Source organism: Rosa rugosa, chromosome 2 (genome assembly GCF_958449725.1).
Source record: "Rosa rugosa chromosome 2, drRosRugo1.1, whole genome shotgun sequence".
Classification (NCBI taxonomy): domain Eukaryota; kingdom Viridiplantae; phylum Streptophyta; class Magnoliopsida; order Rosales; family Rosaceae; genus Rosa; species Rosa rugosa.
In genome coordinates this window covers 71,772,085-71,839,747 of record NC_084821.1, presented here as the reverse complement: position 1 = coordinate 71,839,747, position 67,663 = coordinate 71,772,085, and the positions used below count along the sequence as shown (strand labels likewise).

The 67,663-nt window shown below is 38.3% G+C and overlaps 10 protein-coding genes and 2 long non-coding RNA genes across 19 annotated transcripts; 9 read left to right on the top strand and 3 right to left on the bottom strand.

Annotated features, from left to right (window-relative positions):
• The first annotated feature begins 2,056 nt into the window (after positions 1–2,056).
• On the top strand, positions 2,057–12,167 carry LOC133733617 (uncharacterized). Of its 2 annotated transcripts, none has more exons than XR_009857802.1 (7): positions 2,057–2,193; positions 2,285–2,422; positions 2,947–3,021; positions 4,113–4,190; positions 4,527–4,594; positions 4,794–4,848; positions 11,852–12,167. It is a non-coding gene; the product is annotated as an uncharacterized LOC133733617 (long non-coding RNA). The 2 variants fall into 2 exon arrangements; XR_009857803.1 differs by having other exon boundaries at positions 2,285–2,434.
• On the top strand, positions 5,483–11,039 carry LOC133733616 (CDPK-related kinase 7-like). Of its 6 annotated transcripts, none has more exons than XM_062161255.1 (9): positions 5,483–5,783; positions 6,105–6,235; positions 6,474–6,515; positions 6,609–6,717; positions 6,869–6,947; positions 9,059–9,213; positions 9,654–9,785; positions 10,522–10,614; positions 10,696–11,039. In XM_062161255.1, the coding sequence occupies exons 1-6, from the start codon at positions 5,547–5,549 to the stop codon at positions 9,190–9,192; spliced, it is 732 nt and encodes a 243-aa protein (XP_062017239.1). In that variant the 5' UTR covers positions 5,483–5,546; the 3' UTR covers positions 9,193–9,213; positions 9,654–9,785; positions 10,522–10,614; positions 10,696–11,039. The 6 variants fall into 6 exon arrangements, with proteins under 6 accessions (XP_062017239.1, XP_062017240.1, XP_062017241.1 ...); XM_062161256.1 differs by having other exon boundaries at positions 9,452–9,785; XM_062161257.1 differs by lacking the exon at positions 9,654–9,785.
• Positions 12,168–22,817: 10,650 nt separating the features above from the next.
• LOC133733613 (uncharacterized) lies at positions 22,818–26,028 on the top strand. The gene is made up of 7 exons (XM_062161252.1): positions 22,818–23,434; positions 23,536–23,700; positions 23,813–23,929; positions 24,038–24,067; positions 24,182–24,798; positions 24,902–25,024; positions 25,107–26,028. The coding sequence occupies exons 1-7, from the start codon at positions 22,864–22,866 to the stop codon at positions 25,779–25,781; spliced, it is 2,298 nt and encodes a 765-aa protein (XP_062017236.1). The 5' UTR covers positions 22,818–22,863; the 3' UTR covers positions 25,782–26,028.
• An 884-nt stretch (positions 26,029–26,912) lies between these two features.
• On the top strand, positions 26,913–29,899 carry LOC133733649 (protein ACCELERATED CELL DEATH 6-like). Of its 2 annotated transcripts, none has more exons than XM_062161297.1 (6): positions 26,913–27,500; positions 27,783–27,935; positions 28,031–28,120; positions 28,221–28,343; positions 28,488–28,924; positions 29,019–29,899. In XM_062161297.1, exons 1-6 carry the CDS (start codon positions 26,972–26,974, stop codon positions 29,694–29,696), a joined length of 2,010 nt encoding a protein of 669 aa, XP_062017281.1. In that variant the 5' UTR covers positions 26,913–26,971; the 3' UTR covers positions 29,697–29,899. The 2 variants fall into 2 exon arrangements, with proteins under 2 accessions (XP_062017281.1, XP_062017280.1); XM_062161296.1 differs by having other exon boundaries at positions 28,218–28,343.
• Positions 29,900–30,720: 821 nt separating this feature from the next.
• On the top strand, positions 30,721–33,907 carry LOC133734257 (uncharacterized). Its single transcript, XM_062161891.1, has 6 exons — positions 30,721–31,270; positions 31,380–31,529; positions 31,850–32,035; positions 32,132–32,161; positions 32,288–32,889; positions 33,190–33,907. Exons 1-6 carry the CDS (start codon positions 30,721–30,723, stop codon positions 33,850–33,852), a joined length of 2,181 nt encoding a protein of 726 aa, XP_062017875.1. The 3' UTR covers positions 33,853–33,907.
• A 492-nt stretch (positions 33,908–34,399) lies between these two features.
• LOC133731473 (probable transcription repressor OFP9) lies at positions 34,400–34,930 on the bottom strand. The gene has a single exon (XM_062158837.1). It carries the CDS (start codon positions 34,928–34,930, stop codon positions 34,400–34,402), a length of 531 nt encoding a protein of 176 aa, XP_062014821.1.
• Positions 34,931–36,481: 1,551 nt separating this feature from the next.
• LOC133729956 (pyrophosphate--fructose 6-phosphate 1-phosphotransferase subunit beta) lies at positions 36,482–41,578 on the top strand. Its single transcript, XM_062157580.1, has 16 exons — positions 36,482–36,740; positions 36,989–37,150; positions 37,242–37,363; positions 37,604–37,657; positions 37,750–37,856; positions 38,076–38,181; positions 38,517–38,580; positions 38,902–38,990; positions 39,516–39,647; positions 39,776–39,946; positions 40,028–40,143; positions 40,335–40,446; positions 40,634–40,718; positions 40,846–40,890; positions 41,011–41,079; positions 41,171–41,578. Exons 1-16 carry the CDS (start codon positions 36,557–36,559, stop codon positions 41,245–41,247), a joined length of 1,695 nt encoding a protein of 564 aa, XP_062013564.1. The 5' UTR covers positions 36,482–36,556; the 3' UTR covers positions 41,248–41,578.
• A 4,286-nt stretch (positions 41,579–45,864) lies between these two features.
• On the top strand, positions 45,865–48,307 carry LOC133729955 (uncharacterized). Its single transcript, XM_062157579.1, has 2 exons — positions 45,865–47,194; positions 48,020–48,307. Exons 1-2 carry the CDS (start codon positions 46,190–46,192, stop codon positions 48,065–48,067), a joined length of 1,053 nt encoding a protein of 350 aa, XP_062013563.1. The 5' UTR covers positions 45,865–46,189; the 3' UTR covers positions 48,068–48,307.
• A 1,033-nt stretch (positions 48,308–49,340) lies between these two features.
• LOC133729953 (uncharacterized) lies at positions 49,341–55,140 on the top strand. Its single transcript, XM_062157577.1, has 14 exons — positions 49,341–49,612; positions 49,814–49,977; positions 50,084–50,239; positions 50,745–50,875; positions 51,028–51,175; positions 51,314–51,597; positions 52,074–52,198; positions 52,631–52,674; positions 53,546–53,677; positions 53,863–53,940; positions 54,225–54,307; positions 54,398–54,520; positions 54,833–54,893; positions 54,972–55,140. The coding sequence occupies exons 1-14, from the start codon at positions 49,480–49,482 to the stop codon at positions 55,137–55,139; spliced, it is 1,830 nt and encodes a 609-aa protein (XP_062013561.1). The 5' UTR covers positions 49,341–49,479; the 3' UTR covers position 55,140.
• Positions 55,141–55,246: 106 nt separating this feature from the next.
• On the bottom strand, positions 55,247–56,021 carry LOC133729954 (uncharacterized protein At4g22160). Its single transcript, XM_062157578.1, has one exon. It carries the CDS (start codon positions 55,858–55,860, stop codon positions 55,387–55,389), a length of 474 nt encoding a protein of 157 aa, XP_062013562.1. The 5' UTR covers positions 55,861–56,021; the 3' UTR covers positions 55,247–55,386.
• A 1,106-nt stretch (positions 56,022–57,127) lies between these two features.
• On the top strand, positions 57,128–59,373 carry LOC133729951 (plant UBX domain-containing protein 4). Its single transcript, XM_062157576.1, has 4 exons — positions 57,128–57,324; positions 57,661–57,946; positions 58,550–58,645; positions 58,837–59,373. The coding sequence occupies exons 1-4, from the start codon at positions 57,188–57,190 to the stop codon at positions 59,215–59,217; spliced, it is 900 nt and encodes a 299-aa protein (XP_062013560.1). The 5' UTR covers positions 57,128–57,187; the 3' UTR covers positions 59,218–59,373.
• LOC133729952 (uncharacterized) lies at positions 59,361–60,437 on the bottom strand. Its single transcript, XR_009856561.1, has 2 exons — positions 60,013–60,437; positions 59,361–59,866 (listed from the first exon to the last, which is right to left on the bottom strand). It is a non-coding gene; the product is annotated as an uncharacterized LOC133729952 (long non-coding RNA).
• Between the last annotated feature and the right edge of the window lie 7,226 nt (positions 60,438–67,663).

Genomic DNA, 67,663 nt, shown 5'->3' with positions numbered 1-67,663 from the left:
ATAAAGCAAATGGACCCTTTTGTTGTCCTTGCTCAGTATATTTACCATAAAATTCACCCCCCCTATCATACCTCACAGTCTTAATTTTCATTTCTAGTTGATGTTCAACTTCAGTTTTGAAAATTTTAAATGCCTCAAGTGACTGTGATTTTTCTGACAATAGGTAGATGTAACAGTACCTTGAATAGTCATCTATGAATGTAATGAAATAAACATTTCCACATATTGTTCTATGCCTGAAGGGACCACATATATCTGTATGAATTAACTCTAGCAGTTTTTCACTTCTGCTAGCAGTCTTTTTTCTTAAGTTTGTCATTTTACCCTTAAAACATTCAATAACACTACAACAAATTTGGGCATTAGTGACCAAATCCTAGTGACCAACTTGTAATTGGTCATTAATATTGTTTGGCTCCAGTTTTTCTTGAGCTGGTCAACAGTCTCTTTTCTTGCGTGGGCGTGCCAGCACCGTTCGGGTGCGGTCGTCGGGGGTGTCCCTTGACCTGACTTCTATCAAGCGATTGTAGACGAGGAGAGCACCAACCTCGTCGTGGGATTCTTTGTGCCTCGTGGTGAGGACTTTGCTGAAGTTTCTTCTTGTTCACAAGTCGATACTCAATATTGCAGATTGAGCAGAGCAAAATCACCGGGAAGTATAAAGAACTTGCTAAAGCGTGACTTTAGCTTAGCTGGTTTGCGAGGGCGTTACCCTTGCTTGGCTGGTTCCGTAACCGTTGTGGTCGCGGTACTACAGTCGGCTCCTGAGGAGACTAGGACCGAAGCACTTTGACAGAGGGTTTGGTGGCACTGAAAGTCGGCTTCCGAGAAGACTAGGACTAGGAGTGTGATCACCGATAAGAGAAAGAGAAGGAGAGGAGTTGCTCTTAGAGAGGTTTGCTCTAGAGAGAACTTAGATCATCTTAGAGATGTTTTGATGTATGAATTGGTGTATTGTTCTATGTTGTAGCCTCTATTTATAGGCTACCAAGCAACACTATTTGGCCTTAAAAACAAATCATAATGGGTTAGGTTTCAGCACTTAAACACTTAATGGAATGTTAGGTTTGAATACTTAAACACTTAATGGAATTTGTTAGGTTTAAGTCATTTTCTGCTCCCTTATCCTTCAATTTTTATCTCCATCAAGCACTCAGTTTTTGACCTTGACTTCTTCATAAGAAATGTTCCACTATGAGTGTAGATCACTCTGATAAATTTTCAGAGATTTTCATATAGTGGTTGGGCTGAAAACGCTGCTGGACCTCTTACAGGTCCAGTTTCCAAGCCTTTCGAGACAAGGAAATTCCTTCAATTTTATCTCCATCAAGCACTCCGTTTTTGACCATGACGTCTTCATAAGAAATGTTCCACTATGAGTGTAGATCACCCTGATCAATTTTCAGAGCTTTTCATATAGTGGTTGGGCCGAAAACACTGCTGGACCTCTTACAGGTCCAGTTTCCAAGCCTTTCTAGACAAGGAAATTGGACTGATTGTTTGAAGACCTTCCACTCACTTGTAGCTCTGGCACTCTTCATAAGAAATGATCCTTGGGCTTTCTAGATTTAATCTGGAAGGTTTCAGCTCATTTGAATTTCGTTTGGTCAGGCGGCCGCTCCTTCTGTTTAGCTCGGTTTCTCCTAGCCGAAGTAGGAAAATGTGCTATAGTTGACTTTTCATGCTTCCATAGTAGGCTTTATTTAGCCTCTAAATATATATATATTTCGAACTTGTCGACAATATATAGCTTGAGCCACTGACATTGGCTTAATTTCTCCAAGACGTGCCTTATCAGGCCAAAATGCTCATTTTGGGTCCAAACAAATATAATAGAATTAGTGATCAACATTAGTCACTGGTCACTAAAACAGTTGGCGCAAAAATTTTCAGATTCCCGCCTAATCATTTGACTATTAGTGACCAAATGTATAATTAATAGTGACCAAGCTAAGTCTGGCCACTACATGTGAAACAAATACGCTGTCGTTTTAGGGTTAGTGACAATTATTTTATCTTTTTTTTTTTTTCCAATGAATTTTCAAGCGGCAAACTTTTACTCTTTTAGAGTAGGTTTGATATATAACTCGCATACCTCGAGGTGAACAAATCGAAAGCTGGACTCCATCGCCTTCTTCCCTCGGCAACGACTGGGACTCCGACTCCGACTCCGTTAGATTGAATCTTCGCAAGGTTTTAGTCTGTTGTTTGTTTCGCTCATCGCTAATTTCTTCATCCTATGATCTATGAGTTTTCATTCTCTTTTTAATTTCTGGAATTTCAGGAAGCTTAGTGTACGAATCTGAGGACAATTCAAAAATCGGAGAATCACAATCAGCGGTTGCAGATTTTGATAATCTGAGAGCTTTGGTCACTAGCAATGGATTCGAAGCTTTGGCACTGAATTTTGATTGCGATTCAGGTACGATTCCAGGTAAAATTGTAATCCGAAGCTTTCTTGGGCCTGTTTTGTTGCTCAGAAAACGATACAGAATTAAACGAACTTGAAATTTGAACTGCTGGTTGTTTATTTTGCTCTCAATGAACTTGAAGACTTTGTTTTCCGTAGAGATGAGCCAAAAGTGTAATTCCTCTTTGGCAGAATTGGTTATAACTATTCCACAAAATGTACAGGGATCCATTTTTGTAGCTGTTGTTTGGTTTTTCTTTGTAGCTCCAAACTTGCATTTGCATAAATTAAAGAACACTTTTGTGTGTGGTGATTATGGAATTGTTATCTTTCTGGCTGAATTTCGATTAGTTTTATCATCTGCATTCCAAACACGAAACTAACTCATAATAGTAGACTAAAATGATCATATGAGTTCTGGATTTATGAACTTCTTGCAATGAAGCAGAGATCTGTAAGTTAGCCAAAAGTGTATCTCATAGTTAAAGTATTATCACTATTTCCTTATCTTGTTTTGTTGAACCCTGTGGATGTAGTGAACTTCATCGGTCATCGTGTTCTTCCCCCAACTCCGACTCCGTCGATCTTCTCCTCCAACGAATTACTTGATTGTAAGTATCTCTTTCAATCATTGAGAGGCTTGTTGAACTGATTGACTCAATGATTGAGCTATTTGACAATCAATGAAGTCAAAGGTGTATTTCAATAGTGTTTATAGGGCATAGCTAACTTACTTTGTGAAACACTGGCTAGGCATCCTAAATGTTTGAGCCAACTGAGGTGTATTTCAAGATGTTCCTTTGGGTTATCAAGTTTTCAGAAGTTCCTGGGTATTCTAGTTACTTGTCCTTAATTGTCAGATGGCATAAATAGATTTATAGCTTACAAATTTAAAAGAGAAATAGTTCTATTGGGTTCCCCAGGCGTTGGAAAGCTGGAGGTGAAGTTCTGATATCGCTGGCCATGATAATCTATTTTATTCCTGCTTAATGATATGAAAGGATCCCGAGTCTTCATCACAAAAAAGGACTCTGAGATTGTGTCTTGCGTTTTAGTCACCTTCCAGCTGTAATACAGTTTCAGGACAAAAAGTAGGAATTGATAAACTTTCTTTTGTAGCATTTCCTGTCCATTCTATTTGATGCTTAACTGTAGTTTTTTTTTTTGTCTGTTGGAGCATGCCATTATCCATTTCAATTTTTTCTTCTGACTCTATATCTGACTCTGACTCTGACTCTTGCATAGGTCTTTATATCTGACTCTATTCTTCTGCATTTTAGATCATTTGTATATAGAATTGGAGAATGCATGTGGGTGTATGACTTCGTATCGGTTGGCTATTGGATATGGTTTGGGAAACAGAAGTTTTGACAGACTTAAGGAGAATGCATAGTATATCATTGCAACCGGATAACCTGTCACAATGTTAAAATTAGAGCTACAACCAAATTCAAAATAGGTTATAGCTTCATTTGTCAGCATAAAAGATTTGACCTCCTTTTGAGTTTCTGTTTATTAGATCTAATTAATTTCAGAGCTTTTTTTTTATGATTTAGTCTTCTGATTCAGAGGAAAGTAGATACTGATAGATGATAATGAATTGATAATACTCGTTTCCTAAGGGACTTTTTTACAGATTATTACTCTGGGGGACTTGATTACATGATTTTTTTTTTTTATTCAGAATAATATCTTTGTGTAGGTCTAACTATAGAAGAACTGGAGAGGCTTGCCAGATTGGGTCCAAGAGCTCAGAAGACATTGCTTTATAATTTAACCGGTGTATTGACTTTCCTTTTCTCATATTACCACAAAGTTATTACTTTTAACTTCTAAGCTTGCTGATGTATGTTCTACTTTTATTAATAATCTGTAAAAAAGTCCCTTAGGAAACGAGTATTATCAATTCATTATCATCTATCAGATACTGCGCTTGATAAGTGTGTTTGAGAGATCACATTTTAAATTGTAAAACAGGGAGAATCTTAATGCTGGATACTTTTGATTACTGTGCTTGTGTCATAGGCATTTTAAGTTTGAATTTTGGTGCTATTTACCTTTACTTGGTTGTATTATTCGTTTTTAAACCTTTAGCTGATTCATATTTGGCATTCAGGTATGGCCTATTGAAGTTGACCTACAATTTTTGGACCCATTGGACGTGAGCTTAAGTCTATTGGAAAGGTAATCTCAATAACTTTAGATCTGGTGTTTAATTTGGGTTAGCATTTAATTTGGTTTTTCTTTTTCTTTTTCCTGTTTCTGTTATTGTTTTTTTTTTTTGTCTGTTAACACATCTAGAACTGTGAATATATGGGGTCTTGTTGTGTCTTTGGTTCTTATGGAGCTAATAGTTATTCATTAACTTGTCTAATTTGTGCAGCTTGCAACTATTGAATAGGAGCCAACAAGTCTCAATATCCAGTTTACAAAAGAAGGTAAGACTTCTTTCGTTATTGCTTATTACAAATTTTTTAGGGTTATAAAACATATAGATATGCTCTATCGTATATTGAAATATACTAAAACATAGATGGTATTTCTTGGCTAGTATAATCAAAGCAAGGTGGTGCTTCTATCAATATCTCAGTTCCATTGCCTACATGTTGCAAAATCAAGATTGATAGGTTTTAGCGAAGTTGTTTCATAGAAGATTTGTATATGGATATGACCACTACTAGAATTATGTTATTAGACATCGCATATTTTAAATCGGTCAGACTTGCCCACGATGTAAAAAAGTAATCTAACATCGTTTTACGAAAATACCGATTTAAATGTATATCATTAACATCAGTTCTTAAAATGACCGGTGTTAAAAGTTTTGTTTGAAAATTTGCGGGAACCTATTTTTGCAAAAAGCGCTAAGTATTTTAAGTGAAATGAAGAAGCGGGGACTAAAACTCAAAACTTTCGCACTTAGAAAAATAATTGCACCCAACCCCAAAATTGAAACAGAAAACTTTCTCTGAAACTTTCGAACCCTAATGACTCTCACTCCTTCCAAATCCTATCTCTCTCCCCCTCCCTCAAACCCAAACCCATCCCCCCCCCCCCCCCCCCCCCGACTCTCACTTTCTCTCTCTATAAACTATGGAGAATATGTTGAACAAGCTACGGATCAAACCCAAAATCAATGAAGATTTCTACAGTGGTAGCCTTCCCGGCGACGTCATCACTCTCGCCTCCTCCATCGTTATGCTTCTGCTCTTCTTCGAGGTCGTACCACAGCATCCCTTATTCCTCTTTTCCTTTTGTTTTCCTCTCTCTCTCTCTCTCTCTCTCCCCCTCTAATCAAAAAGGGGTTCTGAAACGCGTCGAGCCTTCCTCATCGCCTCCGACTCTCCGATCCCTCTTCGACTTGGTTTATGAGGTACCTTTTCTTTCTCTGCATTTGCTTTGCGATCTCTTTGTCTTTGCTTCCTTTTCTCTTATGTAAAGTTTGCTCCTTTTGATTACATGTTATTGGGTCACAGATCTGGTCCTTTATCTAATTGGATTCTTTCAACTATTTGGAGGGAAATTTTGATTGTTTCTCTTGATGGGTTTTGCTTGTATCAGATTATTGGTTCAATTTATTGATCTTATCTTGCTGTATCCTATCTAATTTAGCTCTTTGAAGTCGTATTATATGGTCATCACACAAGTTTTTGTTTGAAGTCGTATTGGTTACTAATTAAGTGATTCTTTGCAGATGACAACAGCAATAGCTATTGAAGATGTCCGTAGAGAGGTAAAAATACTGAAAGCATTATCTAGACATAAGAATCTGGTCAGATTTTATGATGCATTTGAGGATGCCAATAATGTCTACATAGTCATGGAGTACGTGTAATTTTTCTTTTAGTCTTATTCCTTCACACCAATTTATAGGAGTCAGCCTTGTTGGGACATCATTTGTATTGTTGTTTATGGTTTAGTTTTATGAACACACACACGCACACGCACACACACACACATATATTAAGCCTAGTCTTAGAACTGAGAAGAATGAACACTTTTGTTGGCAGAAAAACCTGTTTTGAAATTTGATATGATTTTCTCTCATTTCTTTCACTTTCAGGTTGTGTAAAGGTGGAGAACTACTGGATAAAATTTTGTCCAGGTAGATTTATATTCTTTATATTGAAACTTGTGGTTGGGCACTTTCAGATTTATGATTTCAGTTTGATGTATTCTCAGTAACTCCTTGTGGCAGGGGTGGAAGATACACAGAAGAAGATGCTAAAGTTATTGTTGTGCAAATTTTAAGTGTTATTGCCTATTGTCATCTTCAAGATGTTGTGCATTGTGATCTAAAGCCAGAGGTACAACTAAATTCAGAGTTTCTACTTTCCACTACTTTCTTGTATTTGGATGGAATAGTATTGAAAGTCCCCTCCACATGTAGTTTGTTTACATCTTCAGTTCTCGTCCGAACCTATTATCAATAACTCTTTTCATATGACTGCTTGGCAGAATTTTCGTTTTGCCACAAGAGAAGAGGATGCTTCAGTGAGGGTTATTGATTTTGGTCTCTCCGATTTTATAAGGCCTGGTAATGCTTCCACATACTATTTTTCTTGGCTTCAAGAATGTGTTACTGCACTTTGATTCATGCCTTGGACTTCTTTTGTAATAGGCTAATAGCTTCTTGCTTATATTAGTTGTGGTTGTAGTGTTTTTTTTTTACCTTCAGAGGTAATTCCATTCATGACCCCTCTTTTGGATCCAATTGGTATTGTCTTGCATTAAAGTTTTGATTTTTGGATTTTGATCCGGTGATTTTGTGGTCTTATTGTGATCTTATTGGATGGTAGATTTGTATTATTATGATGCTTCTGTACTTTTTTTTTTGGAGTTGTGGACTTTATCCTTTGAAACATACAAAGTCTTGGGTTCATTGTCTTCTTCAGCATGAATTAGGAACTCATGAATTCTCTGCATATATAATGCATTGCGGAGATGTAGGTCTTCTCTATTTGCTTTGATTATGTAGGGTACTCACCTATGATGCACGGAAACGCGAAAATGCCCGCGTTTCCCGTATCGAAACGGGAAACGGGTCGGAAACGCCTCGGAAACGCCTATCTGGGTTTGGAAACGGTTTGCGGAAACGCCAGAAAACGTGGAAACGTCCTAAACCGAGCAAAACCCGAACCGATTTCCGTTTCACGATTCTTCGGTTCCATTTGTGGAAGTACCTCTTGCACTTGAAATTCAGGAACAAGAAAGCTAAACCAAGCCACAACTCCAGTATTAGTGATGGAGCCGATGAGTATAGAAATCGATCACAGAGAGAGAGAGGTGCAGTTAGGCTTTGGTGTTTAACCTGAGAATCGGAGCGGATGAATTTGATGCCCCTACCCGGGTAGATCTCGGCGCCACTGAAGCGGCAAAGCTCAGTCTTGAGAACACCATGGCTGCTGCTTGCTTGGGCTCTATAAGACTAAAATAGTTGAATACGAAGAAGAAGTGAATAAGAAGGAGGAGGAGGAGAGAAGAAGAATAGTTGCTGATGAAACCGTGTAAGAATGATTAAAAAAGAATAAGAGAATAGAGAAAAGCAGGTGGTGGGGGACGAGAGACAGAGGGAGATAGGGGTCAGTAGTTTGCATTTAATTAGAGAAAAGATAGTACAAAGTAGCCTAGTATAAAGGCAAGTCTATCAGAGGTTGCCCATTAAAATACTGCCACCTAATTAGTCTTGTTTATGTTTCATATTTTTTTTTCTAATTATATATATATATATATATATATATATATATATATATATTTAATTGGCATTTCCTTCACGTACCCGTTTCCTAATACATTTAAGATTTGCCGTTTCCACGTTTCCGATCGTATCGTATCCGGAAACTCGTACCCGTTTCGGTGCTTCTTAGGTACTCACTATGATTCCTCTGTTGCAATTGTTTTGCTTCTCAGGGAGAACATTCCTACAGTGTTACATGGGCTCTAAGTAACTGTGATCATTAAAATAAGCAATTGTGATCATGAAATATTGAAATTGTGATCAACTGCAGTGTTACAAGTGAGGAACATTTGATCATGAAATATTAAAATTAAGTTACAAGTGTAACATTTGATCATGGATATCAAACATTCCTGCAGTGTTACAAGTGAGGAACATTTCATTAAAATAAGTTGATAGTAATGAATGTTTAATTATTCAGTATAATTAGGATTTCTATGTTTTCAGAATAGTACCAAATGTTTCATGGTTTAACATCTATCGACTGCTTTGTTGTGTTAAAAAAAAAAAAAAAAAAAAAAAAAACAGATTTGCAGGTCCGTATCATACTGTGATTATCTTATCAAGTCTACCTAAGCAGCTAATGAGTCCTAAAGAGTAAGAGGCAATTGAGAAAAAAAAAAACTCAAAGAATTAAACATCTTGGATCCAGCCATATAGAAGGTAAACAATGTAGATAGTCAATTACTTGATTCACAACCAGCTATAGAAACTCATTCAACACTTTATTCACAACATGAATTACTTTTAACTATATTTTTTTCGTCAGCAATGTATTTACATCCCTAAATATATCCACAGTAAACAATTTATTCACAACATGAATTACTTTCAACTATATTTTTTTCATTCGCAATGTATTTACATCTCTAAATATATCAACAGTAAACATATTCTGCCTTACATCTCAGGACAAGCTGTTCTATTGCAAAGCTACATTAACCAGGTTTGTGCCAGAAGATGGGTGGTTCTATGCAGCCTGCCCCTGCTCGAAGCAAATGAGGAAAAAGCCACTGAGTCAACTAATAATCTGCCCAGATTATGATATGCAGCAGCCACATTACAGGTAGCACAGCCCAAACTTTAAATCACCAACTTTAAATTTAAAAGTACTATCTGTTTCTATATATAAACCACAAATAGTTTGTTTGAAAAAATATGCTTCTGATTTATAAACTATCTGAAAAGGGAGCCAAAATTGGAAGGCCAATATCTGCCATTCAGTTATCTATTGTAGTACATCCTGTGACTACATATCCATAAAGTTTTGAAAACTACAATTCTTCTCTGAACTATTTTTTCAGACATAAATGGTTCAGTTGCAGTGATGTATATAAAGTTGGAGATGCATTCCCCCTATGAATCTATGATGTATATTTCAGCTGACCATGTGTGATGTACTTACCATCAGATATCAACTGCCTTAATGATTTGTGTACTTGAAAATTCTGTACTATCTATCTATTTTTGCTGTACTTCACCTGCTCTTTCACTTTGATTATACAGTTTAAACAACAGAATGTTGAAACAAATAATCGGATCTGCAAAATTGTTCAGATCATTGAGACATAGCATGATTCATCTTATGTGCCATACTTGGATTTCCAGCTGTTTATTTACCTGGGATACTAATGCAGGGTAGTACTGCATATTTATGATCTAAAATCGTGGTTTTATATTTCAGCTCAACTGTTAGCCCCTATATATAATGACTAATTAGTTGGTGAAAGTGAATGATCACGATAACTGATCCAGCCAACTAGCTCTCCAATGACATGTTAAACTTGAAAAATATTGGATATTCAACCTTCTATAATTTTCGATCATTGTCTCATTCTATTTCACCACTATACCTCTGTGTCATCCTCAGCATCATTGTTCTGTTCATTTTTTTTGTTTTGTTTCAAAAGAATGTTACAAGTGTTACACTGCAGTGTTACAGTTGAAATATTAAAATAAGCAACTGTGATCATGAAATATTGAAATTAAGCAACTGTGATCAACTGCGATATATTTGATATCCATATACTTATTTGCTGGTCAGTGATCCTGATCAACTGTATTAAATACTTTCAAGGTGCATAAGTGAAAAGAGGGGTGGAGATTTTAATTATGGTTTTAATAGACTTCTAGAGAGAGATATATCTTTTTGAGTAAAATAATAAGGGATGTTGATTGGACTTTGGGTTTGGTATAAGCACAAGGCTGAGAAAGAAAAAAGAACAAAGAAAACAATTAATCACAAGGTCGTAAGAACTTACATCCTTCTTTGTTTGCAGTGTGTTAAAATTACTTATGTATTGATTGTTCATCTTATATTTTGTTCTCTTTTACACTTGGCACATGATTTTGACAAAATACTTTATATTTCCAGAAAATATGAGGAGATCTGTGCACCCCTGGTTGAAGAATTTTGTTACATTACTTATAGGGTCCCTTATTGATAACACATGTTTTAAGGAAAGAGGTAAGGCTTTATCCTACTTTGAGTGAACTGTGGGATTTTACCTAATGATTGTGACTTATATGTTGTTTTATACATTTCTAGTGGGCAGTAAAGGCGCGCAAATCATATAGCCAAAATGATATTGACGAGGTGTGCATTGAAGTGGCTGATTATATACAGAGTTTGGTGTAAGACTTTTGGCTTCCATGATTTTGAGTAAGGCTAGTTTTTGCTTTGAAGCAAAGTTTGGTGTAGAACGTACTTTTGTAGTTGGTTGCTAATATGTTTCTAAGCTAGCCTTTGTAGGTTTTGGGTTTTATTTTGTGAATTATGTTGAATCATGAATTTGGAAAGAAAATTAATGGAAAGCTCTAATTTTTGGGTGATGAGAAATGTATTTCTTTTTCCAGCAACTAGATGAAATCGATGTCCTATGATTATCAATATATCGAATATATTGTAACTCAAAACCGATGTAATCAAAACTACTACACATCGATTTCTCGATTTCTAATTACCAAACCGTAATCTATTATGAACATACAAATCACCTATCACGGAGCAAACCGATGTGTGGTCAAAAGGTGAACATCGGTTTTGGAAAGCAAAACCAATGTCTTCAATGAACTAACACATCAGTTTGAATAAAAAAAAGCCGACGTACATAATACCATTGAACATCGGTTTACTTAATTGGAAACGATGTTCTGTCTTAAAGGAAACATCATTTCTGAATAAAAAAACAATGTAGAATAAAGATACAGACATCATTCCTAGGAAAATAATGTGGCAACCTACATGTAAAAATGGCCACGAACAAACAATACTCATGGGAACTGATGTCTACATGTGTACTGGACATCGCTTCTAGAATAGAAATCGATGCAAATGTTCAAGTAGGTATTGTTTGACATATACTTTTTTAAGCATAAAATGTGAAAATATGAAGAATTAGACATACCTAACATACAAAAATATGATGATTATAATGATTATACATCGATTTGTTTTTTAGAATCGATGTTGGTTGTTGTCTGGGACATCGGTTGAAAACGCGCTTATACTGATGTCTATACTTTTCTCTACACCCACTAAGACATCGGTCGAAAATTAGTTTAACATCGGTCCAGAACCGATGTCTATGAACAAAATTCTAGTAGTGGACTGATGGATATTTTGCCATTGCTACCTTCAGATTGTGTTTTGCCCATGTGCTCTTGTTAATTAATCTAAATATACACAATCTGTACATGTGCAGCATTGCAAAAATTGGCAGATGAAAAGGGCATCAAGCAACATACATATCATTGAAGGATCATTGAAGGCTTTTGAACTTCTAGGAAGACTTGTATGTACTTCCTTTTATTTTGAAATGGCTATCAAGGATGGATATTGACATTTGTATATTTTGGATTTAGAAAGTTAGTATTTCAAGATGGAGGTTGATGTTTATTATTGGATTGATATAATCAACCCTTGTTAACCAGCAGTTTTACAATACATTTTCATATGGTGGTTTTGGAATATTGAAGGCTACTATTGAGCCGTTTATTGCATAAAGAATTGACCATTGTTCACATATTTGATTTGTAGTGACATTGAATGACCAGATTTGTTAAAGTTAATAATGCCAATAGAACAGCCAAGAATAATGTTACCAAATTACCAGTGACCTAGAAATACGGTCACTAGAACCATGCGAGGGCATGGCTTTAAATAAGCAGATTTTGTAATTTAGTGACTATTGGTAATAGAATTTAGTGATGAATATGTAGGTCACTAAAGCCATTATTATTTGTGACCATAACATCGTGGTCACTAAAGACATGTTCAATTAGTGACCATAAAATTGTGGTCACTAAAGACATTTTGATTTAATGACCATAAAATCTTGGTCACTAAAGACATTTTGAATTAGTGACCAACTTACAATGTTGGTCACTGAATAGAATCAGTGAGGGGCTTACAGTGACCACCCAAATTTGGTCACTAATCACATTTAGTGACCAAATTTCCTAGTTTTAGTGATCATTGTCATGGTCACTAATGCCCAGATTTGTTGTAGTCAGTCTGCTAGGTCTGAAAAGTCTAGTTCTGGAAGTGTTTTGTTCTTTACTAATATTTGCAGTCTTTCTTTTGAAATGTGGCCTAGTCTCCTATGTCACAAGTAAGCTGATTTATCGTTGAACAATGTCCTTTTAACACATGTGATGGTGTTGTTACTTAATGTGTTATTTCTGTCTTCAACAAGTGAGATTACTTGTTGAGGTATTGAACAATTCAATTTCATATAATTATCCAAAATAACACCAGAACCATATAACAAGGAACCTTTAGAAATTTTTATTCCATCCAAATCAATGTAAAAACAGCAACCAGTCTTAACCAAAAGAGACATAGAAAGCAAATTCCTCTTAATTGAGGGAATGTAATAAACATCATCCAAAACAAAAAAATTTCCAAAACCTAGATCTAGTCTTAAGGTTCCTATAGCCTTCACTGCAACCCTCATGCCATTTCCCACACAGACATTGGTTTCCTTACTTCTTGGTGCCCTCTTCTTTGTGAATCCCTGTAAAGAATTTGTAATATGCAAGGGTGAGCCAGAATCTAACCATTAAGTGTGAGGTTCAATATTGACAAAATTAATTTCTAAAGAAAAAGTTTCTGTAGTACTTAAGAAATTCTTACCCTTCTTCACCAACCAAGCCTTAAAACCTGAGCAGTCCTTCTTCATATGTCCTACTTTCTTACAAAAGTAGCACTTGAACTTAAAAGCTTTGGTGGTGTTAGGTGCTGCAGTGTTTCCAGATGGCTTAGTGATGGTTTTGGTGACCTTAAGCTTGTTCTTCTTTTTCGTTGGCTTTTCCACCAGGTTCACAGAGGTTGCAGGCTCTCTCTCTTTCTTAATTCTATCTTCTTCATCAGCACAGATAGATATGAGCTCATCTATGGTCCAGGTACCCTTTAAAGCATTGTAGCTAGTTCTAAGCTCACTGAAGGTATTTGGCAAAGAATGCAGTGCAACATGCACCACTTGGCTATCATTCACTCCCATCAGTAACTCCCTGAGCCTAGCATTAATGTGGATCAGCTTCATTATGTGCTCTCTAACTCCCTCAGATCCTTCATACTTTAGCTCATGGAAAGCCTTAGACAATCTTGCAGCCTTTGCTTTCTCACTCTCTTTAAATTTTCTCTCAATGGCCTCCATATAGTCAGTAGCCAAGTCAGGTTCTTCTACACTACCTCTTACAGTGTCAGACATAGTGTTTCTAATGGTGTTCTTGGCCATTCTATTTGACCTGTGCCAGGCTTTAAATGCCTTAACCTCCTCAGCTGAACTATCTTTAGTTAATGCCTCAAGTTCATCCTCATGAAAGAATATGTCTATATTCTCATGCATCATCATATAACACTCTACTGAATCTCTCCAGGCTCTAAAGTTTGTTCCAGTGAGCATCAAAACATTGTTGAGGTTCATGTAAATACTTCCTAATGAGCAAAGTCAAAAAGAAAAATTCTGTAAGTTTCAGTTTCAAAACTCAAAAAATACGAAGTTTCAATTTAGCAATATTTTTACAGATTTATGTGTTAGTTCCAAAAGCAGTTCAAAAACACATAAAACACCAAAACAAAATATCAACCATAATGGCAAAAAGTACCACAAGATACTATGTCAATGAAAATACCCCAAATCTGAATTTCACTGATAGGATCATAATAATGCGATAATAATGTTGTTAATTCCCATATTTACTTTGTTAGTTTATCTTATTTTCTGGTTAATGTAGTTGTTTTTATGTTTATTAGGTTTTCCAAAGTAAGGAAAGAAATAAGAGCAAAAGGAAGGAGATATGTGCAATTGATGGAGAATTGTGGACTCTTGATGAATCAAGGAAGCTTAAGGCAATATGGAGAAAAAGATATTCAGCAATTAATTCTCTTGGTTGCTCCTATTGGATAGAAGGATGTCAATGAATCCTAAATCAATCAGAACATTAATCAAGGAGTTAGAGTCCCGAAAGGAAAGAAGGAAAGAGGGACAAACTGAATAAAATATCTCTTTGGACGTTGAAGAAACGGACCATCTCACATACGAAGAAGCCTAGACGCACCAGAGCTGGAGGAGAAGCAAGACTACAGAACCACACCATAAACGATCGATCGTTGGAATTTCCGAGATCGATCGCTGATCCGTATTTTCCAATTTTCTGATTTTTGTTGTCTTCTTTCTCCATGAACTCCTTTGTGTTCTTGATTCCCATTATGTGTAACTAAATTTCCAGTAGTTAGGGGGCAGTTGAAGCCCCTAGACATGATCCATAACATGTTTTGACATTCAATTTGTTTTCCAATTAATAAAGTTGAGGTTTTGTTTACCAATTTCTCATTGATGAATTCTATGTTTGTATGCTTTGGAGGCCTACTTAGTATGCATGCTAGGGTTCTAATACTTTGATTGTTTGATGCCTGGATCAATAGTTGGATTCCTCAAATTGTCTAGAGAAGTAATTGGTAGTTTTCACTAGCAAGTAAACAAAACCCTAGGTTTAGCAAGGCTCTAAGTTATTTGCGATGCCTAGTGATTGCTCAAACTCTTTTCAAACTTAATGATCTCTGCATGTTTAATCTAATAAACGTACCTTTAGGTTGCATTGCTTGGGAATAGTCTAGGTGTAGAGCACTTCCTGCCTAGCGTACAAAGTAAGAAAGGGTAATAGGTTGTGTTCAAGCGTACCGAGCCAATTTGAGTGTCTTCAACTAAGTTAATTGGTAGCAAATTAGACAAAGTTTGTTGTGTGTGATTGTTGGGGGTGGATACTTCCTTCCTAGCTAGTTTCATTATCTTGATATCAACCAACTTCAAATCTGCTTCAATTTCGTTTTTCTTTCTGTTCTCTGTTTTTCTGTATTTTATTTCCATAGCAAATCAACTCCTAAATTCACCAAATTTTGTATGCTAGACGCCTTGTGTGTCTAGTACGTCTCTGTAAATTTTCATATTTTTCTGGGTTGTTTTGGTTAGATTCGTAGTTTGTCTTTTGACTGCTGTTCAGTAGGAACTGCAGTCACGTTTTTGTGACTTTTGTTGAAGCACTTAGTTTAACTTAATCCTCTGCGGGAGACCCTTATTTCTCTATACTACGATTGACATATTTGCAGGAGAATAAGGAAAATCAATAGCTTTAAATTTAGCTATCATTCACATTAGGCAACACTTTTGTAGCAGTAGACATAATGTACTTAAGTTTCTGAATCTTCACCTCATAATTAGAGAACTCAAGTTATCCAAAAAGACAATCAACATCTTATGACAGTAGAAGAGTCTTTAAGTATCAAAATATGAATTCAAAATCATGTGTGAAGCTGTTTGTCACCAAACTATGCTATATTAACATTACTTTGGAAGACACGAGTAAGCACAGTTTGAAAACAATTAACACAAGTTTCCAGGTCATTTTTATCTTAATGATCAAATGCAAATAATAACAGAAATTGCTTTGTGCAACATGCCTATTTTATTTGCAACAACCTGTGACCTAAATAAAGTTTAATTAAATTCAATTCAAGACATCAAGGCACTTGAAAAGAAACTTTACCCAATCTGCAATTTTCTCAATGAAAATATGACAACATTTACAGGGAGACAGTGAACTTCTTAACTCAAACATTCATCAATTTATCATATAATCATTGTTCAATCACAGATATATGTTAGCAGAATGCAAAATATTAAGCACAACCATCCATAAGCAATCACAGAGAAAGCACTAAATCGTTTCATTAATTCAACTCAATTCAATTCAGAGACACAAGCACACCAAAACTTAAATTTCATCCGGTCACCATCTACTCTAGCCTATGTGCACGCCGGGAATGCTTCTAGTGTTCTTGTAATTCAACAGAAAACGAATTAAAGCTTTGAATCGAAACATGGTTCTCGGAAGGCCTAACCTTTGCGACTGCAATTCTGCAACAATTTTAGCGGAAGCAATAATTCCCAATACTTGTATTCCCCAAGAACGATCTTTATCCAATTTTAATTTTTTTTTTCTTGGCCTGTTAACCAAAACCCTAATTTCCCAAAACGTTTTGCAATTCAACATAACACAAAACTCTAGTTCAAAATACAATGAATTGATCTTCTAAAAATGATTTATGAATTATGAAATTTGGCTCTAATACCATTTGTTAACTTAATGAGCAAACCAAGATCGTTTCACAAAATGCATAAACACAACCAAATGATCAATACAATATGAACTAGAATACAACAAGAGGAGATGCATCACCTACTTCATGCACAACAGCCATTCCTTCAAAAGCAGTAGCAGCAACACAGCTATTCAACACAAATAATCCGAGCTCCAAAACTTCAAGCAGCCACACGCAAGAAATCTTCTACTCAACTATGTGTTTAACTCCTCTCTATGGGGCAGGACTGAATGTTTTGTCACACAGTGAATAGGGACTTCAAGCACCTATATATACAAGCTAGATATGTCTTCCCATAAAAGAATCATTGATTCTAGCCAATGAGTTATTTCTGAAAGATACTATAATTATCATATCAACTAATTAGATATTTATCTTTATCAAAATGGATTCCTAACCATATGAGTGACATACCAAAGCTCATTAGGTGTCTAGGTAGATAATTCATATATTTCCTTTTTATTGTAATAAGTTTAATCAGTTTGTTATTTACTTAATGTAGATAATATTAAGTCCAAATAATATTTTACAGGCAATCTAAAGTTTACACTTGAATTCAACAATACCATACACTATATTGCTCATTGGTGATAGAAGCACAAAATGCGACGATTATAATGTTCATTTCCCTATACTATACTACGCTTTTCTCTTTATTTAATAGTATTTATGTTTGTTTCTTGTTTTTTGTTGTTTTATGGAGCAAAGGAGAAAATAAAGGAGATAAGCACGTGAAGAGCACATTATTGATACACAATGGTGGAAATGCAAAAGTTGTGCATGTGCAAGGCACATGTGGTGCAAAAGATGGAAGAATAAAACCCTTATTCAATTTGGGAAACCTGATTGAAGAAGGAGAACGCAAGAAGCAATTCCTGATTCAACTAGGGGAGTATTTCGAGGAATTTATGGAGAGATCTAGAAGATGGTGCCATCACCTATACAAGTTCTTATTGGACTTGTCTTTCAAACTTTTATGATGCAATTAGATGAGATGTCATGCTTCTATTGGTCCTACTTATGCACCAATCAAAATATTCGAAGAAGACCTGATTCAAGAAGGATTGATGGAAGGAAAGCATATAAAAAGGAGATCTCTAGAGTGGCAAAATCTCTCTCTCTCTCCCCCCCTGCTTCTCTCCCTCTATGATGTCACAAACCCTGAAACAGAATCCTTGCATCATCATCTTCTTCTTCACCGGAGTTACTTGTGTTTAGAGCTTCGTAGCTACTATCACCGTTTATCTCTGTTTTTGGTTTAAACATTCAATTATGTTTTGCTTTGTGATTTCAAAAAACATGCCAAACTAACTCTATTGTAGTTAGGAGCTGTTTTGAACCCCCAGTTATATGAAAGTCATACTTATATTTTCTTAATGATTTACTATCTTTTGTGAATGGTCGATTGATTGGTTGATATATAACTTTTATTTGCATATGTTTTGTGATGCGCAACATAAAGTGTATACATGTAATTGTAGCGAGAATTAGGAGAGCATATCACCTAATAATTTTCCATCTTAGTTTACAAGTAGCAATTATTGTAGAACAATAGTAAAATCAATCAACTTAGGCTATGAATAGATGGTGTTTCCATACTAGGAGAAGTCTAATTAGTGGTCACACTTTCTCTTATGCTTAATGATCTTGATGTGTTCTAAACAACTTGCGTTTCTTTTAGGTTTATTACATGTTGAGAATGGTTTTTACTCAGTGCGTTTCACTCAGGGTATTAACAACTTGAGGAAAGTAATAAGGATTAAAGCGTGTGTTCATGATTTCTCCTTAATTGACCATTATCATTCGCTATGCGTGTATTCACAATCTTGTTATTTTCGCCAATCCCACATAGCCAACCTCTTGTTTGAGAACTCTGTTTGAGCCCAAAAGTATTTTTGGCAAGATCCCTTAAGGGGATTCAGCGTAGCGGGTCGATACCTGCGGCCCAAAATTAAGTCTACTTGGGTTTGGGTTATAGCTTCGCCAATTCCATGTTTCATAAGGAAAACGAGACCTTATAGGAATCAAGTAGCGGTGACCGATTAGGAATCTACAATCAATAATCCTTCCATGACAAGGAACAGTCGAAACCCTAAGGTATAAATACTGGGGTTCAGGACGGAAAAACACAACAACTCTCCAATCGATCTCTCAGATTATCAAAGTCTTTCCGGAGCAAACCTACCTTCAACCTAGTTGAAAACCAGCGAAGCAAGGGTAACGCCCTCGCAACCCAGCGAAGCTAAAGTCACGCTTTAGCAAAACCTGTGCTTTCTCCTACTTCCCGGTGATTGCTCTGCTTAGTCTACAACACTAACTATCGACTCGGTGAACGCGAAGAGATCACACCACAAGCCCTTATCCGTAAGGCAAGAAGTCCTTTTCCGAAAGGCAGAGAAAAGAACCTGGTGACGAGGTTGGTGCTCTCCTCGTCCACAACGTTTGATTCAGAAGTCAGGTCAAGGGACGCCCCGACAACCTGCACCCCACGGTGCTGGCACGCCTGCGCACTCAAAAGAGACTGTTTGTACGCCAGACTGGTTTTGGAGCCAAACAGACTCTTTAAGTTATTATCGATCTACTTAAGGGACTCTGATTCTAAAATACCTCATTAACACTCAAACTTTTTGTTAGGAAGCAGTTAAGTTAAAAATTTAGTGAAACTAGCTAGTTAGCAGTTACCTATATGAAACTTGTTATTGAGTTGTTGCCTATTTCAAATAACTAATATTACACGAATTTACTTTTCACTGATACTATGAAAGTGGGCTTGGAGATTATTACAAAGAATAATCTGTATCAAACTTCAATTAGGCGCAACGATTTTAATTAATTTACGTACTATTGTTGGACAAAGTTCCAAAAAAAATTAGGGCATAAAAGCTATATGTGTATCACTAACGTATCTTTTACTTTGACACTTTGTACATTAACGAGGCAAAATAGATGCTCTATCTATATGCTACATTTTCTTGATGAACACATTTGTTAAACAGCAACAAGCGTGACTTGTGAACCACTATATAATATTGTCCAAACTTAACCACGCGTTATGTGTTCGGATTTAATCACAAAAAGTCTCGGTACAATTAGGTGTGAGCCACCCATTTATAAGTTAATATTATTATTTGTCACTTTTCTAATGCGGAATATTTGATTTTTAACACTCCCCTTCACATGCAACTTGCTAAATCTAGATCTGCACGTAAAATCAATTAATAATCCAATTCCCATATTGGAAATTGGGACACAAGCCTCATATTAGAGATTTAGTCAATATAACAATCCAAGGCCTACATCAGACACTTAACAACAATCCAATCAGAATCTTTCCAATGACCAATTTAATGAACCCAAATCGAGTCTATGACAATTGGAGACGTGATTGGAGAAAGATCTACTCTGATACCATGTTAAACAACAACAAGCGTGACCCGTGACTCATCATTGTACCAATACTGTCCCAACATAACCACTTGTTAGGTGTTGAGTTTTAATCATAAAAGGTCTCCGTACAATTGGGTGTGAGTCACCCATTTATGAGTTATATTATTATTTGTCGATCACTTTTCTAATGTGAGATCTTTCATCTATAACAACATTAGCTAATTCTCTTATTGTAATTATGATTGGCGTTATCACAGAGATGACATAACCTACCAGATGGCGTTGAGAGGATCCAATTTAGTTGGGATTGATCTGTTCGAAATTTAAAAAGAGAGGTATGTATTCAAGATCAACCAAGCAAACATAATGTCATAAGAAAAAATAATAATAAACCAAGCAAACAATCATTGTTTTCTAGGAAAAGTGATAGGTTCATAATTTCATACATTTTTATACCCTTAAATGTAGGATTCTAGGCTTAGTTCTTATCATTTTTGAGTCATTTACTTTGTGTTTGTGTTTTGTAAGTTAAATTGGAGAAAAGAAAGATTTGGAGCTTAAAGTCAAACGCAAGAAAGATTTGGAGCTTAAAGTCAAACGCAGGATTGAAAGGGTGTTGGCTATCCTGAGCGTCCAGAATTGTCTCTGCTGTGCGTCAACTTTGAGGATTAAACTGTATCTTCTCACAAGGAATTAGCAGGCGAGCCTTATACCATTGGAAAGATACGGATATTAGCTTTCTGAGGAATTTTACGGAAGTGGATTCGCATTTTTCTGGAGAAAGTTATGATGATTTAAGTGAACCTAGTTCGGAAAGGCAGATTCTGACGGATTTTGCATATCTTTTCGGAATCTGACTTGTGAGGTCCAAGTCCGTTGTTCTTAACACTTGAATGGAACAAGGCTGAACGTGTCTGACATATTTGGAGTAATTTCTTGCATTGGCTTTAATAACCCTGCGTTTCTTTGGAGAGAAGAAAGCTATTCCAAGTTGGACTAGAAGACCTAAGAAGCCCAAGTCAAGTAGGAATTGGGAGGGACATACAAGGCAGAAAACCTAGAATGTCTAGAGACACAAGAGGCAGCAGATTCCGCAGAGAACAAGGAGAAGAGAAGCTCTCACCAACGCTGGTTCCGAGTTCCTCAATTCTTCCATTGTTTGTTTCATGTTTTCTTTGATTCTAGTCATGCTTTTCATAGTTATGGATTGCTAAACTTCTAAGATAGGGCTGAGATGAAGCCCCTAGTATGATTATTCTATTTGTTTAGTTGGTTTGTTATTGAATTTCTGGATTTCTATGTTAAACTCTTAATCACCGTTTCATTAGAACTTTTATTCAAAATCTTTGCTCGGGATCAATAAGACCTAGGTTTTGTTTATGAGTTATTTGGTTGGAGAACATGATGCTTTATCAATGAGTGGATGTTTTCTAGGGTGCCAAAAGATAATTCAATATTGTGATTAAAGAGTTGTGAATTAAGAATACAAGTGCTTGATCATAGTCGATATTCTTGTTGGCATGATTTCCTAGTTCTTTTGTGCTTAATGGAGTTGAACATGTTTGTTTGAACCTGATCATTAAGTGGAGTAAATTATAGTTTGGCTACTTGAGTTCTATACAGGATCAATAAGTTGGAATTCATAGGTTAGAAGAACTTTGGCATATGTCTGGGATCAATAAGGCTTATGTACGGAAATCTTTAGCATGAAATCTAGGGAATTCAATTGTTATCAACTAGAGAATCGGATAGAAGTATTAGGTGGTGGATTCAATGCTTTAGCATCTTTATAATCTGTTCTTACACTCTAAAGAATCTCATTGCTCATTCTTGTCTTTAGTTTTAGTTTTTTCTTTCTTTAATTTTCTGTTTAAAACTCAACGACATCATAAAAATCAGTTTGTTTCACTTAAGTATAGCACACTTGTCATAACAAAATTGTCTCAATCAGTCCTTGAGGGAATGACCTCGTGCTTGCACATCTATTCTACAATTGATTCGTGCACTTGCGAGTACTAAATTAAAATTGACAACAAAAGGCAAATTGGTTGGCAAAAAAAAAAAAAAAAGGTCGGGATTGGTCCATCCATTATTACTTGGTTTACCATCAAGGCCCTGCTGCATAGCTTCATATTGATAGTACTCTTCTCGGAAAATGTCAGCTTAGATCATGGGCTTCCTCACCCCGCTGCGTATGGGTGTTGCAACGACTTTTTAGGTATTCCTTAGTGTCATTTTCGACAATTTGTATTCTTCTTCATTGTTTTTGAAGATTTGGTCGGGTCCCCCAGTCCCCCTCCTATTGTGTTCTTCCTTTTATTGAGCGGGGGAGGGACAAGGGATGCTTCTCTTCTTCTCTTATACCTCTCGCCTGTTTTTTTGGGGTCAAATATACGTCGCCTCTTAGTAAAAGAGAAAAAGAAAAAGAAAAAGAAAAAGAAAAAGCAAAAGACAAAGCTGTTATTCGCAGGACCCTAATCATTTTTTTTTTATTCCTTGCTTAGTTTTAAAAAGCAAATGAATTGGAAAAGAGGGAAAAAGAAAAGAAATATATTGTACGTGAATCATGCATGCATGCTTCAAACTATATGCAACCCATCCCCAACAAGTTGGTACATAAGGACCAGCTAGCTGTCTCTATTTCGAGATCCCTAACTCTACACAATGGAAGAAATACGTACTTCCGAACAATCCAAACCCCTCTATCAAAGCCTCAGAGACGGTGATGTATTAGAAGTGGTGAAAGCTTGTGCAAAAGCTACTACTCTTGAAGCAAGATTGAAGCTAATTCCAACAGTGCACGACGACACAATCCTCCATATCGCGATTTACATGAGGCAAGAAAGCATCGCAATGAAAATCATCGAAATTAGCAGCGGGGATAATGACGAGCTAATCACAAAACGCAATCAGTTTGGAAACACAGCTCTTCATGAGGCCGCAGCAACTGATTTTGTACGTGTTGTGGAGAAGTTGTTGGAAAAGGCACCGGAATTGCTGTCCATTCCAAACAAGAAAGGGGAAATGCCTCTCTATACAGCAGCTCACTTTGGCCAGAAAAGAATTTTCAAATTGCTGGCTGAAAAACTGAAAAACAATGATGATCTCTGTCTCCATTTGTGCTCCCTGTATCCTTCCTACGTCAACCCTGTTACAAAAAGTGAGAAGTACTCCTACGACCCTGAACACATACGCAGTACCATTCTTCATGCTGCAATACATGCCGAGTTCTTTGGTAATTTTCTAGCTACTTGGTTACGTTTCAAGCAATAATACTACGAACAAATTAAGTTTTTTGTTTTATTTTTTGATCTTCTCCATAAATTGAATATACAGAGCTTGCACTTTTCATAGCTAGAAAGCCAGAGTATGCAAAAAATCCGAAAATTGTTCAACTAAAAGACGAAAATTCGAAGACGCCTCTTCAGCTCCTCTCATCCAATTCTTCAGCATTCGAGAGTGGAATGAAATGTGGACTGATCAAGAGGTTCATTTACTACTGTATGTATCATCATCCCTAATCTTTCTTAATTTATGCAATATATATATATATATATATATATATATATATATATATATATATAGTTATTTGTATAATTTATCTATAATGTAGGTGCTCCATATGAGAATGCTAAAGAAGAAGAAGCTCATGTACAAAATTCCAGTGATGATAGTCATGTACAAAGTTCCAGTAGAGCTACTCTGTTTCTAAGGCGAGTCATCTCTTCAGGTAAGCATGTACATTAATAATTTCACCAAATTGATAAATCGATGACTGTATGTGATCATAATTAGTTTGATGAACAGATACTAATGTATACAAATTTTCTTTTGGTAGTACATAGATCTGTTTGGATTGTTCTGCGAGGTACAACACCCTCTCCCTGGTTCTTTTAGAAATATTGCTGTTGTATATACTATATACGACTATTGCATGTATAAATTCACTCGGTCTCAATTTATTGTTTCCAACAAACTGCAGAATGGCGAACGATGGAGAAGATTCATGACGAAAGGAAGAGGCATGGACTTGCTTTAGAACTAGCCAAGTTTCTAATTGCAGAAGACTTTTCATGGGACATCATCATGCAACAATCGAATCCAAAAAAAGTAGCGCCATCCCAGTCAGGGACTCCAGACATACAACAATCCAATCCAAAAACAAAAGCGCAATCCCAGTCAGGGAATCCAGACATACAACAACCCAATCCAAAAACAAAAGCGCCATCCCAGTCAGGGACTCCAGACATACAACAATCCAATCCAAAAACAAAAGCGCCAGATATCCCATTGTTCATTGCAACAAGCAATGGAATATTAGAAATTGTGGAGGAGACACTTAGAGTCTACCCTTCGTCACTTGAGTATACAAACAAAGAGAAGCAGAACATACTGCACCTCGCTATAATGCACCGTCAGTCGCACATCTTTGATCGAGTGATGACGAAGAGGAACGACTGGTTAACGTCAAGGTTGACTCGAGAAACCGATAAGAATGGATTCACAATACTGCACTATGTTGGTTTAATGGAATTTTATAAAGGAGGCACCCAGCCTGGTCCTGCACTTCAGTTGCAAGAAGAGTTAGAATGGTATGAGGTATGTATGTAACAGAAGGGATCAATTCTCGCCAAATCCTCTATTTCATCGAAAAAAATCCCATAGTGGCCTAACTAGTTGATACTTGATACTTAACTTGCAGAAGGTGAAGAAGTCAGTCCCACGATATTTTGCAATGAACCGCAGCAGCAGTAATGAACAAAAAGAGACACTCGAAGAGTTCTATGATCGAAAATATAAGGAAACTGTAAAGGAGTTGTCTGAGGTAGTACTTAAGTGAATAATTAAAGTTGATGTCGTTCCTCCCTTTCTACACTAATCAATTCATTTTGTACTTTAACTTGCAGAATGTGGATAAGATAATTCCACCCAAATCTGTAAATAAACTTGGCTTGGACGAAAGCAAAGAGGAGACCCCCAGAGAGTACTTCGGTCGAACCCATGGGGAGCTCCTCGAGGAAGCACAAGAATGGCTAGAGCGGACCTCCAACTCGTGCTCCTTGGTGGCCGGACTAATTGCCTCCGTCGCCTTCGCGGCCGCTTTCACCATCCCGGGCGGCAACAACGGCAGAAACGGCCAGCCCATCCTCATCGACAGCCCTTTTTTCTTGGTCTTCATCATCACTGACGCTCTCTCCATCGCCAGCTCGCTGACTTCACTCGCCATGTTCCTCTCCATCCTGTCGTCACCGTACGAGCTCGACGACTTCCTCCGCTCTCTCCCTCGGAAGCTCATCCTCGGCTTCACCTCCCTCTTCTTCTCGGTGGCTGTCACCAGCCTCACCTTTGCCTCCACAATGATGCTGACAATTCCGATGAAGAAGCGCCTGACTACAACTCTTATATACTGCGTTGCGGTTCTTCCGGTCACCATGTCTGCGCTGTTGCAGCATCCGTTGTGGGAGGCCTTAAAAAGGACTGGAAAGTCCTCAGTCAAAGTCGTGACAAGAATTCTTCCATCAGTTCCATGGCCACTTATCGAAACTGCTTGCTCAAAGGCCACTAAGGCCCACACTTCATGATTCATTAACCATTTAGTCAGCTTTAACTCCCTAAACAAATAACGTCACACAAACTCCATGGTGATAGCCTATTAGGGTATTATTAATTGTTCGCTCTAATGATTATGATGCCATTGTCCTCAAGAAAGACAGTATCTTATCTCCGTCAATGTCTTAATTTTTTTTTTTTTTCCGCAAATACATAGTTCCTGCTGAGAGTTGAGTGCTGTTCCATTTTGAAGCTTCAACTGTGCCATCTTGTCACTCATCTTTCTGATCATTACCGCTTGGAAGTAAGAATTTCACACATTTAGTGTATGGATCAACTGCATCGACAGAAAGTTGCATCCACAAATATTTATTTGCTGCCCTCACACTTAACTGCATGCACAAGCATGTTCCGATGGATCTATATATAAGCAAAATAATATAACCCAACTCTCAAATAAATTTCTGATCCTCATAGTTGGTAACTTAATTGCTACATATCGTATTAACGAATTTACAAAACAGAATCTGAATTCATTAAAGCCCAAACAAAGGCAAGAAATTAAAGAGAGGCCGAGAGGCCCAAAAATACGATCCCTGCCGTCATCGACGTCTGAGCCCATCATCGTCGACCCACTGTCCCACTTGCGAATTCTAATCAGGACTACTCTTACTTTTATAAGTTTAGCTACAAAATCTGACGTGTTTGGATTTGGGATTTTGCTTCAAGGTCTCGGACAAAGACCTTGAAGCGATTGGTTCGGCTCGGCGGCTAGTTCGCTCAGCTATTTGAATTTGGAAAACTGTTGCTCTATTACAGATGGAGGTTTGAGGTTTCTCGCAAATGGGTCTTGCTCAAAAACCTTAAAAGACATTGGTCCTTGCTGGGTGTGTTTAACCTCACTGATTTAGGGGTCTCGCTTCTGCGGAACACGTGTTGCTCGAAGGATCTGAATCTGGATCGCTGTAGGGATGATGTCACTGATGTTGGAGGCGTAATTGGACAATTAAAATGGAAAAGAAAAAGTTGCAGCACAGAAGCTTTATCTTTAATTATTTCGACCACAAGTATTTTTGAGCTATGCTACTTATTTACGCAAAGTTGATGCTCTGTCTTTCTCTATGTCATCACTCTCTTTAGTTTCTTGTAACCGTGAACACTTGTAGTCTTCGGAGCAAGGTTCTCATTTTTCTGAAAGAGCTAGGGAGATAGATAGACAAGGATGTCGTCGACTTATAAGACAAGATCCTTTTGTTACTATCTCTTCTTGAAAAGGAAGTGGGAGAGGATGAAAGAATTTTACTCGGATAACTACCTAAATATATGTTTGCCTCATACAGTGTTCAAGGATACTGCAGTTCATGTTGCAGTGTACAGTGACAACGAAGAACTGGTGAAGTCTCTGCTTGACATGGTGTATAGAGAATACGCAGATTACTTTTTGGGAGGACCAGCAATATTTCAGAAACAGAATACATTTGGAAATACACCTCTTCACGAGGCAGCTTCGATAGGAAATGTCGACATGGTGAAGATCATAATGCATTATGATCCGAAGCAACTGAATACTAAAAACAAGAGAGGTGAAACACCCTTTTTTACGGCCGCCGTATATGGCAACACCAATGTGATCAGGCATTTGGCGCCGGAGATCAAGAAAGATGCTGATGATCATGAGAGGCCATATTTCAATCATACCTCATCTCGCGGCTCCACCATGCTTCATGAAGCTATTCGCGGCTATTACTTTGGTAGTCTCTCATCACTATTTCATTCCATATAATGTATACAGTTATTTAGATTTTGATACAAGTATATGATACATATATGGCTTTTATATATCATTCTGTTGTTACATATAATATATGATGTATCATTTAATATACTGAATATGTTACGTGAGTTTTTGATACAGAAACAGCTCTGGAATTATTGAAGGAACATATATGCTGTTATTTATTGTTATGATGCATCATTTTACTAGATAGTCATTCGGTAAATAACTGAGTGTATTATGTGAGTTTGTGATACAGAAACGGCTCTGGAGTTAGTAAAACCAGAATACCACATATGGACAGATCAGAAGGATTCAGATGACATAACCTGTTTTCAGCTGCTAGCTAACATTCCATCTGCTTTTGAGAGTGGATATTCCTTTGGCATATTGGAGAAACTGATCTATCTTTGTATGTCGAACTGCGAAACAATTAGATGTAAATCATGTAATGCATTTTCTAGAACATAGAAGTTATCATTCAAATTAACTGCATTTTCTTAACAGGCCTTCCGGTAGTTGATTACAGCAAAAACAAGGACGAAACCAACAGTGTATCTCAGGTCCCTCCAACTCCAAATACAGATTTGGAGCGTGGTAAGCATTCTAAAGATTAATTTTCAATCACCTAATGCATTCTATGGAGACCCCATATATATCAGACTATTTATTAAAATGAACTGGATTTTGTTAGCAGGCGATCACAGCAAAGACAAGGATGGAAACAAAAATGTATCACATTTCCCTCCAAGTCCAAACACAGCCTTCCAGAAGATCACAGCAAAAATGTACGTCACCTTTTGGAGCATCATTGCTAAAGGTTCGTGCTAATTACTTTACTCGCTGACACAAAATATGGCAAACCATTGATAGAGGTTAAAATTGTGACACATACTATATATACAGTATTGCATGTATTCAGTCACTAGTGATTAATGTGGAAAGGTCACATGTTAATGGATAGGGTTCCCATCTATTAAAGATCTGTGGGACACAAAGAAGAAGCACGGCATAGTGGTGGAGCTTTCAAAAATTCTGGCTGGAGGAGACAAGTCATGGCAGGTTAACAACACTGATGGTCAAAATGACACTCCACTTCTGGCTGCTGCTAGGAATGGGATTATAGAAATCATTGAGGCCATTTTTAATCTGTTCCCACAGGCCATCGAGCATGAAAACCACAAAAGAGAGAACATATTTCATGTTGTTGTGGAGCATCGGAGGAGACAGCTTTTGGAATATCTTCTCCAAACTTGTCATGTTTCATATCCGAGGCTCCTGTGGAAAATCAATCAAGACGGTGACGGCATTTTGCATAAAGCAGCATATAAGAGTCACTATTCCTCAAGGGAGAGGCCAGGGGAAGCCCTTCGCTTGCAGTCAGATATTCACTGGTTTGAGGTGCTTTTTCAGATTTTCTTTTAGATGAGTTTCTTCATTGCTCTTTCTTTACTTTATGGATTGTTGTAATAACCATATTATGTGCATAGTGCAGCGAGTGAAGAAATTGGTGCCTCCACATCACATCAACCATCTTAATCATCATGACAATTTGACACCTCATGCTTTGTTCACAAAAGAGCATAAAGAACTGGTGAAGAATGGCCAAGAATGGTTAATCAGAACAACAAACTCTTGCATTATAGTTGCAGTTCTTATTGCAACGGTTGCTTTTACAAGCATCTACACCGTGCCTGGAGGTTCGGATCCAAAGACAGGCAAGCCCTTGCTCCTAACCAAAACACCATTCACTGTCTTCACAGCATCTGATGTGGCATCCCTTTGTTTTGCCTTCACCTCTGTGGTGGTGTTTCTATCCATCAGCACATCGAAAATGAATGAGAGAGATTTCCGGAGGGCTCTGCCATTGAAGCTTGTTTTGGGGTTAAGCATGCTGTTTTGGTCTGTGGCAGCATTGATGGTTGGTTTTGCTGCTACTCTTGACATTACAATAAACCAGAGGCTGCATGAGGCTACTGCTCCGATCATTACCATTGCTTGTTTTCCAGTTGCCTTTTTCCTCCTTCTGCAGCTTCCTCTCTATTTCAATATTACTTGGTTTACGATAAAGGACTTGCTGCAAACCCTAGTTGATTGTATTCCTCAACAAAAATGTAAGAGCTCTAGCTGCATTATGCGCTATCAAGTGAGCTTTGGTCATTCATTGTGTTAATTCTGTGTTTAGAGTTTTTTCAGTTGAAAGAGTGATTAAGCTAGCTTGTGTAAGGCCTTGTGATTTATCTATTGTTTTGTATCAACAGTGTCTTCATCAATAAACGCTTTGGATCCAATAAGTCAAGACATTGTAATTTGATCACTTAATAGACAGAAAGTGGTATATTTCACTTGTAATTTGATCTATCTATTGTAATTTAATAACTAGGATGGGGAAAGGAGCATAGTTGAATGGTTAAACCGCAAGTGGTAATTTTCAGACATTTTTCTTCATGTGAGCAAGACTAGGAGTAGGATACCCAGTCTTGCATTGTTGGACTGCATACCCCTTGTGCAACCTCTTTGAGGCATTTTCACTAACATTTTGCATTATAACCTTATAAAACAAATTTGAGTGGCGCAGGTCTTGCATAGTTCAGTGCTTACTCCTTTTTACAACTTTCTTTGAAACATCTCTATGAACACTACTTATCTCCATAAGTCCATAACCATGTATAAGAGATTCGAATATTGGGGCCGGGCACTTGCATACACTCACCCATACATGAATATTCTGCCCCTTCTGATCGATATCATGTGAAGCAACCATAAGCGTTAGGAAACTGACCGGTTCAACACAGAAATCTATCAGCAAAGTTCATAGTGTAACTTTGAAGAAATTTAGGCCTGACCAATCCCATCTACCATACTCTTGTATTTAGCTTAATTTGCCTTACTGTTGTCTCTTACAAGCCTTAAAAAAAAAAAATTCCTTTTTTTTCGATGAAAAGATTTTTTGATTCCTTGCTTGCGGTCTTTAATAAGCAAAAGAGGAAAAAGCAAAAAGAGAAAAAAAAAAGAAAATGCAAAACTGAAAAAAGAAAAGCAAAAATGAAAATGTGGAACACGTACCTCAATTCCAATTGGTTTATGTACGGAACTAAGGATATATATATATATATATATATATATATATATATATATATATATAGTAGTAGTAGTTAGGAACATAAGCTCTATAGATCCATCCTCAACTCTATAGAATGGCAGAAAATAGCAGCATAAATCCCAAACACCTATATCAAAGCCTAAAGAATGGTGACACAGCCAAAGTGATGGAATATTGTTATGATAAAACTAGATCTGATGATGAAAGGTTGAAGCTCATTCCAACAGTGCACGATGATACAATCCTCCATTTAGCAATTAACATGGGGCAGCAAGACATAGCAAAAGAAATCGTCAAAAGATGTTCCGGGGGTTCTAATGATAAGCTACTTATGAAGAAGAATGCCCTCGGAAACACAGTTCTGCACGAGGCTGCAGCAACAAGCATGACAAGCCTTGTGGAGGAGTTGTTAAGAAAGGCATCAGACTTGTTGTCTATTTCGAACAACAAAAATGAAATGCCTCTCTATACGGCAGCTTACTATGGCCAAACCGAAATGTTCAAGTTGTTGGCGGACGAAGTAGACAAAAACCAGTCTGGCAATCTTGATCTTGATCTTCATTTGAGACCTAGGGGTCGTAAGACGAACCCCAATAAAGTGCGGACTACCATTCTTCATGCTGCAATACATGCCGAGTTCTTTGGTAATTACTAGCTATTTGATCAATTCATTTTCCACCTGGCAATGCATAGTAATGTCTGATGTTGTTCTTGTTTTCTTTTTATTGATCTTGTTCCGAAATTTGAATGCAGAACTTGCACTTCTGATTGCAAAAAGGTATACGCAACTAGTTAAGAAAAAGGACGAAAATCAGCTGACAGGCCTTCAGCTGCTTTCATGTAATCCTTCAGCTTTCAGGAGTGGAACCAAATATGGACCGATCAAGAGGTTCATTTATTCCTGTATGCTTTCTTTCAATTTTCCTGAACTCATTTACCAATTGATCACATTTAAATTAGTTAATTTGCTCTGTTCTTGCTTGTTTGGAGTCAATGTTCACTATATATAGACATACAGTGTTCATGAAAACTAAAAAGGCTGTTGAAGAATAGTACCATGCATCAGAAAATCCAACAGTTGCAAAATAACTTATTAGATCTTGGGATCTCCAACTATATATCATGATAAACTTTCTTGCAAATAATTAATTAATTAATGGCGATGATGTTTTTGGGAACTTTATTTATTGTGGAGGAGGTTGTATATGTATTATGTAATGCAGGTGCTCCAAATGAGAATGTGATAATGGATAGAAATGGCAGCCACGAACACGAAGAGGCTGATGAATACATTTTCAGCGATCTAGGTGACGAGGAAAATACAGCTTGCTTCAAGATGCCTCAGAGTCAAACATGTACATATATGAATAACCGCTGCACCATTGCTTTACGGCAAGCCATCTCTTCTGGTAACTTCAAATGTGCTGATCGATTCTTATAAATTAAAGAGTTACTAGTGACTGCAATTAACATTCTAACGATGAGGGATAATATTTCTTTTGCAGTTAATAGAGCGGTTTGGAAAATTCTTCAAGGTAGCCTATTTTTCCGTTAACCAAATGATTAAATAATCTTGTCTAGTTTTTCACTTCTAATGTGGGTGAGCAACAGCTGGAAAGTAATTGACCAATTTTTTTCTAATACAAAGTTAGAAACTGCAGCTTGGGGCACAATGAAGAGGATCTATGGGGACAAGAAGAGGCATGAATCAGCCTTCAAACTAGCCAAGTTACTAATTGCAGCAGACTTTTCATGGGACAGCATAGGAGTACAAGATGAAATCGCTAGCTCAAAGGTCACCGCTGCTACAAATGATGCTCCCTCTTTGGATCGCAAAGCTGATATTGATTGGATAGAAGCCCTTTTAGGTGCAGAAGCCTTAAGTGGCAGCGGTGCTGTTAGTGGCGGCCCAGAAATAGCAGCTTCATCCATGTCAGAACTTCATTCACCTCCAACGCCATTGCTCCTTGCAACAAGGCACGGAATACTAGAAATTGTGGATGAGATACTTAAAGTCTACCCTCTGGCAGTTGAGCATATAAGTGAAATGGGGCAAAACTTGCTGCATGTTGCTGTTCTGCACCGCCAGTTGGACGTCTTTCAACGAGTCATTAGGATGGAATCACCCAAGTCAAGGTTGGTTCGACGTATCGACAACAATGGATTTACAATCTTGCACCATGTTGGAAACATGGCCTTTTACAAAGGAAGCACACAGCCTGGTCCTGCACTCCAGTTGCAAGAAGAGTTAGAATGGTTTGAGGTACTTACGGTGACTCGATCAGATCTTACTCCTTTTGTAGCTAGTTGGTAACTCATTGGTACATCAAACAACGTAGATCAATTCTCAATACAACAGTAAAACAGTTTCCTAGCTACAATCGTAGACTAGATAGCTTGAAATTAAACTGGGCTAGTTAGTTTACCAATGCATGGAGCATGCTAGTGTAACTACCTCTATATATCGAATTGGTTTACTTGATATATCAACACACACTAATGTAACATAGACAGAACTCGTTGGTCTATACTCTATACTAAACAAGCGTTACTTAATTTGCAGATTGTGGAGCAGGTGATTCCACCCCATTATGCGATGCAACTTGCCTGGAACGAAAAGGAACAGAAAAACGAGACCCCCAAACAGTACTTTCGTTGCACACATGGCGAGCTTCTCAAGGAGGCCCAAGATTGGATAAAGCGGACCGCCGAGTCGTGCTCGACGGTGGCAGGACTAATGGCCACCGTCGCTTTCGCCGCCGCCTTCACCGTCCCTGGAGGCAACGACGAGAAAAGCGGCACTCCACTCCTTCTTCACAGCCCTTTCTTCTTAGTCTTCATCATCACCGACGCTTTCTCCCTAGCCAGCTCGCTCACGTCACTCGTCATGTTCCTCTCGATTCTGACGTCACCGTACGAGATCGACGACTTCCGCTACTCTCTCCCTCGGAAGCTTATCCTCGGCTTCACCTTCCTCTTCTTCTCGGTGGCGGTGACCATGCTGGCCTTTGCTTCCACACTGATGCTGACAATTTCGACAAAGAAGAGCCTGACAACAACTTTTATATACTGCGTTGCGTTTCTTCCGGTCACTATGTTCGCGCTATTGCAGTTCCCTTTGTACGTGGCCTTCAAAACGACTCTCCTGTACTCTGTACAGGCCATCCAAAGCGTTCTTCCGTGGCATCTCATCTCTGTTGGTTTTTCAAAACTCAAAAACAATTAACACCAACAAAAATGATCTTTATTTTGCGAATTTTTTTTTTGGAGTGGTTTCTTGTATTGATGTTTTTTTTTTCCTTTTAAATATGTTCATACTTTGTATTTTTTTTAAAAGGAACTCATTAAATTTTTCTTTTTTTTGCAATAAAAAGTATTACACATTTAATATATACGATTTTTACGTATATTTTCATATTTTACACATGTTACTGAATAAAATAAAAAATAAATTGATATTTTAAAATTTTAAAATTAATTTATTAATTAATTAATATTTTATCAAACTTTTCATCGAATGATGTAATGAAATATCTGAATAATACACTTACATATATTTTTTTTCATATTATACACGTACATTCTATATTTTTTGTAGATATTTTCACTTATAATAATAAAAAGAATGACAATAATTAATATAATTGTTCACTACTGCATGTCATACCATAATGGCATGCATATCATTCTCATTCGCATACTCATTAAAACAAGAAAGTGTAAACACTGGTTTTGCTCTATGTTAGACACATTGTTCATCAATATTTAATCAATTAATGGCATTTACATAGGAACAAATCAGAGCAAACTTCATGAAACACCTCGAGTATAATCCCGTGATACTCCTCCGAATTCATCGAAACATAGTAATTCAAGAGGCTACGAAGATCCTTTGGCTCTTCGATCCGCTTTGCCATTATCATCTCCGCGATGGACTCCCTAAAATCTTCTCTCGGATCATAGGAACACTTTTCCATCGCAACCATTACGACAAATTTAGTCCCTGTTGCTTGTGCTCGATCATCATATACTACTTTGTTCTTTCTTCTCCGACGATCCACATGCACTACTCTCGCGGCATCCTCCTCCTGCCTCTCTCTAATCATTTGGTCTAGTCTCTCTTGAACCATCGCATGCGCTAAGCTTGATATCGACGGGTACCTGTTACGATCAGAAGTGCTGGAGCTCTCTACTTCCTCGGAAGACGAAGACACGCTGAGCCTGCAGCTACTGCAACACAATGCCCGAATCGGAGCTCTACGTTGCAGCTGCGCTTGCTTCTTGTGCTGCCTGGAGGCTCTCATTGTTGGAGAGCTTAATTTGAAGGAATTTTGAGACGAGTTAATAAAAGTTATGCACAATGGGGCAAGTGGGCTGCGTTTATCATGATTGTGTCTTGTGTTTACAACACTAAATTCATGAGATTAGAAGGCAAATGGGGAACAATATTCGTTAGTTAATCGAGCCATGATCATGATGTTTAAGTACTGGACCGGAATAGTTTCCTTTATAGGCTCTTATTAGGTGGCAGATGATCTTGAAAGTTTGGTTAATATGGAAATAAGTAGGGTTTCCATGAATCCTTTTATTAAAGACTGTAAGAGAAAGCATGCCTTAGATGAACTGAATAGAGCTATTCTTGCAATTTTATCTTCAATATTTAGTTGTTTAATGCTGCTTGATGCATCATCTAATTATGTAGAAAATCCCACAAGGATATGTACAGTTGGTGAGAATCCCTTTTGTGGATTCCTAGCACTGTATATTGTACTCAAAGCATTCTCAAAGGGAGAAAGAAACTAAAACAATGGGAAATTCATAGTGTTTAGCATGTGACCATATCAATTTGGATTAGGTAGACTGATCATGTTTAACTTCAACCATCAAAAAGTGGCATGTGCTGCTATAATGTTCATTGGTAAAGCAAATGCTAATGATCACTTAAGTACTTGATTAGTAGTTATCCTGCCACTTAATTAACTACAATCAAGCCAATCACTTTTCTTTAGGGTTTCAAACTACCTACCTTGGGCTATAGCGGCCCGTTTAAAGTGAATTGGTTCTTCAAGCCTGATTTCAGTTTCTCGGGCTGGCCGAATTATAAAGCATGTGGGGGTGACCGGAGTCCAATTGTCTCAGAACTTGCTGAAGTTGGGCCAATGAATCATTACAGTGCTCTAAGCTAACACCTGTCACTTCGGATCATCCCAACCGACTCGTCTGTAATCGTGTCGTGAAAGGTTCACATAATTAGACCTATAATTTGGAGCAACTCATGACCAATTATCTCGGGACCTGCTTGGTCAAGCAAATCATTTTAGTGCTAAGTGCTCCAAGCCAACACCCTGTCACTCTGGATCATTCCAACCCGACCCGCCTTTAATCGTGCTATGAACAATTCACAGAATTGGACCTATAATTTGGAGAAACTCATGACCAGCCCGGCCCGGCCCAGCTGTGAATCCAAATAATTGGGCCTAGAGTTTCACACTCATATGGTAAAAACCAAAGACAGGCCCATCTAATCCTTCCCTATAAACACCAAATGTACGGTAGCGATTACGGAATATACCTTTTGCTGTCTATATTTCTGGCGCCTTACCAACCGTCGGGAAGGTTAGGTAAGCACCTAACCCGAGCACCATTCGCATAATCCATTTATCCACTGCCCCTCTACTCCACCGTAACACCCTACATCCCACGCTACTGCCCAACCCCGTCTCTCGATCCCGCAATCCCCAAAATACCCCGACACCCAATAGGCCAGCAGCTAACTTTCAGGGCGGAAAATCCAAACCCCGGAAAAGACGATCTTACCCTCTTCGAAGCCCCTCCAGTTTAAACGCCTCACTGTCCGAGTCCAAGATAATTCGATAGATTCACGCAGTCGGTCACACCTAAAGATCTCTCAAGTCTCTCTAACTACGACGATGAGTCCCTCATTGGTTGCAAACGGCGGCGCTTCGTCTCCGGCGCCGGTCTCCGGCCGCGTCTCCTCCGTTTACAGCGAGGTCCAGTCGAGCCGTATCGACCACGAGCTTCCTCTCCCCTCGGTGCTCAAAAAGCCGTTCAAGCTTGTCGACGGACCTGCTAGCTCCGCCGCCGGCAATCCAGGTCAGTTTCGTACTTTCACTCTCTTTTCCGATCCGCCGGTTTTAGTTGTTGAATTGATTTCCAGTATGAGAAATCCTACTTCGTTTGGGTTCTTAGAAATTCGCCTTAGTAGTGGCGCTGGTTTTCGTTCTGGATTGTGTTTTGTGATATTAGCTGCAAGAAAAGTTTGATTTGCACTACAAATCTAAGGGATTGAGTTTTTCGTTTCCGTATTTGATGGCGTGTTGATTTGAAATTTGTGATTTCAGAGGAGATCGCGAAGCTGTTTCCCAATGTTTTCGGTCAGCCTTCTTCACAGTTGGTGGAGTGTGATTCCAGTGCAGAGCTGCCGAACCAGAAGTTGAAGATTGGTGTGGTGTTGTCTGGAGGCCAAGCACCTGGAGGTCACAATGTGATTTCTGGAATTTTCGGTGAGAGTTTTAAGTAGCGAGTGGATTCAGTTTCGTGGTTTTCTATTGTTTTGGAACTGCGGTTGAACTTGATCTGTGTTTTTGGTGTTAGATTACTTGCAAGATCGCGCCAAAGGGAGCACGATGTATGGTTTCAGAGGTGGACCTGCTGGTATCATGAAATGCAAATACGTTGAGCTTACACCGGAGTATGTTTATCCATACAGAAATCAGGTGAGAATCTTGGCCATTTATTTGCGTCAAGTTTATATTAACTGTTACTTATTGTAAGGAGCAATTAGTCTGTAATATTGAACATAAATCTGGCTTGCTGATATGTGTGTCTGTCTCTGCTTTCTTATAAGCTTTGCAAATATTGTTCTTCTGCTTAGCCATGCATCAAGCAATTTGGGCAATATATGCAGCTGTGTTGTGATAATTGATGACATATTGCTCATATTTTTATTTTACCAGGGTGGTTTTGATATGATTTGTAGTGGAAGAGACAAGATTGAAACTCCAGAGCAGGTAACTCTTGTTTTCTTGTGAGGAAATTCATGTCAAGTATATTTTCGTAACTATTAATAATCTAAGCAAGTGTAAATGGATATGACTTGTAGTTTAAGCAAGCACAAGAGACAGCTGTGAAGCTTGATTTGGATGGTCTTGTTGTTATTGGAGGAGACGACTCAAACACAAATGCGTGCCTCCTTGCTGAAAACTTTAAGTATGTTGACTTCTTACCAATTTCTTTATCATGACTTTACTTTTGAGTGGAAACATGCAATCTTCTCTGTATGTTTGGCTTTTACTTTGTTGTAGTAGAACCTAATAACAATGGAATTTTTCTTCATCTTAGTGGCCCTTGATGTCATTATGTGAAAAGTGGTTTGTTCTGATATTGATATTTCGGTTTGGTAATTATTTCTTTAATTGTTTAAAACAGGGGACTGAACTTGAAAACTCGGGTGATAGGTTGCCCAAAAACTATTGATGGTGATTTGAAATGTAAAGAGGTCCCCACAAGTTTCGGGTTCGATACAGCTTGCAAGGTGAATATAACTATTAACATTCTTCATTGCCATAATCAATATCAACCCATACTTTACATCTTGTTTTCTATTTTCTTGAACTTCTATATTTCATACAGAACCAATGATAGCACACTGAGTCTGTTGTGTGCAAGGGATTCGGTACATTGTACTTGTGTTTTCTGGTTCAGTATGTCCGGACTCTGTTCTTAATTTTTCATTAAAATATCTAGGAAACATGCTAGGAACTCATAAATGGGAAATCCCCACCAATTAGATGCTTCTTTGAAACATATTGCTACAGCATACCTTGGTTTCAACATTGTCATGATAGTCAGTTATGAAATTTTTTGCAGATATATTCAGAAATGATTGGCAATGTCATGATAGATGCCCGGTCAACCGGAAAATATTATCATTGTAAGTAAATCATCCTTCTTACTCGTTATGAAAATAGTTATGATTTGGTAACTTAATCTTCATTTACATGTGCTCTATGCTGCTTGTTAAAAGTGATGAAACAAGAAAATCTGACTTTATATTATTATCTGTTCTTAATAAATGATTCACTACAAAAGGATTTTTTTTGGTGACACCTCACAATGAATAACTCTTAGTTTTTTTTTTTTTTGATAGACACCTCTATATTCTGCATGCTTATGACTACGAGTTTGATAACATTTATGTATCTATTTTTATTTTGTTACAGTGTATTTACTATAGTTATTCGTGTGTTTGCAGTTGTACGGCTTATGGGGCGTGCAGCTTCACACATTACACTAGAGTGTGCTTTGCAAACTCATCCAAATATCACAATTATTGGAGAAGAGGTACTTCAGCAGTATATTTTCCTTATATTTAAATGGAACACTTTGCCACTGATTATTGAAAAGAAAAAGAACAAAAGAAAATAAGTTTTGGTGTTGTGATAGAATTAATGCAATAAGTATCAGTATCTCTGTTATTACTAAAGTGGCGCTGGCACTCCTCAATCCTGAGATAGCTAACAGCAGGCTCTAAGTTCTGCTCATCTGATTCTAGCTGAAAATGCATTCATAACCTCTTCAGAATTTGTTGTCCATAACTTTTTGTCACCCCTCCCTAGTAAACCTTCCACTGTTAAGTTGATATAAAAAGAACTTTTTTATTGGTAGCTGTCATAAAGTAAGGTATTCATGGCTTTAGGATTCATTATCCATGAATAGATCTAAGGTTGTCTAGTGATTGGTCAGAATTACATAATTAGAATTAAAATCTAGAGATTGAACAGGGTTTTAAAAAAGTTGTATTTACTTTCTATAATTGGAACAAAAGGTTCTACTGGATGTACTTATCTAACTAATATCTTGGTGCAGGTTGCGGCAAAGAAGCAGACACTGAAAAATGTCACAGACTACATTGTAAACATAATCTTGAAGCGTGCGGATTTTGGTTATAACTACGGTGTTATACTTATTCCTGAAGGTCTTATTGACTTCATTCCTGAGGTATTATTCTTGAATCTTTGACTATGATGAACTTCAGCCTCTGTCTTTTGTGTACATTTAAAAATCAAAATCACTGCACAAATAATTGTGTTGCTAACGTGTAATATTTGTAACTTTGCCATTTTCAGGTGCAGGAGCTTATTGCTGAATTGAATGAAATTCTGGCCCATGATGTTGTAGATGAAGATGGGTTGTGGAAAAAGAAACTCACAAGTCAGTCTCTACAGCTTTTTGACTTACTACCTGAAGCAATCCAGGAGCAGTTGATGCTCGAAAGAGATCCTCATGGAAATGTTCAGGTATATATATTTAGTAACATTTCTTTTTTTGACTTTGTTTTTCTAGGCATCATCATGTAAGTTAAAATTTTTGTACTATAGGTTGCCAAGATAGAAACAGAGAAGATGCTTATCCAAATGGTTGAGGCTGACTTGGCAAAGAGGAAGCAGGAAGGCTCATACCATGGCCAATTCCAAGGAAAATCTCACTTTTTCGGGTATTTCTATTCTTAACCTGAGGACATAATACTTTGGCTTTACATTTCATTTCCAATGGACTGATCTGAGGCAACTGATGTACTCACAATGTGGATCAATTATTTCATTTTGACTACATCTTGGTTTGCATGAGAGAGATATTAAGGTTTGCATATGTTGGATTTGCTCACCTGTTTTGTAATATTTTCAGGTATGAAGGAAGATGTGGTTTACCAACTAACTTTGACGCTAACTACTGCTATGCATTGGGTTATGCTGCTGGAGCTCTCCTTCATGGTGGAAAAACTGGGTTGATATCATCGGTTTGTAACTCTATCCTATCTCTCTGGTTTATTTATTCCACGGACCATCTTTCTTCTTCACAAGGCTAATATTAATTGCCTAAAAAGGCCTTGTATTAGTTTTTATATCCTCTTTTTTAGGACTGAAGTTTCTTAAGTGCACTAACAGTCTCTTTCATCTGTGTGCTTTATCATGTGATGCCTCCAGGTTAACAATTTGGCTGCTCCTGTTGAAGAATGGACAGTTGGTGGCACCGCGTTGACTTCATTGATGGACGTGGAGAGGAGACACGGTATAGTAATCATTTACTTCTGTTATTATGCAGTTTTAGGATCTTTTCAGATATGAGCATGATGCTCATAATCTCTCTGAAAAGTTTAAATAGAACTCCTATTCTGAAAGTTGAATTTGTTTTTCAGGTAAGTTCAAGCCTGTGATCAAGAAGGCAATGGTAGAACTTGAAGGTAAGGATTTGTTGAGTAAATGTAGTGATTTAACATGCCATGTGATGATGATCACTCTCATCGACTACGGGCTTCTCAAATCTTGAATCAACAATTAATTAATGTCTTATAAACTTTCAGCTGCACCATTCAAGAAATTTGCATCTCTGAGGAACGAGTGGGCTATCAAGAATCGTTACATCAGTCCTGGTTCGTTATGAATTTGATAACATATCTATGACCTTCATGACTTTTTCTTTGTTGTTTTCTCTGTAATTTAACTGGAAGTTTTTCAATGCAGGTCCCATTCAATTTTTCGGCCCAGCTTCCAATTCCCTTAGTCACACTCTAATCTTGGAACTCGGGCTCGAAGTTTAAGCTAGCCTTTCATTGAGCTCTTGCTTCTGCAATTTCACATATCCTGCAAAAACAATCGGATTTGAAGTAGAATTTTGACATTAAGGGATGATGTATAAAAACGTTCAACGTGAGTGGTGGGGGCTTGGCTGTTTATCCGCCGAGCACATTTTGCTTTTGTCTTGCTAGATTTCTTTGCTTCTCTGTATTCAGGTTTTGTTCTCTTTGCTGGGTGTATTAGAGGTCACCCCTTGATTTTATGTGTAACAAGTCTTGGCCCCAAGACAACTTGTGAGCTGCCGGAAAGTAATAAGACAGATAATAAAGATCGACTTGCCTGCGTTTTTCTTAATATTGATTTTATATTGCAAAATATCTTCATCTCCTAAAATACTCTGCGTAATCCCAAATAAAGTAACCAAAAGGGACAGAATTCATGAAGGCAAATTCAACTAGTGCAATAAATTTTGGTCGAGGAAGTCGTAAGTCATAGCTAAGCATCCAAGGTAAATGTGTACTAATCGATGTAGCAATGAAGAAGACAAATCATTAGCCCAAGACCTGGTGCTACGAGCCTATCCCTCACAGCCTAAATAAACCAATGTGCTTTGGTTTCTTGCAATTTAGTTTTTCATATGATAAATCTCTTCATTTCTGTCATGTGAGCTCATCTTTTTTCTGCTTTCCTAAAAGTCTTTAAAAAGAGTTAGATGTATGGTTTTGATTTTGTCTCATAGCTCATGGATTTGTATGTGTATGCTGTCAAAAGCCCAAAACGGTATATAGCAATATTTGGAAATATTAATGGAGCTCACCTAATCCTAAACCCAACAAGAGAAAAGAATCAAAGGAAAATGCACCCTCTTATGGTCCATCTTACATTATATACCATGTGTTCTTGTCCTCATAAAGATCATAGATTCATAGGAATCATGTTAGGGATTGCTAGCTAGCTTCGTGCATGACAGGCTGGGTGCCCCCATTAATTTGGATTGATTTGTCAATTCTCCCTAATCACATTCTCACTTGTAGGTCAAGTTAATAATATCAACATGTGTATGCCTATTAGGGTTTGTAGCATATTTGAAACATTTACACTAATACTATAGACATTATATTGCAATACCACCATACCGATTAGTTGAAAAATCAAGTGAAAAAATAACGCTAAATATATGTGCACAAAGACGTTAACTATAAAGCTAGAAGTTTGTCATGGAAGCCTCTAGGCAAATAAGAGTGTGTTTGGATGAGGGAAAAAATGATGGAATTTAATTGAAAGTGAGGATTTCATAATTCCTAAAAGCCAATTCCCTCGTTTGACATTATCATATTGGAAATTTTAAATTTCTCTGTGGAAAAAAACGAAGGAATTCGTTATTTAAATTCCTCACTTCAATTTCCACCAAAATATGTGTCATTTACGAATTCATTTGCAGTATTCAATTTTTATTTCCAAAACAAGACTTTTTTCTATTTTATCTTTTTATTTGTTTTAAATTTTCTTAATTTATTACACATTTCAAATCCTAAATAGATGCAACCAAACAATAAATTTCTAATGAAATTTTAGATTGATGGAGTTAAAGATTCCATCATTTAAATTCCTACGGATTTTATAATTTTATCATCCAAACGCACCGTAATAGTGGTCCACCATAAATATCCATTATCCAACATTCATAGAGAAACCGGGTTTCTCTGGGATTATTGCCAGATTTTTTTTTTTTTTAACTTAATTCTGATTGAAAATTGGAAAGGAAAAAAAAACAATTTTTTCTGCAGGATTGGATATTAAAAAAATAAAAAAAAAGATTAATAAGTTATATCGGTATGGGTACCCGCGGATATACCCATACCCGAGCGGGTATCTAATACCCATTACCCATTTACCCATGGGTAATTTACTGCTACCCATACCCAAATAGAACGGGTACTCGTGAGTACTCATACCCGTGGGTTTTTATGTCATCCCTAAGAAACCCGTACCAAATTCAGCAACACTACAACCACATCGGATAATTTCATATTTGTTAAAGCAACTCCAACAGCTTCCCTATAATTTCTGTATAATAGGGAAGCAAAAGTCAAATCTTTAGTATATTTTTCTTCTCCAATTCCAACAAATTCCCTATTTTGCAGCAATTTCTAAAATCTCCATATTCTTCCTTAAAATTTTAGAGATTGTTGTAAATATAGAGAATTTGGTTTTCTCTTTCCTCACTTTCTCTAAAATATGGATAGTTATAGGAAATCTGTTGAAGCAAAAGAGGCTCATTTTTCCCTAAAGTAAAGAAAAATCAAAATATGAGGAAGCTGTTTGAGTTGCTCTTATGCTAGTAGCTACATAACAGGTATTAATGGGATAAAAAGTGGTTAGAGAGCTAGGGTTTTGTTTGGATTTTGGGTCCTGGATTTGGGGACCCAAAGCATTGATGGGATAAGTCGTTTATTGCTTTTCACAAATTCGATCACATGGCTCTATCATTTTGCCTACGAACAAACGCCATTAACAGCAGAAGGGAAAGGAAATCCTTTTCAGCCATGCATTCCCCGATCGCTAAGCTATCTTCTGTTCTACCGATCTCGATCATTTCCAGGTCCACACCGGATTCACCACCATCACTACTACACTCCACCATCTACTTACCCATCAATCCATCATCATCATCATCATCTTCTTCTTCATAATATCACTTCCATCTTTTTGCCATCAGGTTCAGGTCCACGTACCCAATAATATAATTGGGTGTCATAGCTAACCAGATACGTACCTAATTAGCAGTATTATGGTCGAGAATATTGGCCATTTCGATTATTATTGTCTTGTAGATATTGAAAAACTCCAAGATTCCAACCGTGCCGTCTTATTTTATTCACTGTTGCTTGCGTTCATTGCATGGTTGGAGCAAAGCATCAGATCATATAGGCCAAAGACTTAGTCGATAACTTTTTGTATTTATTTCCAGATGGATTGATCATATATAGCTGGTGTGTTCCAAACGTCTGTATGATCGACTTGGACGTTTGTCCATTTTACGGTGGTGGATCCGTGGATGTTCTGAAATTTCAGTGCATGTGATGTGTGGAACATATAGAACCGCAGGTGATTGTGATGACAATTTTTAATAATAATAGCTAAATTCTTTTTTATTTAGGTGATTGGAAGGTATTTGAATAAAAACCAAAAATTTGATAATTCGGATATTTGAGTGTTGAGACGAAACCATCATACAATTCCTTAAATTGAGAAAGGTCTTAGGTTTGCGGTGCGGTAATATCACTTAATATGTCCAGTTTATGTATCACTTTTAAGAAAAGTTAAATCACATGCCAAAAATCCTCACTAATTTCTCCTGCAAATATTGGAAGTGTTATTTTTGTCTTCAAAGTTGTCTATGTAACGTCTTTTTATTGTTTGAACTGATAATTCATTAATTAGAGACATACTGATAATTATCGATTTGACCGTCCGACTAAAGACTCTAATGAGAGCTGTATAAGAAAGATCTCATAGTAAAATTCTTCTATGCTATGCACCAGCGTTGCAAGTGAACCAACAATTTCAATAGATCTTATCCGTTGATATTTATAAGCAATTTTTTTTTTTCAATAACTAAAAAATGTACTTGATATTATCCAGCTGTCTATTCTTGTTATTGCAGGTGCACATCGGTGTACTGAATACTCTATCAATTTCGTAATGGAACGATGTATGTGAAAATATAGTATAATGAATCTAATTATAAGAGTAATATGATTGTGTTTGATGTTCTCGGATCAATGAACTGTTCATCAAACAGTGTACAGAATAATGGCTGTGAATGTCAACGCTCGGAATGACACTAAAGATGGAATAGTAGCCAACTAGCCATACATGATTAGTTTGGGTAGGCACAACTTAATTGGTTTAGAATTGAAATCTTAAAACCCCACATGAACGGGACACCTTGAGATGACCTCAGCCTCAGTTCACATTGTTAGCAGGGGAATTATTTTGTGTTCATTAATCAACTTTTATTTGCAAGTATTTTGTCTTCGAGAGGAATTAGCACCTTCTTAATAATTGGGATATCATTATCAACCAAAATACAGATCAACTATCCAATTATGGCTTTGGAGACATAATGGTGATAGTGAATTACGGTTCATTTGTTTTTGGAAAATTGCGCGCTATATAGAGGTAATTAATTAAGGGACCACTAAAAAAACAATGCACTAAGGTAATTAAGAAGGGAGTTCCAATGAATCAAGATGTACATAATTAATACTAATCAGAATTTATGGCCTTTCATATTAAGGTAAATCCGCATGTACAATTGAATCTAATATTATTAAATTAGAAATGAAATATTTTATACTTAAACCAAATCAAATACACGTATTATTGTTATTCTACATCACGAACACATAAGGTAACTAGATAAAACCACATCATTACTAATTTGGTATCATTGTTATTCTTTCAGAATTTAAAATTTGACTATAATCACTCCGACGCGTGATGGTATTAACATGCATACGACGGGTTCGCATACGAGTAAACACCTCACCTAAGTTAGTATAAAACAATGGGTGATGCAGCCAAAATAACGTATCCGAGTTCGTTTCTATACACGTATTTACTAATCAAAGGGGAGGAGGAGGAGGCATCACCATTATTCTGATTCCAGAGTTTAAAACCCACATGGTTGCTTCTTCCCTGCATCAAAATTGGACCCAAAAGCCATCGTCACTGTCACCCAACACTTCTCTCTCTCTCTCTCTCTCTCTCTCTCTCTCTGCTTCTATTTTAAATACCCCAATTCTCCTCTCCTCCATTTCTTTATTGTTTGTTTGTAGGGTCTAGGCTCCTCCTCTCTGAAACTCACTCCCTTCCTGACCTGACCTGACCAGACTTCCCTCATTTCCAGTTTCCCATTTTCCCCCACCACCATTTTTTTTTTCTTTCTAGTAATCTTCAATGGCAGATGGCTCCAGATTCAAACCCTACAGTCGCAACAGTACTCAAAGAAGCCGAACCAGCACCGACTCCAGCTCCCCGGAATTCGACTTCTGGAGGCTGCAAAACCCGTCTTGCCCGCAACCCGATCTCATATCTGCCGATGACCTATTCGTCGACGGTGTCATTCTCCCTCTCAGCCTCGTCCCCGCCCCCAAAAACCAGCCCGACCCGAACCCGCGACCCGACTCGGAAGAGATTTCTGCTCCGGACCCAGAACCGGAACCCGGCCCGGAAGCCCAGGTGTCGACCGGAGCTCTGGTGCTGACCGCATCGAAGCGGTGGAGGGACATGTTCAAGAAGAAGAGTGAGGGTAGTGAGAAGGAGAAGGAGAAGGAGGAGAAGAAGGAGCGGAAGAGCGGCGGAGCAGCCACCGGAGCGAGCTCGGCGGAGCTGAACATCAATCTGTGGCCGTTTTCGCGGAGCAGATCCGCCGGAAATGCTTGTACCCGACCCAAATTCGGGGCTCCGGGAACCCGGAAGGTGAACAGCGCGCCGTGTTCGAGGAGCAACTCGACGGGCGAGTCCAAGTCAACGAGGAAGTGGCCGGCGAGTCCGGGTCGGGCCGGAGTCCACTTGGGTCGGAGCAGCCCGGTTTGGCAGGTCCGGCGTGGAGCCTCAACCCTGGGTAAAACCTCCGAAACCCAAGTCAGGAATGCTGAAAAGAGCACCAAGAAAGAAGCACCCGAAACTCGCCGGAGTAAAACCACCGCATCCGGCGACGGTCGCGGCGGAGGAGGTGGTGCAAAACCCAGAGTCTTGAACTTGAATGTTCCGACGTGTATCGGGTACAGAAGCCATTTGAGTTGTAGAAGTGACGTCATGAATAGTGCTGTAGGAATCGGCGGCAGTAGTGGTAGCAACAAACACCGTGGGGCCGCCGCCGCTGGCGGTGGCGGAGATAGTAGTAACGCTGCTGGGGCTGGTAGTAATCTTTTTAATCTGCGCAGCCTTTTCTCTAAGAAGGTGTATTAAGTTATTAATCATCATCATCATCATCATTCCTCTTATATCTTATTTACTCTATATATATTATCCAAGGATGAATCTTTTTTTTTTCCTCTCTGAAAAAATTAAGAGAAAAACAGGGTTTCTTTCTTTTTTCAGATGTAAATTAAATGGAAAAGGTAGCAGCTTTCTTGACAGAAAAAATGGGTTGGCTTTTGTTTGGTTTTTCTGGAATTATCTGATCTGAAAGTGCTATGTCATCTGGTTTAATATTCAGTTTGAGTTTGAATGTGCTTATTCTATTAGGCTGTGTAGCTTCGAAGCTAGCATTGACTTATTGACTTGGTTACATCATTGATTCCAGTACCAGTAGGCAATAGCTTGACTTCATATGCAAGCAGTAGAAAAAGTAACCAGTCTCAAAAGTGATGATGCACCTGCCTTTATAACGTGGGTGCTGTCGTTTTTACCCATGTATAAAGTTGGTTACTTTGTACGTGTTTTAGGCTTTTGATTGTGCTCTGATAATCTTTCCACCCTTTGAGTTGCCTAAAAGTCATTAGGATCTTGAGATGAGCTGCTCCAGGACTAGTAGTGATAGTCGTTAACGATGGTGGTCCTTGTTGTGAAAAGAAGGACCTTGAGATGAGCGAGACTTGTAAGTTGTAACGATACAAGATAGTCGTTAATAGTAGTCTTTGCTGCGAAAAGAATGATCTTGAGATGAGCTGGTTGAGACTTGTAGCAATAGTGGTTAAGAGTATTATTCAGTATTCTTGTTCTGAGTTTGAATTTCTCATTTTAACTCTCATCGCGGTGTAACTGATGAGTTTTCTTGTATAGAGAGGAAGACAAGGCAGCAGATTTTGTGGATGGTGTATGGGAAATTGACACAAGATGGCAGTTTCTGTAGGTTAAAAGAATGGTTTTGTATTGGGTGCTTTTGAACATCTGCACGGGAATTCATGGTTCTCACTTTCAACTTTGGGAACGGCGGACACATGTTTCCAAATCTCAAACCAGCTTTCTATACATATGGCCAAACAAAAACCAGGCTATGGATTCCAGAAATTGTGAACTCATATGTCAATCTGTTTCAGTGCGTTAAATTTGATTGGCGTCTTCTGTTTAGACTCTTTTGGTAAACTCTTCCGTTTCAAAATGCAGTCGTTATCTCAAGTTATCGCATCTTACCTTACCTTACTACAAAAAAAAATCGCAATTATTCCTATTCAAGACTCATGATTCTTGAAATATAACGAGCTAAATTTCACAAGAGAAATCAAAAGTAATAATGTCTTGTATCAAAAAGCAAGTGAATTCTTCATTTCCTTGTACAGCTAAAACACAAAATAAGGGGTGCCAAATTTCATCTCCCTTCCTTTTCATAAGTATTCCTTTGATTAAACTCTTTTGTCATTTTAAATAAATGAACATCACCTAACGGAAACTTAACAAACTCAATAAAGGAGAATGTTTAACAAATCACCAAAGCTACAGTTATTCGGGTGTTTCATAAGGGGAAATTCTATAATAAGTTAACATATGACATACATATAATTATCACTTTTAGTTTTTAATTACTCAAATGAGAACCTGCTATACTCTAACGAGGACCCTGTTTATCAAGTAATTCACCCACCTAAACAAAGAGTAAATATTCAGTAATAGATTAGGCCTCGTTTGTTTCACAGATTTTAAGCTCGGGAAAGGGAAAGTGCTTATTTTCCTGTGTTTGGTAAGTGCAAGGTCAAGAAAATGGTTCCTCTTGCAAGGGAAAATAGGAAGGAAAATGAATCCTTCCATTCTCCTAAGGAACCATTTTCCTTTCTCATTTCCTAACATTTATTGCACTTTTCTAAGATTTATTACACTACTTGTATGGCTAAAATAATTCTATAAAAAAATAAGTACCAATTTTCTTCAATTATACTATTAATTATTGATTCCATTCCTTAGTGTTACCAAACACATTAGTAGGAATCCTAATTTTCCTTCCCGATAGAAATACAAAGAAACAACTTTCCTAAGAAATTCATTCCGTGAACCAAACGAGGCCTAAAAGTAACAAAATAGAAAACCGGTCAACGTTCCGGAAGACTCCTATATTTCTAGAGAGGAGCCTAGTAACTGTGGGCTCGTGCACTTGACCCAACTCATAAGGCCTTTCCGGCCCAAATTCTATATACCATTTCAAGTCCTCTGAACCACCACCGCCTTCGTACGGCGGTGCTGCGCCATATATAAGCCTGGACCCGTTCGGCACTCTCACCTCCCACTAACTAAACTTAGAGAGAGAAACTATGACCATTTTCCGACGAATTATACTCCGAACAGCTCGGACCCAGCGGTCAGTCCCCGCCGTCCCCCAAACCCCAAACCCTCCTCCACGTGCTTGCTCACGTGACCTCCCAAATCCCCGCCTTCTCTGCCACTGTAAGTTCACTCAATTTCAAGATTTTGTGATTGATTTGAACTATACGAGCAAGAATGATTCATGTATTGAAGTTTGATGCTAGTGCTTTTTGTGTAATGTGGTAGCTGTTTGTGCTTGTTGATGTGTTTGTGATCAGTTTTGTGAGTGTTATGAAGCATTAGGGTTTAGATATTTATGGCTTTGATTTGATGAAAATGCAGGGTGTTTTGAGCAACCATATCATTCCAGTGCATATGAAATTGAGGTGGTGAAAGCTGTGCCAAGCCGGGGCGGTGCTGGCGGGCTGTATCGTATGTATCCGGCTGTTTTGGCTGGTTTGATTGGACTTGGAGGTCTGGAGGTGGCTTATGCAGATGCTGAGGAGGTACATTTGCGTTATTTTGTTGGAGAGTTTGTGAATTGAGCGATGCGTGATAGGTTACGCGGTGCATTGTTGAAGTTGTTTTGCTGTTATTTTTGGTGTTCTGCAGGCTGCTTCCAAGCAGGGTTTGCCGGCTGATGCCCCTGCAAAGAACGTGGAGGAAATTGCCAAGAAGCAGAGACAGGAAATTGAGGACTTGCTCAAGAGTAAAGGGATCCAACGTGGCTCTTATCCCAACTTTAGTGTTTCTGTCAAGGGGCAAAAGGTCAGTGAAATGCTACAGCCTTAAATGTCTGTTGGTTTGTAACTTTCGTTCAAATGTAGTTAGATTGGCACATGCACACATGCATTAGTTAGCAATGTCCTCTCCTGAGCACTGCTAAGTGACTGGCCAAAGTAAAAACTACATAGTAAAAGAAAATTCATTTTGCTGTCAAGAGGGTGCAATTTTGGCAATTTGAGGAGTTCACGAAGTGATTTGTTTGTTTCTTAAACTTCAAAAGAGACATCGTTAAACAGAAGAAGATAAAGTCTTAGCTGTACATATTCTTGCTAGTCCTTACCCTGACTTGGTTTCTAAATTCAATGTCTTAAACTGTGAGGAGTGCCTAATCATCTTGTATAGTGTATACTGAGTTTTAAAAGTGTTAATTGTCTTCTGAGTTCTGAGCTACATTAGTTTTGTTTATATGCGTTTTGTTCTCTTATAAGAATCTGTGTGTAGCTCTTTTTTCAAGTATGAACACTAATGAGCTTTTGATGTGGTATAGGTAGCCATCAAGTTCCAAATTCCTCCTGCATGTGAAGCTTCACAAGTGATTGCAAATATTGCTTCTAATCTTGGCTTGAAAGTTGAAGAGCATGGTGGTGGTTCAGATATATCATTACGCGCTTGGGACAGGTACTGTTAGATCATTATTTTTTAGAGTCCTAAATTTATACTCAGTTTTACCTATATATTTTGGCTTGCACTTTTTTGAGCCTTTTGGCTTTATTGTTGCATTAAGTAAGATGTGCTAAGCAGTGTTTGATATATTGTGTGAACTATGTCAGTGGAGTTGCTTGGCAACTCATGCTTATGCACCCAGAGAAACAGAAGGAAACTGAAGGTGATCAAGGGGAATTAAAAGATGTGAACGAACATGATCGAGATCTGCATATCCTCGTTTTCCGTTCAGTCATTACCTCAACAGAAAAAGCTGTGAGTCTTTAGCTTTTTCAACTTTATGAAAATATTCTCTTTGAAACCTTTGGTTTTACTTTCTGCTGCTTCAATATTCCAAAAGTAAAGAAGCTGTAGTTATGGGATTTTCATTTCAGTCAACATAAATTATTGCAGGAAATTGAATTTATGAAGCAGGGCAGCTTGAGTCCCAAAGAGCTTGATGCTCTGGTATCTGCTTTACAATTAGCTGGGACAAAAAAGAGCTTGATCCACGAGAAAAAATCTACCGCAGAACGAAGAGTGAGGGAAGATAGCGCACAAACTTCATCTATAGAGAAATTAATAACCAGTCTTGAGTCCATGGGAGTGAGAGTTTATGGAGTTGATGAACCCAATATGAGTTCTACAAGCAAAGATATTTCATGGGATAATCTTGCTGGATATGATCTGCAAAAGCGGTAAGTGAAGATATTTAGGAAAATCTATAATGTGTTAAAATTATATTTAGATGTGCAATCTTGATTCTTAACGAATAGTTATTTTTGAGTGGGATGTGATGTGTTATGATCTCGGGCGTTAGGCAACTAATGAACATATCTGCTTTCCAAGGTTGTGTCCTTGAAAAAGCAGTCAATTCAACAATCACCACTGAGGGTGCATATCTGATATTGAGTATGAGAGATGAAATTGTTTCTCGTACATGAATCTCAATTGCCTTTCGTTATCTTGCAATAACATTCATGTTTTGATTGAATTATATTTTTATATCTCTGATTTATATGTGGTGATATCGAATATATTAAAATGAGTTCATTTCTCACTTACTTTCTGTTTTGAACTCTTGATTGCTTGTGTTTGGGTGTACTCATCTGGGTGCATAAGTGCTTAAGAATACCTAATTACCTATAGTGAACTGCCACTGCTCATTTTGTAGACAGATAGAAGACACGATACTACTGGCTTTGCTTAGTCCTGAAACATATGATGAAATTGCCCGTGGAACTCGTTGCAAATTTGAGTCAAACAGACCTCGAGCTGTACTCTTTGAAGGCCCACCAGGTGCACCCAATTTAACTTTGTTGATTCAATATATTTGAGATGATTCCTTTTCTGAACTGACTTACTGAGATAGAGGATTCATGTATTTCTGATTCTTGTTTGTGATTATGTTAAGAGCATGTAATGATTCATTAGTGTCAAGAAACATGTAGTTCTTTTGGTGCTCTAAAAAAATATACCTGGAGCAGATATTTCCCAGGAGTATATTTAGTACTAAGGTGCTAAGGAAAGCCCCCCTAGTTATTTTTCATTATGTATTTATTATACTAATAGTCCTTAAATTTTAGTTGAACAATTTTTTATTTTTTTTTTATATGTGAACATGTGAGCTTTGTCCCACTTTTGTGCTTGGTTTTGAAACGTGTGAGAAATATAAACTTGCATTAGTTTTGACATCTGTCAAACTTACTTAGAACGTTTGTTAAATTTCAGGTACAGGGAAAACTTCTTCTGCTCGTGTCATTGCTAATCAAGCGGTGAGCTGCTAGGCATTTCTTTTTTTTGTTTAATACTTTACCTTACATCCGTCATGAGCTCTCCATCTTTTTTTTTTTTTTTTTTCTATCAAAGACTTCCCATCTTACTCGTAACTTGTGAGCTCATGTTATAGAAACTCTGTTTGGTCTATTATGCTATCATAACTGACTATATACTATCATAATTGTTCTGGAAACATGTTTTGTATTTTCTAACGAGCCTAAATGTTCCAATACTCAAATATGACTATTTACAGCTATGTTCCATGTTATGTCTTTTTCTCTTATTGTTGTCTGAATGCTCCATATTATGACAGAAGCTGTTACAGTACTGAGGTGCTTCCTTGAGGAATTGGCCTTTTCTGTTATCTTTTATGAATGATGTATTATCCTTAGATTCATGGTTTTAATGTTTTTTACCCTTGATCGGGCATAGGGTGGGCTTATATTTTAATCTAAGATCTATAATTGTCAATGCCTAAACACTAGTAAGTTCATGAAATAGACATTCCATGCTAGTAGCATAAACATCTTTGCTTCTTGTATACATCTGATTTGACTAGCAAATGGTCAAGGGCTTGCTTGGTTTGATGATCTATTTTTTAAGTGAGCAGATTAATCTTTCTGGTAAAGGTTTTGCATGTAGATGAAATCCCAGTTTCAAAAAACATGGAAAGTTCTGATTTCTCTCACTCTCTGTAGAATATATAACATGGCTTGATTGATTTGATGATCTATCTTTTAAGTGAGCAGAGTCATCTTTACAAAGGTTTTGAATGCAGTTGAACTCCACGTTCCCTAAAAAAAAAAAAAATGCACTGCCAGAACAAAAGGAAAAGAAAAGAAAAGTTAACGTGGCATGTTTTTGCAGGCCGTCCCGATGTTATATGTTCCCCTTGAGGTTATCTTGTCCAAGTACTATGGTGAGAGTGAACGATTATTAGGGAAGGTGTTTTCACTTGCTAATGAACTCCCAGATGGTGCTATTATTTTTCTAGATGAGGTAATTGAAGTAATAATGCTTTGTGGCAACCTTTGAAATATGCATCTAAGTGTTATGGTGATACGTCTGCGACCAATAATATTTTGTCTTTGCATGGTTGACACCTCTATTTTTATGTTCTATTTGCTTTTTATATTTTGTAGAAGCTTCTTAATAACTTGGCTTCCTATTTGATGCAATTCCAGGTTGATTCATTTGCTATTTCGCGAGATAGTGATATGCATGAAGCCACACGGAGAGTTTTATCAGTTTTGCTGCGACAGGTATAATTGGATTGTCATTGTTTTACAATACACAGAAGATGCACCTTTTAACAAGTGTTCTAAATTTGATTTCATTCAAGCATTAATCAAATGTTTTGAGAAAATTTTGGAGTCACCATGGCTCATGCCCTAGCAAAAGCAGTTGTATGATCCAAACGGTGGCTCCGACTTCCAACTAGGTTCAAAACCTCAATAAAGAGAGTCGAGACTTATTCTTTCCATAATCAACTTGGACACTGTTAGGAAGCTATTGTGCCTTATTGAATAAACCATTTCCTGTGCAGATTGATGGATTTGAACAGGATAAGAAAGTGGTTGTAATTGCTGCAACAAATAGGAAGCAAGACCTCGATCCGGCCTTGATCAGGTATATTGGTTTTAGTTTTCTCATTTAGAAGATGAAAGTACTGTAAAACTTTCCAGGATTGTTTACTCTCCTTTTGTCACCTATGTGCAGTCGGTTCGATTCAATTATCCCATTTGGCCTACCTGATCATCAAAATCGTAAGGAAATAGCAGCTCAGTATGCAAAGCATCTAACCGAAACGGAATTAGATGAATTGGCAACAGTAACAGAAGAGTAAGTTCAACATATAACTAAAATTGTCTTAAATCTCTTTCCCCTTTGGTCAGCATTTGCATACACATGTTCCTTCTCCCTGTTCCTTCTGGGAAGGAGAGTTTCTTGAAACCAACTGAAAATAGCTCATAACCTTTTTCTCTGTGTTACTATGCTAGAAGTTGCATGGGGACTAGTTTACAAAACAAGTTTTTATCACTCACAATAAACTTGGAGTGTGGTTTACCGTTGCCCTCATATTCAATGTGCCTTTTAATCCTACAACAGATATTGTCTTTTGACTGTTGTCTAATCGTCCCCGACCATTTTCAGGATGTCTGGAAGGGATATCAGAGATGTGTGTCAACAAGCAGAGCGGTCGTGGGCATCAAAGGTAAAGAATATCGTTGTTTTACAACTTCCCTCTCAGTAGTCTCCAGCCTTCACAAACTTCTCTTCCTGATCTTGACAGCTGATCCGAGGAAAAGTACCCAAAGACGGAGACCAAATCCATCTTCCACCTCTGCAGGACTACATAGCGAGTGCCATGAATCGACGCAAGGGTTTCCTCAGCTCCCCACCCCGACAAACCCAAAATTCCGCGTCTGACATAAAGAAGGCCAGGATTGTACTTGATTGAAGTTACTAGATGAGCTATTATTGTACTACACACTTTCTGTATATATGAATATATCATGCCCATTTCATAAATCACAGTAGAGAAGCTCCAACTTTTAGCCGAAACAATTATGTGCATAAGTTCTTTACTATCAATGAGTACATTCTCTTCTTCATAAATAGCAATCGCATTTGTTTTACAGCACAGGTATGAAAGACTTTCAATTTGAGTACAGAAATGCAATTCCCGTTTTGCCACCGGTTTTGATTCATAATAACAAATTACACTGAAGCAAGCTCAAGGCCAAAGCTCCTTCACTCTTAGGCGAAGACGACGAGTCGTTTTCTCCTCCTTCTTCCTCAGCTCGCTTCCGTTTACGGCTGGGATGATGATCCCTCCTCCGCCGCGAAACCAACGACGCGATCTGGAGCTGAGTCTGCAGCAGCATCTGAGTCAACTCGGCCTCCGACTCGAGCCGCCGATTCTCCGCCTCGAGCCGCAGAGCCTCCCTCGCCTTGGTCATCTCCAGCTCCGTCTGCTCCATCCTCAGCAGCGACTCCGAGACGATTCGGAAGCTCGCGGCGAGGCCGGAGAGGCGCGCTGACTCGCCGTCCGATTCGGAGGAGCTGTCCGAGTCGGAACTCGGCAGCGCGTGGGAATCCTCGGCATCGGGGGCGAGTGGACGGTTGCGGTGGTTGCGCGCTCTCCGGTTGGGTCCGGGTCGACCGGCCCGGTGTGCCATTATCGGAGTTGGGAGACTCTTTCTTCCTCAGCTGCGAAAAGTGATGCTGCATTACGTTGACATATTACGTGAAATGAATACAACTTTGCAAAGCTGCTTTCGTCATAATTTACCACTATCTTGCTTTTTTCTTTTTAGGTTTTTTTTTAGAAGGTTTGTGCCTTTTTTTTTAATTATGAGAGACGGTATGATTCGTTTATTTTAGTTGAATGCAAGTGAGGTTAATAATGCCCACGCAAATTAACAAGACTCACACTTGAAAGAATATGCAATGAGAATTCTTTAGTAGTGATACTTGCAGTTACAGCATATGGAATCCAGCAAAGCTACTGATGTTATGGATATATAAAGCAGCGAGGTTAACTATATCCATTCAAATTAGTGATGCTAATGACATCCGTGCAAGCGACTAGCGAGACTAACCACGCTTATGCAAGCAAACGAGGCTAATGACAACCATACTCGTGCATTCTCAACTCTACGGTTGAATTTTCTCCAAAATTATTATTTTTGTCTAAAACTACGATTTCCACAAAAGACCTGTATATTATACATGTTTTTTTTAGTAAAAAATTCATGTTCTTATTTTCTAAGCAAATTCTTCTCATTTGTAAATCATGATTTTCAAGTAATTCTGAAACTGATGGATCTTAAAAATCTCGACTGAATCTTTTTTTTTTTTTACAATTTTCCAAAATTTAATAGCAAGAAAAATCTTAAAAAACAATCGGGTTAAAAATTTTGAAATCTGTCACTTAGAAGAACCTCCAAAAAATCATGTTTACCAATAATAGAAGTATGACACTCGATAATTTCAATAAAAATTGCCAAATAATGGTTTTGACACACACAAAAATTACCGCGCATTGATTGATTGCTGCAATGCTTTGATCAAGAAGTTTCAATCTTTCTCCCTAAAGCACATCTATCGTGAATGCAATATGGTGGCAAATTGCCTTGCAAAGAATAGCATTGATCATGCTTATGGAGTCATCGAATTTGATGCTCCTCCTGTTCATGCTGCTAATGTTTTTCTTGAAGATTTTGATGGAGCTACTAGAGTTAGAAGATCTGGTGTCGGACCTTCTGGTGGTCATGCTTAGCTAATTTTTAGCTTTGTTCTGTTTTCTGGGCCTGGTTAGGTCCCCTTTGTAACAAAAAAAAATTACCGCGCGCAGCTTATTGTCTCCCCCATTTGGAGCCATGTTATACACGCGCTTCTGACGAGCGTGTGGAATAAATATTTATATAGGAAATGACGCGCTCAAAGGTAATCAGTAAAGTCAAGAATCGAGATCGCTCAATCTCTCTGGTTTCACACATAGCAATGGCCTCAAAGGACAAGAAACCCTCGAAACCCCGAGCCGGAGGCATCCGTACACTTTCCGATCTGAACCGGAGGTCCGCCGACTCCGACAGCGACTCCGATGCTCCCCAGGAGTATTACACCGGCGGCGAGAAAAGGTCCCTCCTTCGATTCTCCCATCCCTAATTTTCTCTGAATTCTTTTTCTTTTTTCGTTTATATGCATATGGCTAGCAAATTCTTCGTGTTGGTTTTAGAAATCTGAATATTTTATCAGAAATTTGGGGTTTTCTTCATGTTTGTGTTTCAGACTCGAAAAGGACTTAATTGTAATTAAAGATTAGCTTCATAATTTCATACAGTTTTTCTTGTCTACTTGATTAATGAAAGTTAGGTTCTTTTTCGATGGAAGTTTTACTCTTTCTTCTAAACATGTGATAGTTTAGAGTGGAATGGTGGAAGAGAGTTAATGTTTGTAAGTACAATGTTTTGCAGTGGAATGCTTGTTCAGGATCCTACCAAAGGCAACGATGTGGATTCGATCTTTGATCAAGCTAGGGAATTGGGAGCGGTGGAGGGACCGATTGATCCTTCTTCTGCATCCTCAAGCTCGAGGAGCTTTGCTGGAACCGGTAGATTACTATCGGGGGAGACTATACAGTCTGCTCCGCAGCAGCCCGAGACTGTTGTTCATAACATCATTTTCTGGTCCGATGGTTTCAGTGTAAATGATGGCCCGTTGAGGCGGTTGGACGATCCTGAAAATGCACCGTTCTTAGAGGTAATGGCTATGGAAGTTTGACTCATAGAAACAAAAAAAAAAACAGAAAAGAAGAAAGGAAAAAACTAGATGGTTGTAGAATGACTGTTAGTGATCAGGACTTGCCTCGGCAATTTGGGGGTTCGAGGAGCACCAATTATATGGGACCCTCTATCCATAGCTTAAATAAGATGTCCGGTTGTATTTTGAGAATTGTTGTTAACACTCTAAAGTCTAAAGTCCATCCGCACAAAGGAGTTTGGGACTGTTAATAATAGTGACCTATATTTTTAATGTTTGATTTCAAAAGCTAGACTTCAGTTTTAAAATTACGCCTCCCTTGAGTTGTCCAAATATTTGGGGGGCAGGCAATTTGATTCCCTTAGAACTAGGCATGGTTTTGATGATTAATATCTAAATTATGGGTTGTATATCAAACATTGCTTTCTCAACTCGTAGCTGTTAGTTTTATGACTATGCTTGTGATCTTCTGGATTATTTGCTTTTAGATATGTATATATTATCTCTTTTATCACCAGTATCGGTTCTGTGTTCTTGGTATTCTCCGCAATGATTTTGTAGTTTTTAGTTTTTTACTGCTAAGTTTTTCCTGTCTCAACACAGAGCATCCGAAAATCTGAATGTCCAAGGGAGTTAGAACCAGAAGATAGAAGTACTGCAGTTCATGTCAATCTTATAAGGCGGAACGAGAAATACCCGGTGAGTCTTCTCTCTAAAAGATGTACTTTGTGCATTACATGTACCTCACCATTCAGAAGTATTGTAATTGAAAGTTCCTAATGAAATCTGCAAATGCATCTCAATGCTGTTCAAATGCATTACATTTAGCCTGTTCTCAAGGGGGATTGTTGAATTTGTTGAATTTGTCATTAATATTTCTCACTTTGCAGGAAGCGGTGAAGCGTCAAGTTGCATTTCAGGGTGTTGGAAGAACTCTAGGTAGCAGCTCTGCACCAGTGGCATCTGAGCCAACCGCTTCATCAACTCCTCCAAGTACTGGTCCAACTCCATCCCCCGGCCTAGTTGTGGATGAAAGTTTGCCATCCACATCAGTTCAGCTTAGGTTAGCTGATGGCACCCGCATGATTGCACAATTTAACTACCATCACACCATCAGTGACATACGCACCTTTGTCAACACATCTAGGCCCGGGAGTCCGAGTAATTATCAGTTGCAGGTGATGGGGTTCCCTCCCAAAATCCTCAATGATCCGACTCAAACAATAGAACAGGCAGGTCTTGCCAATTCGGTTGTGATCCAGAAATTCTAGTCAGCTGCTCCTTTATATTTTCTTCTGGTTGATCTTTATATGTGCAAGGTATTAAGAGCGTGAACTTATACTTTTGGAGTTTCAGTGCACATGTACAATGTTCGTCAAGAAGGTTGATTCTATACAATAAAATTTGAAAAAAGTTTTTTTATTTAATTAAGTTAAATTTTTTATTAAACAAGAACCAAATATTTGGGAATTACAGCAGAATTTCTACCACGTGATGACTTATGCAGCCTAACAACAAGGAGAGTGACAATGGGGGAGGAAGAGTAACGTGAAGACTCACAGCAAGACCCTCCACCACCACCTCCAACAAGACCATCCACAGCTAAATATAGCTTATGGACATCCTCATAGGGCACCATATTGGTGACTAAATTTCTGACCATGACACACTAAGAGCAAGTTCACCGGTGCTCTCTTGACCGGTCTCCACCTGGGCAAGCTGAGGTGGTGATTGAAATGGAAGAAAAAGTTGCTTCCACCGCTGGTCTCTTGATCAGCTTCAAATTGAGCTTTCATGACCCAGGCCAAGAAAAAGGCAAAGCTCCTGACCGAATTCTTGACCTAAGCAAGCCGGTTGCCACGCGTTGAGAGAGCGACGTGAGAAGCAACGCGCATGGAGGCATGTTCTTGTTGTTTAGAGCTGAAAAGTATCAGGCGCGTGTTGAAGAGCCGCGACGGAGCCGAGAACAACCCAGAAACCAAATCATCAAAAGTTCAAAACTGGATCGATTTCAAAAACTGAGAATATTAGTATGTAGAGCGTGTTGAGAGGATTAATTTTTCTACCTCATGCAGTTAAATCGGCCGCCAGAAATCGCCGCGAAACCACTGAAAAACTTCAAGCTTCATGAGCCTCGTATCGTCGCCGATGGTATAATCCACCACTAGAAAGATGTCCGCACTGAAGAGAGGGATCGAACGCAAGTGGTCTGTCGCCGAGAGATGGCCGGACGGTGGAACGCCGGTCGGATTCTCTTTCCGGGTTTTCAGGTCGTGCTCGCGGGTCAGAAGCCCAAAAGCTTCTATCATGGTCTACCAATGTTTGACCTGATTTGATCCTATATATAGCCTCTCCAATAATTGAATTTGGACGGCTACGATGAAGGCGGTGGGTATTTTAATGGCCCAGATCGTACCGCACAAATTCCTCCTTTTTTCTTTATTAATTTTTAAAATCTCAAAACTTCAGAAAATCACTATTAATAACTCGGGTATCCGAAAAATTCCCCTAAAATTCCCACGAACTCATTGTGTCATGTACTTTATTATCCAACTCTTAAATCGAGAATTTCACTTCGTGAAAATTTCTAAAAATAAGCTCGATGAATTTTCCAAGGCTCACAAATAATATCTATTTACATCAAATATATTTCAATTTTACAATAAATAATTTTTTATTAAATTCAATAAACAGTAACTGATTAGTCAAGAAACAGAACGGGTGAAAACCTATATCCAGTGGCAGTGAACAGTGTCTTGACCCAGTGATCCTGACCTATTGACCCAACGGGTGAACTTGCTCTAAGGCCTCGTTTGGTTCACGGAAAGTAAGCATCACCCTTTCTTGTTTTTGGGATGCAAAAGGAAAAGAAATATTTTTCTGAAGCAAAGGAAAATAGGGGGGAAATGGTTTGTTCCATACTCCAAATGAATCACTTTCCCCTCTTCTTTCCTTGCGTTGTGAGTATAAACACATTATTTTATTGCATTAAATTACAAACTTTTTAACAACTTTCCGACTAACTTTTCTTATGTTACAAAACATCGGAAAGTTTTTCGAAAATCTCATTATCCTTCTCATAGAAAAAACAAAATAATTACTTTCCTTTCCGCGAACTAAACGAGACATAAAATGAGAAGGAAAGGCATTCCTCATAGAGCACCAAATGGTGACGAAATTCCTGACCATGACACACATGACTTCTTTTGTGGTGATGTATGTATAAAGTTAGAGTGATTCTTGCGTGGGGCAGCCGCACCGCCACGTGGTGCGGCAGGCCAATCATTCCCCTAGCAGGGGGGTATTTTGAGTATTTCACATTTAAAAATCAGGGACAATTTCGGAACAAAGACAAAAATTTCTGAGATTTGATTGGGCAGCCGCACCGTACACGTGGTGCGGCTACCCGCACCTAAGAATTGGCCATAAAGTTATATTGGTTGTTAGGATCATTTGACATGTTCTTTTGTAGAGTTTAAGGTCCTCAGCAACAAATCAAGCAACACCACAGCTAAATATAGCTTATAGACATCCTACTACATAGGCATAATTTCCGCAACTACGAATTAGTAAAGTAATCTCTGATGCATGCAGAGGGTGAGACCACATATGGCTGCCATGAGGCCGACACCGGAGATGGAGCCGGAAAAGAGAGTGAGGCCTCATATGCAGGGTAAGCCACCTATAGACGTGAAGAAAACAACACATCATATAGAACAGATAAAAAGAAAATAATCAAAATTACTTAGATCTCCTGCTATGCTCCTTTATTCACCTCTGTTTATATACCGATTTCATTGAAATCCTCCTGCAATTTGGAGTAAACGCAACATTAGAATTTAGGAAATAGCAGTTAGTTGAGATGAAAAGAAACCAAAGTTCGACAAAAGCACAAAGAGGGAATGAGAGACTGAGGAGGCTTACTTTGAACATCTATGAGAGGTGTCTCCCATGGTGGACAACCCCATGGTCAAAACTCAAAACAAATGAAAGGGCTTTGGGTCGAAAGTTAACGCTGACTTTGATCTTTGGCTTGATTTTGGAACTGAGATTCAGAGGGTAGAAGGGTGCTTCTCATAATAGTACCAGTATTCCAAGCAGGGTTAGTCCTTCATGAGCATAATCTGCACCGTTGGATGTTTGTCATATTTGAACGGCTGATATTATGGTAAGAGGACCTGTGGACCTAGACCACGACTGATATATTCAAGCAACTCTGACCGTTTGACTCAAGATTCTGAGACTTTCTTTTGAATTTCAAAACATGCCGCCATTTTTGTTCCCTCCGTTAGCTCTTTTTTTTTTTCTTTTTTTGATTTGTCAATCACACGGTGTCCTCAAAGGCTTCCTAGGCCCAGAGACTAATCCGTGCTCGGGGGATCTTGTCAGAACGCTTCCTCCCCCCTGGCCACCAAGAATATATTGGGATTTAACTCCAATAAGCGTCGGCGGGATTCGAACCCGGGTGTAGGGGTTCCACACCTGGAGGCTCTTACCAACTCGACCACCTGTGGTGGTTTCCTTTAGCTCTTTATACGTCTTCAATAACCATTTACGGATTTACCAACTACTGATGATTCACTGCTTGGTTACAGAGGTTGTTTTCACATTTTTTTTATTTATATATATTATATCCTATCCATGAGCGCTCTCGCTCTCTCTTCCTTACGACGGCTAACCCTAGGGTTTTGCCGTCCGTTTTCTTTGGCTTGCGTCTATGGTGTTTGCGATCATTGCCTGGCGAGTTCTTTGGACTCGTGTACCTCTCCCTTCCAACCTTCCGGTTGCGGCACCCTCCTCTCGTCGGTTTATCGGTGGGATCCTCCCACTTCGGGTTTCTCTCGTGCCTGTGTTGCCCCCTACAGAGATGGTGACGAACGGCGGTGTCGTGGTTTGGTGGATCCAAACCAGATGTGGGATCCGGGATCTACCAAGTGGAGGCGCCCGGTAAGAGGTCCGATCGGATTTTCTTCGGTGAAAGCAAATCGGCTCCGGGCTATTGCTGCGATCCGGCGATGGTTGGAGAAGCTGCTTTCGATTTCTCTACGTCAATGGCGATCCTGGTTGTCGTGGGCATCGACCAAGAAATCAGGCCTTTTGGGTGAAGGATGGAGGCGTCGTAGTTGGGCCCTTTGGTTGCAGGGGGATCCCCGGTCCGGTCTTGGCCAGGGGATGGCAGCGGTGGTGCAGTGCGGCTCGGCGTCATGGCTGTCCGGCTCAGGCAGGGTGCCCTGCATTTCGGGTGTCCAGAGCTGGGTTGGAGCGAGGGTGCCCAAGTTGTTGGGTGCCCACATTGCTTCAGGCCGGATTTGGTAAGACCTCATTGCTTCAGGCCGGATTTGGATCCGGATCTGGGATCCAAGAAACTTTCAAATCCGGATCTTGGATCCGAGTCAGTTGCTCTTTTTGATCTGGTATTGGTTCTGGTTCTTAAGAGTTCGTTTGCTAATTTTCAAGTTTTTGACACCCTCGGTTACTTTCGAACTACTGGTGAGCACATCACCGGTTACGGTTACGGTTACTATCACATTTACACTGCTTTCGTGACATATGCAGTGCAGCGATGTCGTTCGGCATCAAGTCACATCCTAGTTACCTCCCATTTCAGATGCTTCTATGCATCTTGTTATCTTTTATTCTTCTATTGTCATTATAGATGCGTTTTTGCATCTTGTTATGCTTTTTTGTTTTATTTCGATGTTTTTGCATTGCTCCATGTACTCTTTAGTTTCACTTAATATAGTTTGTCGTCTTCCCTTCAAAAAAAATAATAATAATAACTTCTGACTTGCCTAACACAAATTTCATTTTCATTTTTGAAAATTTATCGTACTCACTCAGGCTAAACTCCATCATTGCCGGTTTTTGAAAATGAGTAGCTCCTAAGTTTCATTTAGGGTTTTTGTCTATTTACCCCATTTCTAGGGATTTTTTTCTCACTTACCCAAAACATTCTAAGGAGGTATTCCCTAATACCCCATTAAGTTTTATTTTTTTGTTTTTTATTTATTTTTTAGACTATTTTACCTTCACCCCTTTGTTACATAGAGAGAAACCATAGGAGACTTCACGGGAGTCTGATCACCGGCCGCCAGATTCCGGTCACCGGCCACTGGCCGCCCCCCCACAGAACTTTTCTGAAAACCTCGCCAGAAGTCTCCAAAGAGGTAGTCGAAGATTTCATAAGTCGCGGGAAATGTTTATTGCCTCCCAATAGACCTCTATTGCCCCCCAATACGCCTATTGGGGGGCAATAGAGGTTTATGAAACCTCGCCGGAAGTCTCCAAAGATGTTGTCGGAGATCTCATATGAGGCCGGAGAGGTTTATTGCCCCTTGAATAAACATGTATTACCCCCCAATAGACGTCTATTGCCCCCCAATAAAACTTTCGGTCGCCGGAATTGGAATCTCCGTAAAATTAGACAAATAAAACTTTGATTAAGGAAAAAAACGAAGAGAATTTTCTTTTTCATTTTTCCTTTCTTTATAGCCCTTCTGCCCCCATTTTACCAAAATATATATATATATATATATATGATAAAATTCCCCAAATTTTTCAATCAACCGCTCAATTGTTCTCAGTTTCTCTCAAAAATGAAGAATTGAAACCTAAAAGATGCTTTGGACCAAAAAAAAAAAAAAACGAAACATGCCAGAGTCTCCAAGCTCTTATTTTACACCACAAAACCCACAAACCACTGCGAGGCCTAACCAAACCTAGCTTTGGGTGAAGCATTGCCGCCACACCAACCACCGCCATAGCCAACACCGATGACATCGCTGCCACCACCAAGAACTATGTCATTTTCGTCTTCATCATTTAAGCCGCCATTAAACTCATCCCCAACAGCCGTACCAAAACCTAGAACCACCACCTGCCGTCGTGACTTGAACGAACCAAAAGACCTCAACACCGCCATCACTACACCAGGAAAAAGAATAAGGCAAAGATCCACAAATCTTCAACAAGCATCGCCCCCACGGTCCAATCTCTGCAGCGAAGCCAACCAGATCACCCCGCTCACTCGTAAGTATCACCCCTGACTCCGACAGACCCGAACCAGATCCAAACAGAAGCCGACGGCCCACCAAAAGACCGTTGGTGATCTTGCGCTGGCGGCGACTTTTCAACGATTCCGTTTTTGTGGTGGCGGTTGATTCTGCACAGAGAGAGAGAGAGAGAGAGAGAGAGAGAGAGAGAGAGAGAGAGAGAGAGAGAGAGAGAGAGAGAGAGAGAGAGAGAGAGAGAAATTTTAAATTAATTGGAGCTTAAAATTGTCATTTAACACTTAATTGGGTAGTTGGGGTGTAAGTGGAAAAGCTTTGGCCTGATTCTGTGCTTTGGGTCAAGATCCCTTTCATTTACTAGTATTTTTGTTTCTTAAAATTAATTAACTATATACAATTTTCATGTAAAGAAATAACGTGAAAAATAAATTTCATTTTAGTTAATCTCTTTTTTATAGGAGGTATTGATTTTGGTCCCATCCTTTTATTCTTCTTCTTTGATTAATAAAATGGAGTGATATGGAGACTTTATTCCTCTCCTATCCTCGATCATTCAGTCAAAAAAAAAACGTGGAAAATAGACATAAATTTGGATGAAGTTTGACACATTAAAGAATGAAATAACATGATCCCGGATATATCCTAATGTGTTAGATATTCCCTAAATTTAAATTTGATTCGAGACAATAATGGAGCTCCTACTGATTAGTGATTACAATGCCCATCCTATTGAATGGTAGCTTTATTGCAGAGTACCCAATTCGCTTTGGTCATCAATCTTCCTTCATAAATTCGTTAGTGTACGTAGTACAGTTTTATGATTTTGTTTGATTACAAGTTTAGAACATATATATCAGGAAAAAATTCGGCTATCTAGCAATTTCGTTAGTGTTGTACAATATAGGCTTGTGTAGCAAGAAAAATTCACTATGGGCCTTGAGATACACGCTACTAGTTCTTGAGTCCCTCATTTCAAGTTTGGCGCTGGAGGTCATTCTTTTTCGATCTTTTCATCCTATGACACCATATCAATATATTTGTTAGCAGCTGATTGCACGGGAAGAGTACGTGTGTTCATCCAACGAAGAAGCTTCAGTTGGTGGATGATGGTTGCATTGATAGCATTCCTTTTTCGGAGCAGCAAATGGAAGATGTGTTAGACGTCAGTCATCATCAAGTTAATATAAATAGGGACTTATCCTTTACTGTTTTTTTTTTTTTTTGATAAAAGGATAGCTTCATTAACTAAAGGCCAGAAGGCACATACATCAGGTGTTGTCTCATACCTAAAATCTAGATGACACAAGCCGCCAAGCAAAATACAAGTACCTTCACTGTTAACACATATGCTCACTTATTGAGCCTAATTAAACAACAAGAAATCAAGTCTTCACTAGTAAAACTAAGAAGAAAGTAATAGAAGACCCAATTTCAAGCGGTAGGCAAGAGACAAGGAAAGCCTAAGGCTTTCCTTTGCCCTTATCTCTAGGGCTAGAAACCGAACCTCCAATTGCAGTTACTGGGACGTTGGCTCTTATTCTTACTTCTGGCAGTCTACCCGTCTTCTTCTTCAAAGTGACAAGAGGCACATCATTGGCATCCTCGATCAAAGGTTTGCCAAGTAAAAAAGATTGGGAGGACCTGCACACAGGACCACCGCCAATCTTTCCCAGATCTGGGGCACTACCACCCGCTGCAAGAGCAAGAGGAGCAGCAAAGCTTGCTGTGGCGGCATCTATGGAGGCCATGGAGAGGAGGAAGCGATAGCAAGAGGCTAGAGGCTAGGGAAGGAGGCTTGGGTGCCGTAGAAGACTAGGTTAAGAGAAAAACTCTCCTAGGGTTTTTTTTTTAGAACTGAGACTTTGACTTATCATTTACTGTTAGTCAGTCATCTTTGTAAACAAATTACCACCACAAGTCAATCAATATCAGTTTTCCCTTTCTCTCTCTCGTTCTTCTTCTTCTTCTTCTTCTTCTTCATTCTCAGTAGCTCCTATGGCTTTTCTTTCTAGATTTCTTTAGCTTTTATCAACCTTATCATGAATTTCAACAAGATGAGGATATGCTTTTGATCTGTGTCTTGAGGGGGATAACATTGCTGTTTTGTATTAATTCTATAGTTCGTGTATGAAAATCCTCTTGTTATATTGGACATGTTTAATATTGTTATGTGCAGCAGAATTTGGTTTCTGTAGTAGAATTTAATTGGTTTCTGTAGTACAATATGGGCATTCAACTTATCAGGAAATAGTCTTCAAGAGAAATGTACAGGGTTAGGGTTTAGGGTTTTTGGAGGATTTTTTCAGTTTCTTTCTTAGGGGGGTGTATTCAATTCAGATTTTAAAAGATTTTGTTTGAGTTCATATAATCCATGGATTTACTTAATCCACGGATTGTTTAAATTCTATATGGACTCTGATTGATTTTAATGGATTGATTTATTGGTATTTGTTTAGATTTTACAAGTCCTTATGATGTTTTTGGTAGGTTAATTTCTTCTTCTTTAAAAGCAAATGGTTGTATGGATCCAACTATAATGTTATATCAGTAACAAAATATAGATATGACAATCTACCATTCTTTATGTTGTGTATATTGTATAATGATATATGAATAATAAGAGAAAACTAATAAACCAAAATGTTATACAAAAAATATAGTAAATTAATTTACAAAAGAAACATGTGTATATGTAACAGTCTATTCT

What these genes read in the sequence shown, in the direction of transcription:
- LOC133733616 (XM_062161257.1), top strand. Translation starts at nt 5,547, where the DNA reads ATGAAGATTTCTACAGTGGTAGCCTTCCCGGCGACGTCATCACTCTCG. An exon ending in TCTTCGACTTGGTTTATGAG is followed by an intron (nt 5,784 to 6,104) that starts GTACCTTTTCTT and finishes GATTCTTTGCAG; the next exon opens with ATGACAACAGCAATAGCTAT. An exon ending in CTGGATAAAATTTTGTCCAG is followed by an intron (nt 6,516 to 6,608) that starts GTAGATTTATAT and finishes TCCTTGTGGCAG; the next exon opens with GGGTGGAAGATACACAGAAG.
- LOC133733613 (XM_062161252.1), top strand. Translation starts at nt 22,864, where the DNA reads ATGGAAGAAATACGTACTTCCGAACAATCCAAACCCCTCTATCAAAGC. An exon ending in TGTTTGGATTGTTCTGCGAG is followed by an intron (nt 24,068 to 24,181) that starts GTACAACACCCT and finishes AACAAACTGCAG; the next exon opens with AATGGCGAACGATGGAGAAG. An exon ending in CTGTAAAGGAGTTGTCTGAG is followed by an intron (nt 25,025 to 25,106) that starts GTAGTACTTAAG and finishes TTTAACTTGCAG; the next exon opens with AATGTGGATAAGATAATTCC.
- LOC133733649 (XM_062161296.1), top strand. Translation starts at nt 26,972, where the DNA reads ATGTCGTCGACTTATAAGACAAGATCCTTTTGTTACTATCTCTTCTTG. An exon ending in AAATACAGATTTGGAGCGTG is followed by an intron (nt 28,121 to 28,217) that starts GTAAGCATTCTA and finishes GGATTTTGTTAG; the next exon opens with CAGGCGATCACAGCAAAGAC. An exon ending in CAGATATTCACTGGTTTGAG is followed by an intron (nt 28,925 to 29,018) that starts GTGCTTTTTCAG and finishes TGCATAGTGCAG; the next exon opens with CGAGTGAAGAAATTGGTGCC.
- LOC133734257 (XM_062161891.1), top strand. Translation starts at nt 30,721, where the DNA reads ATGGCAGAAAATAGCAGCATAAATCCCAAACACCTATATCAAAGCCTA. An exon ending in AATACATGCCGAGTTCTTTG is followed by an intron (nt 31,271 to 31,379) that starts GTAATTACTAGC and finishes ATTTGAATGCAG; the next exon opens with AACTTGCACTTCTGATTGCA. An exon ending in AAGAGTTAGAATGGTTTGAG is followed by an intron (nt 32,890 to 33,189) that starts GTACTTACGGTG and finishes CTTAATTTGCAG; the next exon opens with ATTGTGGAGCAGGTGATTCC.
- LOC133731473 (XM_062158837.1), bottom strand. Translation starts at nt 34,930, where the DNA reads ATGAGAGCCTCCAGGCAGCACAAGAAGCAAGCGCAGCTGCAACGTAGA.
- LOC133729956 (XM_062157580.1), top strand. Translation starts at nt 36,557, where the DNA reads ATGAGTCCCTCATTGGTTGCAAACGGCGGCGCTTCGTCTCCGGCGCCG. An exon ending in GGAAAATCTCACTTTTTCGG is followed by an intron (nt 40,144 to 40,334) that starts GTATTTCTATTC and finishes TAATATTTTCAG; the next exon opens with GTATGAAGGAAGATGTGGTT. An exon ending in GGCAATGGTAGAACTTGAAG is followed by an intron (nt 40,891 to 41,010) that starts GTAAGGATTTGT and finishes ATAAACTTTCAG; the next exon opens with CTGCACCATTCAAGAAATTT.
- LOC133729955 (XM_062157579.1), top strand. Translation starts at nt 46,190, where the DNA reads ATGGCAGATGGCTCCAGATTCAAACCCTACAGTCGCAACAGTACTCAA. An exon ending in GCAGCCTTTTCTCTAAGAAG is followed by an intron (nt 47,195 to 48,019) that starts GTGTATTAAGTT and finishes TTTCTTGTATAG; the next exon opens with AGAGGAAGACAAGGCAGCAG.
- LOC133729953 (XM_062157577.1), top strand. Translation starts at nt 49,480, where the DNA reads ATGACCATTTTCCGACGAATTATACTCCGAACAGCTCGGACCCAGCGG. An exon ending in TTTCTGTCAAGGGGCAAAAG is followed by an intron (nt 50,240 to 50,744) that starts GTCAGTGAAATG and finishes GATGTGGTATAG; the next exon opens with GTAGCCATCAAGTTCCAAAT. An exon ending in GGATATGATCTGCAAAAGCG is followed by an intron (nt 51,598 to 52,073) that starts GTAAGTGAAGAT and finishes CTCATTTTGTAG; the next exon opens with ACAGATAGAAGACACGATAC.
- LOC133729954 (XM_062157578.1), bottom strand. Translation starts at nt 55,860, where the DNA reads ATGGCACACCGGGCCGGTCGACCCGGACCCAACCGGAGAGCGCGCAAC.
- LOC133729951 (XM_062157576.1), top strand. Translation starts at nt 57,188, where the DNA reads ATGGCCTCAAAGGACAAGAAACCCTCGAAACCCCGAGCCGGAGGCATC. An exon ending in TACACCGGCGGCGAGAAAAG is followed by an intron (nt 57,325 to 57,660) that starts GTCCCTCCTTCG and finishes AATGTTTTGCAG; the next exon opens with TGGAATGCTTGTTCAGGATC. An exon ending in GGCGGAACGAGAAATACCCG is followed by an intron (nt 58,646 to 58,836) that starts GTGAGTCTTCTC and finishes CTCACTTTGCAG; the next exon opens with GAAGCGGTGAAGCGTCAAGT.